The 72,089-nt window shown below is 32.6% G+C and overlaps 6 protein-coding genes and 1 long non-coding RNA gene across 23 annotated transcripts; 3 read left to right on the forward strand and 4 right to left on the reverse strand.

Moving 5' to 3' along the window:
• The first annotated feature begins 9,634 nt into the window (after nt 1-9,634).
• Nucleotides 9,635-11,688, forward strand: LOC107926974 (geraniol 8-hydroxylase). The gene is made up of 3 exons (XM_016857924.2): nt 9,635-10,475; nt 10,713-10,894; nt 10,971-11,688. The coding sequence occupies exons 1-3, from the start codon at nt 9,773-9,775 to the stop codon at nt 11,574-11,576; spliced, it is 1,491 nt and encodes a 496-aa protein (XP_016713413.1). The 5' UTR covers nt 9,635-9,772; the 3' UTR covers nt 11,577-11,688.
• A 231-nt stretch (nt 11,689-11,919) lies between these two features.
• On the reverse strand, nt 11,920-15,162 carry LOC107926973 (copper chaperone for superoxide dismutase, chloroplastic/cytosolic). Its single transcript, XM_016857923.2, has 6 exons — nt 14,730-15,162; nt 14,586-14,612; nt 14,355-14,427; nt 14,110-14,244; nt 13,135-13,358; nt 11,920-12,380 (listed from the first exon to the last, which is right to left on the reverse strand). The coding sequence occupies exons 1-6, from the start codon at nt 15,006-15,008 to the stop codon at nt 12,117-12,119; spliced, it is 1,002 nt and encodes a 333-aa protein (XP_016713412.1). The 5' UTR covers nt 15,009-15,162; the 3' UTR covers nt 11,920-12,116.
• Nucleotides 15,163-17,714: 2,552 nt separating this feature from the next.
• LOC107926971 (subtilisin-like protease) lies at nt 17,715-20,146 on the forward strand. The gene has a single exon (XM_016857911.2). It carries the CDS (start codon nt 17,833-17,835, stop codon nt 20,074-20,076), a length of 2,244 nt encoding a protein of 747 aa, XP_016713400.2. The 5' UTR covers nt 17,715-17,832; the 3' UTR covers nt 20,077-20,146.
• Nucleotides 20,147-20,560: 414 nt separating this feature from the next.
• On the reverse strand, nt 20,561-29,125 carry LOC107926972 (YTH domain-containing protein 1). 17 transcript variants are annotated; one of them, XR_005899840.1, is made up of 12 exons: nt 28,645-29,099; nt 27,793-27,959; nt 26,764-26,957; nt 26,433-26,684; nt 26,257-26,333; nt 25,954-26,177; nt 25,814-25,860; nt 25,307-25,363; nt 24,650-24,708; nt 24,415-24,574; nt 21,513-22,744; nt 20,561-21,406 (listed from the first exon to the last, which is right to left on the reverse strand). XR_005899840.1 is itself a non-coding variant. In XM_016857920.2 (10 exons), the coding sequence occupies exons 2-10, from the start codon at nt 27,881-27,883 to the stop codon at nt 24,514-24,516; spliced, it is 1,068 nt and encodes a 355-aa protein (XP_016713409.2). In that variant the 5' UTR covers nt 27,884-27,940; nt 28,645-29,125; the 3' UTR covers nt 24,232-24,513. The 17 variants fall into 17 exon arrangements, 14 of the variants coding, with proteins under 14 accessions (XP_016713409.2, XP_040930820.1, XP_016713407.2 ...); XR_005899839.1 differs by having other exon boundaries at nt 25,301-25,363; nt 25,814-26,186; nt 27,793-27,940; nt 28,645-29,111; XR_001692353.2 differs by having other exon boundaries at nt 20,616-22,744; nt 25,301-25,363; nt 25,814-26,186; nt 27,793-27,940; nt 28,645-29,111.
• On the forward strand, nt 20,859-23,536 carry LOC107926970 (subtilisin-like protease 4). Its single transcript, XM_041074881.1, has one exon. The coding sequence runs from the start codon at nt 20,859-20,861 to the stop codon at nt 23,121-23,123; it is 2,265 nt and encodes a 754-aa protein (XP_040930815.1). The 3' UTR covers nt 23,124-23,536.
• A 13,642-nt stretch (nt 29,126-42,767) lies between the features above and the next one.
• Nucleotides 42,768-44,325, reverse strand: LOC107926986 (anthocyanin synthase). Its single transcript, XM_016857942.2, has 2 exons — nt 43,568-44,325; nt 42,768-43,490 (listed from the first exon to the last, which is right to left on the reverse strand). The coding sequence occupies exons 1-2, from the start codon at nt 44,068-44,070 to the stop codon at nt 42,929-42,931; spliced, it is 1,065 nt and encodes a 354-aa protein (XP_016713431.2). The 5' UTR covers nt 44,071-44,325; the 3' UTR covers nt 42,768-42,928.
• Nucleotides 44,326-68,670: 24,345 nt separating this feature from the next.
• Nucleotides 68,671-69,597, reverse strand: LOC107926951 (uncharacterized). Its single transcript, XR_001692348.2, has 2 exons — nt 69,414-69,597; nt 68,671-69,067 (listed from the first exon to the last, which is right to left on the reverse strand). It is a non-coding gene; the product is annotated as an uncharacterized lncRNA (long non-coding RNA).
• Nucleotides 69,598-72,089: the final 2,492 nt, after the last annotated feature.

A 72,089-nucleotide genomic window follows, 5' to 3' on the forward strand; every position in this document is an offset into this window, starting at 1 on the left:
AAGGACCCACGTTCCTACAAATCCAAGACAGAAAGAATCAGGATTTATAAAGATAGTAGATGTAATGATCCGAAAGTCAGTAGTGTAAAAAGTGTAATTTCAAGATCTCGTTTCTATAAACTGTACTTATAAATACTTTTATTAAATATTTATAAAATTATATTAGGAGTGAATTGAATTGCGGTCATGTGATTTTGTCGAATTAATGCTTAATTAGGATATACAGACTAAATCTTAAAAATGTCAAAAGTTTAATTTTTAAGGAATATTTAATTAAAATATGACTAAGGGATTAATAAACAATTAAACCCCTACCTTAATGATAGTGGACGGTAGGGAATGTTAATTGATTATTAATGTTATAAAATTTTAACTTAATTAAAGTTTAATCTTAAACTAAGGTTAAAATAAATCTTAAACTAAGGTTAAAATAAAACAAAATGGAAATACTTAGGTGACTGGAGAGAAAGAGAAACACCATATTCTATTCTTCTTCATGCAAACCGAATGGAAAATTAGGGAGAATGAGGATTCGGTCATTGAAGTGGATTATTGAAGCTTAAATCGGTTAGTATAATTTAGTTTTTAAAAAAAAATAATGTTTTTGAAATTCTGGGAGCTTGAGTTAGCTGACACATATAGTATTTTTCGATACTGTTAAAGATTGAGAATGTTTCTATTGATAAATAGTTGAAGTTTTAGGAGTTAATTTGATAGATTTTAAGTTTAGAGTTGAAAAAGGATTAAATTATAAAGTTAATTGATGGTTTTGTTTAATAAGGACTAAAATGTATAAATTTCAAAATTCATGGTAGAAATGAGAAATAGGAAGTTCAATTAGGACTAGAGTGAAATTGGCATAAAAGATTGGGGCTAGATTTGAAAGTTATGTTAGCCCCAGTTTTATGGACTAAATTGAATAAAATGCAAAAGTTACATAAATTAGCAATTGAATGTGAAACTCGTTATGTATTGATAATTTTGTATGCTTGTCTTAATCCGTAGCTAACGCCGACCCAAATTCCTCGAAAATGAAAGGAAAAGGCAAAGTCATCGACGAATAGCTCAGAGTACAGTTTGTGTTTCTATAATCTGAACTATCTCAATTGTTTCACTTTTGCATTGCATTGTATGGTAAGTTTATAAGGTGAATTATAATTGATTCAATTCTTTGAAATGATTTGTTATGAATTGGTTGTCTGTGTAAGGACTGAATTGAATAGATTTAAAAATATTAAATATTATTTGAAATGTGGAATTGTAATACTGTTTCGACGAGTTTGCAGTTAAATATGAAAATTATTGATTGGTTGATTGGGGCTATGATATGGAAATTGTGAATCGATTATAAATGAATGTGATAAACTTATTACCCTATTAATTGTTCGGGTAGGGTCAGGTAAAATTGGCATGCCGTAAGATAGGAAGAATTCAGGGATATATGACTACGTGCTGGGGAGTGCTAGGCACCACATTTTGTCGGTTATACCGATCAGTGCTAGGCACATCTATTTGTTAGTTTTATTGGCCAGCGTAGGGTGTAACTAATTATTTTCAAATTTATCCGACTTACACTGGTGTCAAATTGGTGTGTTGGTTGAATCCGTGTATCCCTCTAAGTCTGATTTAGATTAATAAGGAAATAAGAATGGGAATTAGAATAATGAAATGTGAAATGAATAGAGTTAAAAAATGGTTTTGTTCTTTAAATTCATGTGATGGATATTGAGATAAAATGAGATACTTAATGTTTGATATTTCAAATGGTTATGAGATGGAAGTGTTATGCCTCATACTAGTGTCTTTTGTTATATTAGATAATGAAACTATGAAATAGTAAAAGTTTACATGATAACTTGCAGATCATCAATTACTTTTGACTTATGTGTTTGAATGAATTATATTATGTTTAATGTTTGGATTATAGAAATTTCATTGAGTTATACTTAGCGTACAGTTTTATTTTTTCTGCGCAGGTTAGGTAATTTTTTATTTAATCATCAACTTCAGCATCCAAAGACAACCCCAGACTCAAGTGTTGGTGATATTTTTATTTTGGTTATGGCATGTACTTAAGGTGTCATTTGGTTAAGCAATGTTCTATTTTGGATTTTTGTTGGCATTTTGAGAATCATATTTATTTGTGTGTAGGTGTTGGCAAAGCTCGCATTTAGTGGTGATATTATTGAGTAGCTTAGGCATGTATGTTTATTTGCTTAAATAATGATCATGTGATGTGCCATGAAATTTGTAATAAAGGTGGATGGTATGATTATGTTGAGATGAAATAAATTGGTAATATTAGTGCATGCTTATGAGGTTGAATTTGAAATTGCTTGAATGGCTAAATTGATGAAAGTTTGTTAGTTGTATTGAAGTGTCTTGGAAGGCATATTGGAATGGTTTGAATGTGGTGTTTTGGTTGAATTTGAATTGTTGAATTGAGATGCTAATTGTGGAATGTTAGTTAGGCACTTAGGTTGATTGTTATAAGTGATGTTTGTAGTATAATTTTGATTCTTTTGAATTGGTTGAGAATTGGTATAATGTATTTTATTGCTTGTGGCATAAGTAAATTAGGGTTAGAAAGCTTGTTTTGAAAGATTTCTTCAAGTATACACGGCCAGATACACGGCATGACACACGGTCGTGTGTCATACATGGTCATATGGCATGGCCGTGTTGTCTGTATGTTTAGGGTGATTTTTGGTACACATGGCCACATTATGTTACATGACTTTGCGACACAACCGTGTGGTATCTTTTGAATATTTGCACTTTTGACTCACACGACATCAATGAGTTACACGGCTTGTTCACACGGCCGTGTGACTCCAACTCCACACGGCTTGCCCACACAGTCTTAGCCTTTCACGCGGTCGTGTGACCCCTTTTTACAAAATTTTTCCTACCTTTTTATTTTTGTTTCAATTTGATCCCTGATTAATGTTAGGTTAAATTAAAGCTTTCGTAAGCTTAATTGAAACTCGAAATTAATTGAATTGCATTTTATACTTGATTATATGTGGTGAAATGATATTGTATTGAGATTTTGAAGTATGAATGGTATGTAGTTACTTTGTATTTGTTTGCAGCATCCTATTACTCGGGTTCAGCGTCCGGACCAGATAAGGGCTATTAGATTAGGAATAGAGAATAGTAAGATTTGATGAGAAAATATATATATTAGTTAATTAATTTCTTATTAATATACTATCACCTTAATTAATAGTTAATCAAATGAGTGGTAAAATTTTACGATATTTTGAAGAAAACACTATCATTGCATTATTTAATGCGAAAGCTTATTTGTTTTTTTTATTAATTTCAATTTTACTTTATGATATTTTAATTACTTTAAAATCATAATCATTATTATTTATTATAGTAAGACTTTATAATTGCTTAGAAATTAATTTTAATATACTAGAAGTAGATGAGTTGAATATAAGGTAAGTAAAAAATATATACTTATCATATATCTATAATTTTTTATTATAATATATATAAAGTATTAAATAAGTTAATATAGCTTAATTATATTCAACAACTAAAATAAATAATATTATTTCTATTATAAAATAAATACACAGAAGGTAAAGAATAAAGAAAATGAGAGAGCAAAGAGAGAGCGTATTTTATTGATCAATCGAGAATGATTACAATGCTTCATCGGAGTTTCTATTTATAGGCATAAGAAGTATAAAAGTAGTAGAGATCTAATTCTAATAATTATTAGAATTTAAATTACATTAAAACCTTATCTTGATCATAATGGACATCCACTTAATAGAACATTCATAACACTCCCCCTTGGATGTCTTTTGATAGATAATGTGCCTCGTTAAAACCTTATTAGGAAAAACCTTGTAGGATAAAAACCTAATGAAGGAAAAAGAGTACACAATCTATAATACGCATAATATGCTACCTCATTAAAGACCTTACCAGAAAAACCCAATGGGACAAAACATCGATTAAGGGAAAAAGAGTGCAACGCGTATTTACTCTCCCTCATGAAAATATCACATATTTTATTATATTCTATTTATTCAATCTTGAATACCAGTTTTTCAAATTACTATTTGAATGTATTTTCTAAGCATTTATATTACCATTCTTTTAAAAATTATGAGTGAAGGAAATTTAGGGAAATATAGTTTGATCTCTTGAGGAGATTCAACAATAATCATAACAAACTTTAATCATGATTCTTTTATAAATACACAAATAGGTATTTTGGATAATTTTATAATCCTCTTTCAACTACTATTCACTAAGTCAAATTTACCACATATGTTCAAATTATTTCAATTCATATAAATGAACAATTTCTCGAGAATTTCAATATGTTTCTAGTATTCTAAATCCTTGAAGGATTTTAATATAAACTTTACACTGTATAGTGATTCATAAAAGGTTCTAACAACAACCATTAGATGCAAGTTAAATCTTTTATGGATTGCCAGTTTAATAATATATATAAAGGTTATTGCATCCACCACAAAAGAATATTATATATTTTCATAATCAATGTCAGGACTTAGCAAAACATCATATTTTTATTCCACTTTTGCAAAACTACTTCATTTGCAACCTCAGTGGCTTTATAAATTTAGATATTTAGATTACTGATCCAAACTACGAATTTATTTGTACTTGAGTTGTGTCTTTCTATTTTGATCAATTTATTCTATATCTATATTTCTCAATAGATTTATTCAAGATCCTCATTTTGTTTTATTATTTCAATAATAATATTTTATGCAAAATCATTGTCGATCACTTTTATTATTCAGTTCCACATTTTCTCGAATTGACATAACTTATTGAGATCTCTTATTTTCATTATTTTAAAATTCAGTTTTAGGTACTTGAATATCTTCTGAAGTTTTACTTATTAGTTTTGTCTTTGGTCTCGTATGGAGCACCCGTCTCCACTATATGACCATCTAGAAGAATTTTCATCTTTGGAACCGATCAATCTATTATTTGTTTTAACTGATTGTCCTATTGGTTATTTTCATTAAGTTTGTAAATACATCTAACAGTTAACTTGTAATGAGTTATTGTAATGACCCAAATTTTACTGTTATCGGAAAGTGAATTTTCGGGTCTCCGTTTCTGAAAAATGGATTTGTAAATATTTATTAAAAATATTTACAAAGTAAAATGAGTGGTTAATTAGAGTTTAATTAAGTGAATTTAATTATTATATAAGTGTGGTATTGTGTTTATTACTGAAATGAATTTATTTGAAAATGTGGTGAAATAATTATGAATAAGTGTTTATTGTAGAATTTGATTATATGTTAATGAAAAGTGAATTGAATTATATTGAATTGTATTGATTTATTAAATTATATGATTAATTGATATATATACATATTGATTGAAAACTGGAAAATGAATTAGAAACCCTATTAACAATATCGGGCTAAGTCGGATATAGTTGGCGTGCCATAGGATTGGAAGTGTTCAGGGATATTCTGACTTTGTGTCGATGAGACACTATAAGTGTCACCTTACTGTTACTGTTCCGGATTTGTTCCGAAGAGGTACTCCCTACCTTAATGTTACTGTTACTGTTTCGGATTTATTCCGATGAGGTACTCTGTGTACCACTACTACTACTATTACTGTTACTGTTACCATTACAGTGTATTCCGGCTTCAGTCGATGAAACACTATATGTTATCCAGGTGTGTAGGTTGGATCCGTGTATCCGTCCAGGTCCGAGTCATGTTAATAGGGGTAAATAAAGGTACTGAATAATTGACTGCTACTAAATATTTGACTGTTGCTGAATTATTGATTATTACTGATGACTAACTATTACTGAAATGGATAAGTACAAAATACTAATGGAAATGTGATAGTTGAATGTTATTTAATGTTACTGAATAGTGAACTGAAGAATGACTGAGACATATGAATTAAGTAACTCAGAATTAGATATGAATGGGAAAAATATTGTTCAAGTGATTTATGAATTTATTTTGGAAAGCTAATCGAATTAATAGATGATAAGAATTGAATGAGTTATAAAGAATTTACCCATGAAATGAATAATTGAATACTTATGATCAATATATGTTTTTAAGTGTATGTTATATTATTAAGTGTTTGGATTATAGAAATACCACTGAGTTCATACTCAGCGTACGATTTGTTTCCGTGTGCAGGTTAGGTTAAGGTCAGACAGTTGAATCAGCATTTTAGGCCAATCTCGAACTCAATAAGGTAAAGCATGTTAATTGTTGATAATGGCATGTACCTAGGATGTCTTAAGTGTGTTATTTTGCATTGTGATTGTAATAGTGAAATAAGTAAATTGATAATTGATAATGATACATGATAAGTGTTTTAAGTCAAGTATTGGATAATATATAAAACGTATTTGTATTGGTTGTGGTTTGAAATTTGCAGGGTTGGCTAGTAAATTGTGAAAGGCTCATTATTGAGTCCACACGGCCTGGCACACGGGCGTGTGACCAGACTGTGTGAGACACACGGCTTGCACACGGGCATGTTGTTAGGCCTTGTGTCCCCTACACCTAAAATGTTACAATTCAGTATGTCCAGGTTTTACCACACAGGCAGAGACACGGGCATGTGTCTCAGCCTTGTGGATGACACGGTCTTAAACACGGGCGTGTGATACATCTGTGTGAAAACTGCACTAGATTCGAAAAATAAATCCACAGGGGCTAAGTACACGGGCATGTGACTTGGCCATGTGAAACCAATTTATTCATGGGTAACAAGTCAGAGAGCTCCACGAGTAGAGGACACGAGTGTGTCCAGGCCGTGTGAGCCACACGGTGTGCCCACACGGGTGTGTTATGGAACACACGGGCGTGTTATCTAGACCACACGGGCGTATGGTACTGTTCATTAAAGGAAATTTTAAAATTTTTCGAAAGATTTTATAAGCTCCCAATTGAGTCCCGATTTATTTTCTAATTTGGGTCTCGAGGGCCCATTACAGAGACAGTAGGGCAAATTCTTGAATTGCTTAATAATTATTTCAGTATTATTCATGTTTGAACTGTACTGGCCCGTAATACTTCGTAATCCTCTACCGACGACGGTATAGGGTTAGGGGGATTAACAGTTATCCTTATTGAACTTCTGTTTCAAATTACTCTCCTCCTAACTCATTACAAGTTATTATTTCTCTCCCCCTAATGTCAAGAAAACTATCGAATCAAAATTGTAATCACAAATCATGTCATAATTGAATCTCGAATACATTCAAAACATCTAATAATATAAAGAAACTTGTAATTAATATATATTCTCAACTTTCTTTGAGGATTCACTCATCTTTGTGCGTTGTGGTGGAGCAATTGGAACATATACGCACATACAAAAATTTAAAGATGAGAAATATTTAGCTATTGATTAAAAACCAATTGTAATGGGGAGTATTTATAACTTATTAGCTTGATGCGTATAACACATAAATCAACATAATATCATGTTGAAATAGGAAGTTTAGTTCTCATAAGTAATGGTTTAGACATTAATCAAAGGCGTTCAATCAACAATTTTTCTAAACCATTATGTGTATAAATAACAATTTTTTACAAAAGTTTTTCAAACTCAATCAATAAAAGACAGATATAAACTCATTAGTATTGGCAAGATAAATTATCTTAATTACATGATCTGAAATTAATTATTTAAAAAAAGCAATCTTGCAAACGACAGGTTGCAAATTAATCATACATGTGATTATTTTGTAGATGCATCTACCAAAATCATATAATATCAAAACCATCCACATGGTGGATGAATGGCTCATTTTCGTTTCATAAATGCAAGACATTAAATCTCAACTTTAACTAGTGAGTTTCTAACAATTAATTTTCATTGAGAACAAACAACATATGATAATTCTTTTAAATTAAAGAATCTTCTGGTTCTTTAGTAAATGTCCATATGAATTCTTAATTATTTTTTGCATCATATATGAGCTAGGATGGTCTAACTAGTCACGCCAAGTAGTAAATGCATTTGTATTAGTAAACTTCTGGTTTACTTTAACATGTGTTTTAATTATACTAAATTGTAACAAATTAATAATTTTATTATCATTCATTTTACTTTGTATCCACATATAAGTGCTATTGTGACATTTATTAATGAAAATGTCCAAATCAATGTGAATATTATAATGTCACTAAGTCAACAAAATAAATATAATTTCCAAACAATTATATGCAATATTCGTTTCAAGGAATATGCCAAAATCTTCAAATATCTAAAAAAAAAAATTTAACAACTTCAGGTGCATCCAATCATAATGAGCTTTAGATAGAATTATCATATTTTATTGCTTATAAATAGATCTTTCACAGTCAAATATTTTGTTTTCAATCCCTTAATAGGGATGATGACAGAAGAAGATCACAAAGATTATAAAATAAATATAAATTAATAACCCAATTCTCTCTTTTTCATCCTTTCAAAATAGATATTTATAGCAATAGTGATTCATATGAAATATAATATTTTCCTCATTCACAATTTCAATATAAGATCCATTATAAATATCTTTTAAAATCAATGGATTAACTATCACAAGATATTAATATATTAGCTCTTTTAGAGCTTTCGACTAATTCTATACTATCAAATATTGGAATAATATTTGTTTGTTTTAGCACCAAATAAGATAAATACTTTCTATCTATAATGATAGAATTTATTACTACATTCTCATATCCTTCCTTAAAAGAATATTAACAAAAACAAAATATTTAGGTGTACACCACATATATGGCCAATAATTTTTCATATCACATTGATAACATAAGTTATCTTTATCATTTGAAGAGTTATCTTAAGAACTCTCATTGTTTTCTTATTTATTACTATGTTCCCATTTTTAGTGGTTCATGGTTATATCTTTTATTTTCTTTATGTTTGCGTTCACTTCGAAGAATGCAACTAGTAGGACAAACTTTTAAACGTCTCCATTAATTCTTTATTTCATAATAACCATCGTAAACATGCGTGAATTTCAAATTAAAATCAATCTATTCATGTTGTCATGATTATTCTCCAATTATAATAAACATGATATAATAAATAAATCATAGTAAAATATACCTGAAGATCTAGTAGTTAAAAGCTCTAATGATTATCCATAATGCGCAGGCCTTAAATGAAGACTGAAATTGCAATAGCTCTAGAAGGCAATCGACAACAACTTGAACAATAAATTTGGAGTGACCTTATTATAAAATAAAAAAGAATCGCATTGATAACGTGTTATAAAATAAATATACAAAAAGTAAATAACAAAGAGAATGGGGGAGTAAAGAGAGTGCATATTTTATTAATCAATCGGAAATGATTACAGTATCTTATTAGAGTCTATTTTATTAAAAAATATATGATTTTAGATTAAATTCTAATAACGATTAGAATTTAAACCTAACAATTTCACATTAATGACCACAATTAAAATATAAAATGTAAAACGTGAGAAACTAGTTTAATCTAAAATCATATATTTGATTTTTATGAGGTGAAATTAAATGAGATTTAATTGGTTTCACAGTAGTATACATTTGTCGTTTTTTTAGCAATTCTTTAAAAGGCAACGCCATAATAAGTTGGAAGAAAATCTAAATTAGTGATTCAGTACAGGTCCCAACTTTTCTTGAAGCTGGTCGACTTTTTTATCTTTTTTTTTCCCATTATCAAACTCACCAAGATAGTCAAGGGTTGATGCAGAGCTTGAGAACAAGCAATTAAGATGGATCTCTTGAGTTGGTTAATGTACCTTGTTTCCTACGTGATCTTGTTTCAAGCCCTCCATGCAATCACAAGAAAATTGGGAAGAAGGGCCAAGCTTCCGCCTGGTCCACCAACAATTCCCATCTTCGGGAACCTCTTTCAGCTTGGTGATAATCCCCATAAGTCTCTTGCCAAACTTGCCTCGGTTCATGGGGACATCATGACTTTGAAACTTGGGCAAATAACTACTGTAGTTTTCTCGTCTGCAACGATGGCCAAAGAAATCCTCCAAAAGCATGATGCCGTATCTTGTAACCGAACCGTTCCTGATGCCATTCGTGCCCTTCGACACCACGAAGTCGGATTGCCTTGGATGCCTGCTTCAACCACATGGAGAAATCATAGGAAAATCTGCAATTTGCACATTTTTGCTAGTCATAGACTTGACGCTAACCAATACTTGAGGCGCACCAAAGTAGAACAACTCCTCGCTGATGTTCGTCATAGTTCCCGCATCGGAGAAGCTGTTGAGATACGCCAAGCTGCTTTTAAAACTACGCTTAGTTTTATGTCAAATACTATTTTCTCTATTGATTTATCCGACTCTTCTCAAACTTCTGAGGAGTTCCGAGAAATTGTGCAGGGTATCTTGGAAGAGTTAAGAAAACCCAACTTTGCTGATTATTTCCCTATTGCTAATCTTGACTTGCAGGGCAATAGGCGTCGAATGCAGGGATTTAAATAGCGGTCCGTTACCGAAATAGCGGCCGTTATATAGCGGTAACGGCACCGTCCGAAACCGTTACTGCCGAAACCCGCTATACCCGCAATACACAATAAGTAATGTAAAATTCACGACCGCGATACCCGCAGTGACCGCAATAGCGTCCGTTATGTCCGCGACCGCGACAAACGCGACGCGACCGAAAACGCGACCGCGACCGCAATTTAAATCCCTGGTCGAATGACAATTCATTTAAGAAAGATTATGGATCTTTTCGACAATTTGATCGATGAGCGGGTGGAGTTGAGAAGGATGAGTGATTATGTATCAACTAATGATTTATCGGATACTCTTCTCCAACTCAGTCAAGAAAACAACCAAGAGCTTGACAAAAATCAGATCAAACATTTGATTCTGGTTGCAACTTTATCTCCTTTCTTTTTTTTCCTATTGAAATTTTAAGTCCATAACTTGGTAAGAATTTATGAAACAGGTTTTATTTATAGCGGCAACTGAGACAACTACAAGTACAATAGAAGGGGCAATGGCAGAATTACTCCATAACCCCCAAGCTTTACTGGAAGCCCGGAGAGAACTTAAACAAATAATTGGCAAAGGGAACCTGGTGGAGGAATCCAATGTTACTTGTTTACCTTATTTGCAAGCAATTGTCAAGGAAACATTGAGGTTACATCCTCCAGCTCCTTTTTTAATCCCTCGAAAAGCTGAAGCAGATATTGAGGTTCATAACTTCGTGGTTCCAAAGGGCGCACAAGTGTTTATCAACGCATGGGTTATAGGTCGAGATCCCAATTTTTGGGAGGAGCCCGACTTGTTTCGACCAGAAAGGTTCATAAGATCAGAAATGGATGTTAAAGGAAATGACTTTGGACTGATTCCATTCGGAGGTGGGCGACGAATTTGCCCTGGATTGCCATTGGCCATGAGAATGTTGCACTCAATGTTGGGTACACTTATTCATTCATTTGATTGGGAACTTGAAGATGGAGTTGCACCCGAAAACTTAAACATGGATGAAAAGTTTCACTTTGTTTTACAGAAAGCTCAACCATTAAGATCTATCCCACATTCAATTTGATCCTGGTTTTTTCTGTTTGCTGATATTATCTCAAGTACTGGAAATGAATAAGCTTGGATTGTAAAACCTCCAATTGTCAATCAATAAGATCCTGAGAATCGATTATAATGTCTGCTACGGTCTTTTTCTTCATAAAGCTCAGTATCCCAGTTTTATTTTAACAACAATATCATGTTGATTATTTGTATCTATAACTACTGAAGACTTGATGACAAAGTTATTATCGAATTATTTTATATTATATTTCATGTTTTTCAAACATAGTGGGCAATGCTAGCATTCATCATCCACATAAAAAACCATGCGTACCTATTCACTACCATGTCATATGCGGGAGACAATATTGACATTTGAACTCAACAAAGGTTCATTTCGTCAACAACCATAATATCACTGCCACAATACATCTTCTATGTGTATATATATATATATGGATTAAACAGCTTTTTCCATTGTCATTGAAGCCTAGAGCTCATAAATTATGTTAACAAGAATCCTGGTACCAAGGATATAAGTACATATACCAACTTCGACAAATCCTTAGACCTTACTGGTGACAAAATCTTTGTCACTTGCTTCCCAGATGGTGGTACCGTCACATGCACATATCTTCTTGTAGTTTTCACCAACCCCAGCACTTCGGGCTATCACTGCAGCCGTCAGACCTGGATCCGATCTATCTTCAGTCTCATAAACAGCTATTGACCGCCCAATGAGATCAGCAACCCTGAGTTGCTGTTTGACACCAGTGTAAAAGGCTTCACCATTCTTATCCACATCTAGAGTTCCCAGGTCGCCAATTGGCTGTAATGCAAAGACAAGATTAAGGAATGAACAGCAAACATGATGGTATGAAAGAATGGATATCAAGATCCTGGCTTTTTATGATTAAATAAATATGTAGTTAACAAAAGAGAGAACATTCCATGTATATTAGAAAAACTCTACGTACTGGTAACTTAAATACATATCAAGATCCTGGCTTTTTATGATTAAATAAATATGTAGTTAACAAAAGAGAGAACATTCCATGTATATTAGAAAAACTCTACGTACTGGTAACTTAAATACTAGCATCAATTTTTTTACAGCAAAGAATAATCTCTCCACAATTTTGCTTTATTATATATATATATACTTTTTGTTTCTCAACAAAGAAGTCTGCAAGCAAGATTAAAAACACTTGGGTCTTTAAGCATATATTCAGTCATTACAGAACTCTAAAATTATGAACAGAACAAATTCGCTATCAAGTAAATCATTTGAAAAAATCTTAAGGCAGCAGTAAACCATGCCCTTCATTATAGTTGTGCCCTTCAGATAGCATTGAGATAGGTCCATCAACCAGTAAGTTGCATCTTTAACACAAGTGCTACTTTGAATCTCAAACTTGCACTTTATACTTACTAAATGAAATTAAACTGACATGCGCGCGAACTCACAGTTAGAAAATGAAATATAAAAATACACAGGCAAAGGGTCGCATGTGAGGTCACTTCATGATTTATGTGAAAAAGAAAAATATGAAATCCGGGATTGCAGAAGTTGGGAAAATAACCTGTTTAGCAGTTCCTTCATTTGATGGATTAAACACTTTCCCTGTACTTGCAGCACCTCTTGTCAGATCACCAAATTCATTAATTGACCAACCGTGTTTTCCAGGTGACAGACCACTAAAACTGGCTTCAATCCTAGCCAGTTCCATACTCACTTGAGCCAATCGAACCACACCAAAAATTTGTGGCCCTTTGAACTCAGCAACAGCTGCAGAAACTAAAAAGTCTGCAAAAGAAGGGCAAGGATAATAATTTGAGAAATTGCAGTTTCATTTGCTGAAATGGGGTGGAGAATTCCATTATATGAATAGCATGCTCAAAAATGTGCCCCAAGAAATCGACTCCCATCAATATATTTATGCTCTGTTTGGGAACATGCCTTTGAGAATTTGGATTTCATTTATCATATAAATGGTAAGAATGAAATGCATATCTTATGGACAAATTAGTTGAGATTCAATATAATATATATTTAAAAAGGCATAAAAACAAGGATTTGTCAACTCCAAAAATATTTTAAGAACTTCAAGTTCATTACCAAATAGACATCTAACAAATCCATGGATTTGAGAAATTATCATGAATGTTACATTTCTAAATAGTTTACTACTCAATTTACACTATTTTTGAAATCCACATCCAAATTCTAAAATCCTAGCTCCCAAACGCTACCTTAGAAAATTGGTACAATTTAAGCACATCATATAAATAACAATAGCAATTGACAGGACATTTCTAAAATTTCAAGGAGTTCCATCAACAAGCTAAATAGAGCATAAATTTTATCATTTTTTAGAACAGTTCAGCATCTTGTTTAGAATGTAGTAAACCATAGAACTGGTTGCTACATAAATTATGAAATTCCATGAGAAACTATGCCTTTCCTTTCTGTCTAGTACCAGCATGCATAAATGTGAGCAAACAACAAATATACAGGTTAATATCCCCAACATAAATACAAGGTAGATTTGACAAACCTTCTGGCACTCCTTGACCTATTAATCTAGCTTTTCGACCAGTCTGCTCCAATGCTTCATTCATGGTTTTCACAGGCGAATTACCAAGTATTCTCACCACTTGATTGCTCAAGTCAACTTCCACACTCTTGACTCCTTTGCATTTATGAACAGAAAATAGACACGAAATGAAAGAACGGCTAAAAAATATCCCTTCAAAGCCTAAAAAAGATTAGTAAATCACAAAATTATCACTATTGCCTTACCATCAACTGTTTGTAGCTTATTCTTGACCGCAGTAATACAACCTTCACATTTCATATCCACCATATACTCAGTCTGATACAACAATTAAAGACCCAACTTTTTAGCATGTCAACAAAATACAATAACCATCCACTTCATGTTCAAGTAAAAGAGGGAGTTGGGGGAGGGGGGGGGAACTCAATTTATAGGAGAATACTAAATGAAATAGATTAATCAAGATGTTAACTTACAAGAAGGTCAGGCAAGGACCCATTTTCCTGCAAATCCAAGATTGAAAGAAGCAGAATTTATTAAAGATAATAGTAATAGAGAAGAGCAAGATTTGATGAGAAAAGAACTGGGCAGTGCTCAAAATTGGGAATTTGATAAGAAACCTGAGATGGGTTGTGATGAGTAGAGGGAGAATCCATGTTAAGAGCAGTGGGAGAGGTCGCGAAGTTCCTTGTAAGGCCTAAGCGATTGGGTGGTGAAGAGAGGAAAGGGAGGCTTTTTGCGTTGGGGAAATGAGAAGAATTGCGAGAAGAGGAGAAGGAAGAAGAAGAAGAAGAAGAAGAGAAAACAAAGGCGGCAGGCAGAGCAGAGGCAGAGGCAGAGGCAGAGGCAGCGGCTATGGCAGTGGCAGTGGCAGGGGTCAGCGACCTTAAAAATGCCATAGCTTTTGTTTGGCAATTTTTTACTTTTTGATGGTTAGGTGAAGGTGCGGTTCGACGAGAGTCGCGAGTTGGCTCGCTTTCCAGATGCTTCTAATCTCAACTTGTAACTTGGAACTAATGCATAATAAATTTAAGGAGCTAATTCTGCACGCTGTAATATGAGATTTTACTTATTTTTATTATTAATAAAGGTATCTTCAAACAAATATCAACTAATCAGAGTGGCGCAGCGGAAGCGTGGTGGGCCCATAACCCACAGGTCCCAGGATCGAAACCTGGCTCTGATAGTTTTGAAATTATTTTTCATATTTGTTTTGGGCCAAGAGCAATTATTTTTTACTCAATATCCTAATTATAGTAATTAGATTGAAATTATGAATATAAAATTAAATAAAAAAATCTGCACATATTTTTCAATATAATTACTTGTTAAAAAATAAATTATTTTTATTATAGGGTGTGATAAAGAAAATATAAGATATGTTTATCAATCTTTAATAAAGTTCAATTGAATTGATACGTAAATAATAATATTTTCCTAAATATAATTTGTATTAAATTCAACCTATTTACGGTAAATCATTTGTAGAGCAAAATCATAATAGGTATAATTATAACCTGATAATAGGATAAAGATTGTTAATTACTTATGCAACTATGAGAGATTTTTATTTCATTGTAAATGTATACCTAATACCTCCCCATTTCTTTATTTATTAACATGATTTTTTATAACTTAATTAAAACTTAAAACTTTCAACTTTAAACTCCTACTCTTACTAATTTCTATCAATTTTTTTTATTTTAACATCTTTATTTTCTATAAATCAATCTCTCAACAATCTAATCAAAATTTCATGTTGTCAATTTTTTACAAATAATACTCAGTAGGGCTGAGATTTTTAAATAATAATAAAGATTACTTATTCTTTAACTTTTTTAAGTATAAGTATTAAATCTTAAATTTTGTTCAATTATAGAGACTAACAATAATTTTAACTTTTTTAAGGGATAAGTTGCTTGGTAAGGAATTCAACTAGTGTTTTTTTTTTCTTATCGCCATAGCACAATGGCGAATTTTGTTTTTGTTTTGCTTTATAATTTTATTTAATATTTCAATTTACTATTAAAATCATTTAAATTGTTTCATGAATTCAAAAATTAAATGTTGAAAAGTTAATTATTGAATTTTATAAATACTAAGTTTATATTATAAATTTGTTTGATAAGCCAAATCTCAAATCTCAAATTTTAAATTTTATTTTATTTTATTTTATTATTCTAAATTTTATTTTATTACTATAATATTTTATATTATTTTAATAAATTTAGATAAAATTTGAAAATAATAATTTGAATTTTTTTTACTTAAAAAGGGATAATTGATTTCATTTATAATTTTTTTTTTAGATAAAAGAACTTAAAACTTTTTAAATTTAACATTGTTTTGAAAAATTGTATGAAGGAAAATTTTATATGAGTTATTAACACATTTAAAGCTTTGTGCATTTAGAATCTTTACTTTTATTTTTAAGATTTTAATTTATATACTTTTGAATTTAAAAGATTAAAATTATTCTATTAAATTTATTGATGTGATTTTTTTAAAAAAAATTATTCACTTAATAATCATATAATCAATAAAATGACATTATAATAGACATGAATTTAATAGAAGAATTTTAATAATGTTGGCATCGATATTGGATTTGAGCAGGCTGAAGCAAGTTTCTTCTTGTAGTAAAAGTTAGTAAGAGTTATTCCCAATTCTAAACATTATATAAGAAAAATACTTAAAATGTCTAAATTCTGCACACAATTCCTGTACCTTCTAGATTTTTAAAATTTAGTCCCTCAAATTTTAATTCTAGAAACTTAATCTCTCTACTTGTTTGATTGAAAATTAAAATCCAATTGGTAACATTGTTATATTATCATATGACTTTTGTTAAATCTGAAAATGTGTTTTTATAAAAAAAAAATTGTACTTTGTTTTTTAAATCAACTATATCAACGTACCTAAAATTTAACAAAATCATCAATTGGACTTTAAATTTGAAATTAAAAGGACTATATTTTTAGAAATAAAAGAAAAGAAGTAAATTTCAAAGTCCAAAGAGTTAGGTCTGCCTAAGAATAGGACATAGATCATAAAACTAAGAAACTAAAAAAACACTAACATATATATTCAGTCAGAACTTGAATTAATCAAGAAAGAAACATAAAAATCAAAAATCAAACGAACTCTTGATTTCCTTTCTCATGATCCTCATTGCTCCTTGGTTCTGCATCAAATATTTAGAATATACTCTTCATGATCGTAGTTTGTATCCTACAAGTCAAGAAATTCATTGGTAATATTTGGCGATAATATACAGGCAAATATATATATCCCAATATATATCCCATGTCATAGTAAATATAAATGTTACCTTAGACATTGTCATCATGCTTCTTCCTCCTCACAACTCAATGTCCCATCCTTTGTCATAAGCGTGTTCATCATAGCAATTCGTCCCAAAAGACTAGGCAAAAATTTCCTTAAACACTTACGTAAAATGACCATTTTTTACATAATAAACAATCAAGTAAAACCACAAGTAAATACCAGTTTGACTTTGCTGAAGCAGTTCCCAATGTTCAAATGTATCTGTCATACACAAGGTCCGTCAACACTTTGTTTTCTAACTGGATACAGCAGCGGGGAATACCAAGTTCCCTATGAACCGACCTAGAGGAACTATCTATATAAGGATATGTATGCATATGGTAGTATACATACCGAGTAATTCAAAAATTAGGATTCTCCGTTCCTTCAATCAATATGAAGAGAAGAAGTACTAAACTGGTGCCAGAAATGGGTGCTATTTGTTTAGTTAATCTTGTTTTCATGTTTATTGTTCCTCTAGCAGTGGCTAGCAAAGAAAATGGGAAAAGCAGCTTGTCAACTTACATTGTTCACCTTAAGAAACCAAAGGGAGTCTTTGCACAAGCAGTAGATTTGGATGGTTGGTATCGATCATTCCTTCCGGTTACCATCCCCGGCCAGAGGACACGGATGGTTTTTTCGTATCGAAATGTGGTTACAGGATTTGCTGCAAAGCTAACAGCAGAGGAAGCAGAAGCAATGAAAAGAAAGGAAGGGATCAAATCTGTTTGGCCTGAGAAAGTATATTCTCTACATACAACACATAGTCCTGACTTCATGGGTTTGCAGCAAAGTCTTGGGTTTTGGAACCAATCAAATTATGGTAGGGGAGTCATAATTGGGGTTTTAGACACTGGAATAACCCCGGGTCACCCTTCATTCAGTGACGAAGGAATGCCGCCCCAACCAGCGAAATGGAAGGGGAAATGTGAGTTTGAAGGGGGATGCAATAACAAGCTGATTGGGGCAAGAAGTTTTGTAGAAGGTGAGGTTGGGCCACCGGCTGACGAGGAAGGTCATGGCACTCACACAGCAAGCACAGCTGGTGGCAATTTTGTGAAGGGTGCAAATGTTTTTGGCAATGCCAATGGCACAGCAAGTGGGATGGCACCTTTAGCTCACTTGGCAATGTACAAAGTATGTGGAGCGGGTTGTTCTGAAAGTGCAATATTGGCTGCAATGGACGCCGCTGTTGAGGATGGAGTGGATGTCCTCTCACTTTCATTAGGTGGTGGTTCAATTCCCTTCTATATGGACTCAATTGCCTTGGGTGCATTTACAGCAATTCAGAAGGGTGTATTTGTGAGCTGCTCAGCTGGAAACGAAGGTCCTTCCTATGGTACCTTATCAAATGAGGCTCCATGGATTCTTACAGTCGGAGCAAGCACCATTGACAGGAGCATAGCAGCTGTACCAAAGCTAGGGAATGGATTAACTTTTGATGGTGAATCCCTTTATCAGCCTAATGATTTCCCTTCAACTTTACTGCCTCTTGTATATTCAGGGGCAAATGGCAAGGCAGCATCGGCATTTTGCGCCCCGGGGTCATTGAAAGATGTTGATGTCAAAGGAAAAGTGGTTCTGTGTGAAAGAGGTGGCGATATAGGAAGAATTGACAAAGGCCAAGAAGTAAAAGACAATGGTGGCGCTGCCATGATCCTCATGAATGACAAACTTAATGGTTTCAGCACCATAGCTGATCCTCACGTACTTCCTGCAACCCATGTGGGTTACGAGACTGGTTTGAGCATCCAAAAGTATATAAACTCGACCATGAATGCAACAGCTACAATCATATTCAAAGGTACAGTACTAGGAAAGCAAACTGCTCCTGAAGTCACTTCTTTCTCCTCAAGAGGCCCAAGTTTGCAAAGCTTTGGGATCCTGAAACCAGATATAATTGGTCCTGGTGTAAGCATTCTAGCTGCATGGCCAGTTTCAGTAGAAAACAAAACAAATACAAACTCAACATTCAACATGATTTCTGGCACTTCAATGTCTTGTCCTCATCTCAGTGGCATTGCTGCTTTACTCAAAAGCTCTCATCCAGATTGGTCTCCAGCTGCTATAAAATCTGCGATCATGACTACAGCTAGCTTGGTTAACCTGGGAGGTAACCCCATTGTTGATGAAACAAACACTACTGCTGATATCTTCGCGACTGGTGCCGGCCATGTTAACCCATCTAAAGCAAACGACCCTGGCCTTATCTATGATATCCAACCTGATGATTATATCCCTTATTTATGTGGCTTGAATTACACTGACGAGGAGGTAGGAACAATTGTGCAACAAACGGTGAACTGTTCCAGTGAATCAATAATAGCTGAAGCTGAGCTAAACTATCCCTCATTTTCTATATTATTGGCGGAATCTGGTGGTTCTCAGACATATACGAGAACGGTGATGAATGTTGGACCAGCAAGCTCATCCTATACCTATGAAGTGTTTGTCCCAGCAGGGGTGGATGTTAGTGTAAAACCGGAAGAGATTGTTTTCACAGACGTGAACCAAAAGCAAACCTACTCGGTTACATTTAGCAGGCAAAAGAATATCTCCTTGCCATTTTCCCAAGGACTTTTAAAGTGGGTTTCTGCTCAACATGATGTTAACACCCCAATTGTTGCCATATTTGAATAAGCAATAGTTCCAGCAGCCCCCATGCAAGGCCAACTTTTCATGCAAAAAACTTGTTACTGGTATTTATTATTCCTAGTTCACAAATTACAATAGTCTCTCTTTTATATGTTTTTCCTTCAATAAATGTTAAAAGTGAAACAAAATCCTAGTTTGCTTTCATCCACTCGTGATTTCGTGTTTCAAGTTCCAAGTTTTTTTCTCATGTTATTGGTTTTGAGTTCATACGCCATTCTTGCAATTGCTATTTATGAATAGGGATTGAAGTTATATTGCAAGTTGAGATTATATAGGGAAATTGAATGAACTGGCTTGGACCATTTCAGCCAAAACACCATGGATTTCAAGCCACGTCTGTTCGCACCATATGCATGAATATTATTATATTATCAGCAACTGGCTCAAATATAGAAAACAAAGGAGTCTTTGAAAGGACTCAGTCATGGTAGTGAAGAATTTTAAGAGAAAAAATGTAGAGGCAAGAATATAAAACAAGGATCGTTCATTATTCCGTTGTACCCCTAAATCAACGCTCAAATAAATAAAACACTCAAAGGCGGCATCTCAGTTGCCGGTTAAACTATTACTGGATAAATACAAACTAATGGGGTGAATATAATAGTCCAACACTGGATGTCAACATATATTGAGACTCACATGAGAAACCGGCCATCTTTCTCCCTCTTGATTTGTATATATAGGCAGAGTAAGGAAGCTTCGGAAACACACAAAAAAAAACTAAATATTCTTATAACTTGCTAGAGAAGAGCCATTTCCCATCCAAGATGGATATGAGTTACTTCATCTGTTTCATTTTCCTGTTCAACTTTCATTCCTTGATTGTTCGAGGAAGTAAATTTTCTTCTGCAAAAGAGATTGAAAAGAATAAGTTGCAGACTTACATTGTCCGAGTTGAGCAGCCTGATGTAGGAGTTCTTGGACAATCAGACAATCTGGATGTAGAAAGCTGGCACAAATCTTTTCTTCCATTGCATACTGCAAGCTCAGATACGCAGCCAAGGATGGTTTATTCGTACAAAATGGTCATCAGCGGCTTTGCAGCTAGACTGACAGAGGAGGAAGTGCAAGCCATGGGAACAAAAAAGGGGTTTATCTCAGCACATCCTCAAAGGATACTGCGTAAACAGACAACACACACTCCTCGTTTCTTGGGGCTGCAACAGGAACTGGGAATTTGGAAAGAATCAAATTTTGGAAAAGGTGTGATAATTGGCGTGCTGGATGGTGGAGTTTTGCTTGACCATCCTTCATTCAGTGATGAAGGAATGCCACCTCCACCGGAAAAATGGAAAGGAAAATGTGAATTTACAGCCTGCAACAACAAAATAATTGGCGGAAGGTCCTTCAATATTGATGGAAATATGACCAAGGGAAAGGTGGTTGAACCACCTAATGATGAAGATGGACATGGGACTCACACAGCTAGCACTGCTGCAGGTCGGTTTGTAAACTATGCTGATGTGCTGGGAAATGCCAAGGGTATGGCCGCAGGGATGGCACCACTTGCTCACCTGGCAATTTATAAAGTATGCTTCGGAGAAGACTGTGCAGAGAGCAACATACTAGCTGCATTGGATGCCGCTATTGAGGAAGGTGTCGATGTGCTTTCACTTTCTCTCGGGGAAGAAGCCGTTCCCTTTTTCCAGGACAGCATAGCCATAGGCGGATTTGCAGCAATGAAGAATGGAATATTTGTTAGTTGCTCAGCTGGAAATTCTGGCCCTTCCAACACCACATTGTCAAATGAAGCCCCATGGCTTCTCACAGTGGGAGCAAGCACCATAGATCGAAAAATTGTAGCCACGGCAAAGCTTGGAAATGGAGAAGAATTTGATGGAGAATCCGTTTTCCAACCCAATGACTTTCCTTCCAAGCTGTTGCAACTTGTTTATGCCGGCATGAATGGTAAACAAGAGTCTGCATTGTGCGGCGAGGGAACATTGAAAGGTATAGATGTCAAAGGCAAGGTGGTTTTATGTGAAAGAGGTGGTGGAATAGCAAGAATTGCTAAAGGACTGGAAGTGAAAAATGCTGGTGGTGCTGCTATGATTCTTATGAATCAAGAAACCGATGGCTTCAGTGTTTCAGCCGATGTTCATGTTCTTCCAGCAACCCATGTAAGCTATGCTGCTGGGTTGAAGATAAAAGCTTATTTAAATTCAACAGCAGCACCTACAGCGACAATCTTATTTAGAGGAACCGTCTTAAGAGACCTGTCATCTCCCTCTGTTGCTTCCTTTTCGTCAAGAGGCCCCAGCCTGGCGAGCCCTGGCATCCTGAAACCGGACATTATAGGCCCTGGCGTGAATATTCTGGCAGCATGGCCATTTCCTCTTGACAATAACATGAACTCAAAATCCACTTTCAATATAATGTCTGGCACATCAATGTCATGCCCTCATCTCAGTGGCATTGCAGCCTTACTCAAGAGCTCTCATCCTACTTGGTCACCAGCTGCCATTAAATCTGCTATGATGACTTCTACTGACCTATTCAATACCGGAGGCAAACTCATTGTTGATGAAACACTTCAACCTGCCGATATGTTTGCTACTGGTGCTGGCCATGTTAATCCGTCCAGGGCAGATAAACCAGGATTGATTTATGATATCCAACCAGATGATTATATTCCATATCTTTGCGGTTTGGGCTACAAAGATGAGGAAGTTGGTATAATTGCACATAGATCAGTCAAGTGCTCAGAAAAACCAAGTATACCGGAAGGAGAGCTAAACTATCCTTCATTTTCCATCAAACTCGGACCATCTCAGACATACACAAGGACTGTGACAAATGTTGGTGAGGCAAATTCAGCCTATGAAGTTAACGTTTGGGCCCCAAAAGGGATTGATGTGATTGTGAAGCCTAGTACACTATACTTCACAGAGATAAACCAGAAGGCAACTTACTCGGTAACATTTACTCGAGTTGATTCAACTTATAAAACAGGTGAATACACTCAAGGGTTCATCAAATGGGTGTCTGCTAAATACTCTGTTAGGAGCCCAATCGCAGTAATGTTTGAGTAAGACATAAAAGCAAGCAATCAAATGTATTCTCATAGAAATCTACAGCTACTACAAGATGCTATTGCAGTCTTGTAATATCTTAATATTTCTCTATTTTTATTCAACAGGTTCTTCCGTTTGCAAAACAAGCAAATTAAGTCCATACCAAGTGAAAAGTAGATGTGGCCCCTCACTTTATTCCTAATGGTTATAAAACAATAAAATTATCAAATAGAACTGGCCAACATGAACTTATAACAGTTGATGAAGAAGATTTTGAAGGATAAGTGGGCATTAAGTTGAAGTTTTTCTTTCTGGATTCATATTTTAATCGTCAACTACTGCAAATTTATCCTAAATATTCCGAACTTAATCCCAAGAGCAAATATTTTAATAACCAAATTTCTCATACCAAACATACTATGAAGAAATACACCTACATCTTAATCCTGGAAATCACATGATTTCAACTAACAACGCCATCAAGCATTCTTACTCTTCAAATTCTTGTACTAGTTTTCTTGCCAATCCCATCTGACTATCTAAAACTCTTTAACCATTTATACATAATCCATCGATCAAAGTTCTATACTCGTAAAAAGTAAAATTTTAAATTCACTTGTTAGTTTGACTTCACTTTGTTTTAAAACTTTTCATAATTTTATTTCTTTTTTAACTAAAAAAAAAAATTCTATTTTTCGTAAAAGCTTATATATGTTTTTTCTTCAACTTTCCATGTTAATCTAACCAAAAAAATCAAAACCATCTCAACCGTTTATTATTTCTATATGTTCTTTCTTCAAATTTCTTTTTAAATACACACTCAATAAATGCTTTCAACTTATATCCTAACATGAATATAAAAAAAAATAATCCTTTAAAAAAAGTTTTCAAACACATGAAAATCTTGAAATTCACATGAAACACATACCAAAGTTCGAGTTCAAATAGCATAGTAACAGAGAATATCATGAAAATAAAAAGGATTATAAATCAAATTCGAATTTTGGAATTAATAAATATAGTGTTATAGCATAAGTCAAAACTCAGGTTCTTGTTCTTCCCATAATAGAAAAAGGGTAATGCAGCTATTCTTTATCTATTAGGTGTGTGTGAGAGAGAGGGAGAATGTTAAAAGTTGGGGCATGACATTGCCATTGATTTCTATACAAATTTGCAAGTTGCCCCTTGTAAAAATACTACAATCAGTTCATAGAATAGAGTACATAAATGTGTACAACATGACAAAATTATGTGTCTAAATTGTATCTCAATTCTCAAGTATCAGATTCAATTAACAATTTTTACTTACACTTAATAACCACCTTGAGGTCAATTTGAGCTCCACCAGATGATAATGGACGGGAAAAAAAAAAACCACGATCTCTCAAGCACTGGAGCTAGAAACAATCTAGGACAAGTTATGTGTCCTCTTACGAGAATGGCGCCGGTCGGTTACCAAACTTGTGTTTCTACAAATGCATGAAGCTAAGCAAGTAAAGAAAAAATCAAATTGAAATATTCAGTACTAAATTTGAATTACTCACGAATCATCTCCATGCTTTCCACTTGTTGACTCTTGCACTGTCGGAGATGGTATCATCACCTGCCAAAGATACATTACTATATTAAAAACATGAGGTTCAGCATGTATGTCAAAGCTTGTGCCACACTACTAGACCAAGCTACGGTGTATAACAAGTCAAATTTCCTAACTCCCGTGGGGCAGATAAAACTAAGTTCATCCATTCATTCAGTTTATTTCCTTTATTATTGTTACTTCCCTGGTCATGGGAGTAAGTTCAGCATTAAAAAAAAACTTAAAAACCAATCAGAGAAACATGCACAGATATTCATTCGCTGCTCCTAGCGCAATAAAGGGTCAGGCCAAAGGCCAGACTTGGATGAAAGAATTTCTATGAGTACACATTTTCTTTTCGTACAGAGATGAGCTACTTGTCTGCCTGCTAGTGTTTCATAACTCTAAGACAATCAGCCAAACTATCCCAAATAGGACCCCGGACATCTTGGCAGATGCAATTAGCCGGTGGTAGCATGTCATAAAAATAAGCAACTTCTATTAAATTATTTACACAATTAATTGACCAGGAAACTGATACAGTACTGCATTGCATTGACAGATACAGGTAGCAGATATAGTATACAAATAACCAGTCAGAGTTATTAATAGAAAGTACACTGACAGGGCGGCATAGTTGTTTGCTTGTTCTGCCATGAGCTTCTAGGTACTCTTCATATGTCTGCAACCAAAATAAGGAGTAAGACATTAAAGGAAAAAAAGAAGAAGAAAAGGTTAAGATATAACCGAGCAAGACTATTCTGAGAGAGAAAGAAGGGGGGGTTCTTTTGGTGATAAAGCAGAAACTGCGGCGCTTCATCTGCAGATTGGTCATGCATCGGCCAAAAGTTTAATAAAGTGTGCCAATCTTTATGTCCACAGTTGATCAAGGAAAAACAACGCATTGAGCACATGAAACATGTGGCAGGATTCACTGCGCTGAATTCTTTGTAAAGGAAGAGAAGTGGAAAGTTAGGGTGACAGGGCTCTCGGTAAATACTAACCTGAGAAATCTAGCTTCTCTGATTAATCACATTATATATGACGACAAGGAACATATCCGCTTAGCAAAAGAGCATATAAATTAAACTTCAACAGAATATAAAATAGAGCTTAGACAGGTTCCCAATACCATTTCAAGGAAATCATCCTCAGTCAAGGTACTAGCAAGTGGGCTTTCTGCACATAAACACCAAGCATCAAATTGAGTAGACATATCATGGTTTATTTGTAGATTGGTGAGATTTCTGTTGATGCGAGAATTTTTCATACTTGCAACCTTTGATGCTCCCATACTGGTAGGAAAATACTCAGTGGCCAAAGTATGCGGATGTGTTAAATGGAATCTATTTGGGTCCGCCTGATGCTGATAGAGGAAGGGATTGTAAGGCATAGGTGTACCAGGCCAAGGCACATGCAGCGGAGGCACACTATAATCTTGATCTCCTAAAGAATATGGATGTTCTAGGCAAGGCCTCTTTGAAGCTAGATCATCCCTGGTATAACTAATCCAGCATGAGTTCACAAAATTCAACAACGCTCATGATTTTAATAGAACATGCAGCTTGGAGATACCTTTTCAGCAAAACATCCACATCATTACTCATATCAAGGAGCTCACAAAGAGCTTCCCCTATATCTAGAGGTAATTCCTAAAAAGAAAACATGAATAAAAATATTACCGTGAAGGAGAGGGATGCTTAGTTATAAGAAGAAGAAGAAGAAGAAATAATTGTGAATATAAAGGAAACCTGGCAGTCCCTGCTGATTTTGACAGGTTTGTAGTCATTCAATGGGTTCTTAAGGTGTAGAGTCTTTTGGAAAGGCAGGTGATTCAAGCAGAGCCATTTGACCTTAAAACTGCGGCCCCAAGGATTACCTTTACCACTTCCTTGGCTCCAAACATTATCTCGCCTCCATCCAACAGAAGACATCATTTGGGCATAACCTTGGAAGAAACCACTCATGTTGACACTAAATATTAAAATAACACAACCAGAATTCTGCAATACAAGAAAATCCGCCAGAATAAAATATCTAGACATAAATAATTGCATAAGACTAAAATAAGAGGGATTTTACATGAAAAGCATCTTCTAGAATTGGTTCATTCATGACTTGAGTAGCCCAAATTCCTTTGTCAATTGATAGTTGAATATTTTGGTGGTTCAAACTCTTAATGATGAAATATCTTGTATTACACAATTTGCCCCTTTTCTCTGCCACATGAGAATGCTCTAGGTCTTGTGCCTTAAAGAGATAGCCATCCTCATTCTCTGACATAAACCAGATTCATACAATGAATAAAACTTGAAAATACAAATTAACAGAGGCTGTTACCATGTAATTGATTCTGTACGGTTCAAGAACATGAAAATCATTAAAAGCACAAACCTGCACTTTAGTACATATCTTAACTCACTTCATCACTTTATCATAGTGTGTGAATATATGCATGTACATATATTAGAAAGAGAACTCAATGCCGATGTCAGCAAAAACTAGATGGACTGTAACAAAACTTGGCCACTGGAACCAACTCACCAAAAATTAAAGAAGAAAAAGATTAAATAGTTTCTAAACTCTATTGACAATGTATACTTTCCTAAATACTGTATCACAAAGTAAAGTGAAAAGATTTCAACAAAGCTGGATCTCTATGCTGCTTGTTTTCTGTTTAACGTCTTATCTTTACACAACCATTAGCCAATCAAATGAGAAAATGGGATCACTTCTTATGGATTCACATGCAAGAAAATATAGTTATGATCATACAGCCATGATAGAACCAATAATGCAAATAAAGGAGGCTACAACTCGTACACATATTCAAAACCTGATAAACAATAACTGCTCTCATTATTTATAGCATAATAGGACTTCAAAATTATGTGTCCCAAAGTGCGATATGTAGGTTCTGAGCAAGTTAAAGAGAGAGGGAGATCATAAAACTTCTTTTTCTAGTCTTAAAATAATTCTAGGCCTACAACCAATGAACTAAAATCATGTTCAACATAAGATGTAAACATATACATGGAAAGATGAATTTCAGATCAATTAAAGGTAGAAACATATAATGATGTCTTAAACAAGAAGAAGCCATAATTTTACCTAAATCATCTGAATTTCCCATGTCATTTTTCCATTCAGTCACCGATGAATCAACTACAGATGCATTTTCTCTTGCAGTATCAGAAGACATATCCTTATTCACCTCCAATCACAATGCAGATTAATGAAAAAGAAATCAAGCCAGACTCTGCGGAAAGACAATGCAACTGTATTTGAAAAATATATATATATTTAGCAATCCAATTCAAAAAAAAAAAACAGTGTTCAGTATCCAGAATCTCTACCATCAGCAGCAGTAACCGGATATGGACTATGGGCAGAAGGAAAGAAGTATTAAATGTAAAAGAAAATACAACTTTTCTAGGCTAAACATGAACTATTACTTCAAGTTACCTTATAGCAAAATTAGACATGGAGAATACCCAAAAAAAAAAATCATACAGAAAAGCAATTTAGAAAATAAATAAAGAAAAAAGTAGGATATAGTTACAGTAATAACTAATAAGTAAATACAGTTTCTTTTTGTTAATCCCATTAAAAGAATTTTCAAGGAGAATGTTTGGAAATGTATTTTGCATCACAAGTCTATTCTATTCTATTCGTCCATTTAATTTTTTAGTATACCATTAAGGCCGAACGCATAACAAATAAATTCTCATGAATAAATAAAAGAATTAATACTAAGATAAATTATAGCCAATTCCTTATATTCATAGGCGAAATGAATTTTGTAAAGTTAATATTCAACATTAGGGAAATTTCAGAAAACAATTCAAAACTAATTATGTAAAGGAATTCCTCCCATTTTCCTTCTACTATTGTTTCTCAGCAACCAAGCAGAAGGTAAAGCGAAAAAATATTAAGAGAAAAGAAAGAAGTGAAAGCGAGTACCTGTTTAAGAGGGAAAACCAAACAGAAAGCAAAACAGGAGTGTTGAAATTGAAGCTGAAGTTGAAGTGGAAGTGGAAGTGGAGGTACCAAGTGATTGGCTATGTATTAGTGTCTTGGCCTTGCCTGTAGTAAATGAACCCTAACTTTTGTTTCCCTTTTTTGTTTTTGTTTTTTTTTTTTTCGATTTTCATTTCTTGGAATTGAACCTTCCAAATTATACGCCGAGTATAGGTAACTTTACCTCTTTATTTTTTCCCATTTGCGGGTCTTGAGATTGGCGATCCAGCAGCTGCTTTATGTTGGTTTCGGCTGAAGGTGGACAGATCGGAGAATGTTGCGTGTGTTCGTGAATCACAGACAATGCGAATCTGTTGATATCTTTTTGGAATTGATTTAATCAATTTTAATATGAGAAAATTGATTTAATTGATTTTAGTTAAGAAAATCGATTTAAAATCAATTTTGATTCGGTCGATTATTTTGATTAACTGATCTTGAGTAGATCGGGTTTATATGGTTAGATATTTATTTTATATTATAAAATAAGTCTACTTATTTGATCGATTTAATTACAGGATTTAAAAATTAATAACAGATTAAACCAAGATCAAAACCGATCAAACCTCTCCATCTTACTAAACCGAAACAAAAAAAAAATTAGATTAAACCCAAAAATTGCTCTCCCTTATCGCTATTTTTTATATTTCAAAATTCAAGTTTCATTGTTAACACTATTATTCTTCTTGTTAAATTTATTAGTATGACATTTTAAAATAAAAAAAATACTTAGTAGTAATATAATTGAAAATTGTTGTAATTAGACTTATCCATAACTTCGGCTACAACCCAGTTCCTAAGCCCAAGCCTTTTTTCTACCCAACCCAACCAAAAAGCTTATTTCACTGTTTAAAAAATAATGAGTGAATTCGAGCCAAGTTGACTCACAACATACAAAATTTTGTCTAAGTCCAGCCCAAGTTAGCTCACCTAATTCATGGACAAGTTTAATTGTAATGAACCGAAATTTAATAAAATAATTTTAATATATTAACGGTTAAATTTAAATTTGAAAATCTACCAAATGAAAAAATTAAAATTTTCAAAATAAAAATAAAAAATTAAATTTTAAATTTATGAAGAATAAATGTACTTATTACATATTTTAGTATTAAATTAAGGGTAAATTACACCAACAGTCACTCAACTTTAGGGTAGCTAACAAAATAGTAACCTAAGTTTCATTTAAGTCACTCAACTTTTGAAAAAAAACAAAACAGTGGCTAACGGTTACTAATTAAAATTTCCCGTTAGTATTTTAACGGGACCGCTGATAGGGCAAGTTAACTAATAATGTGGCCAGTTAACTTGTCACGTTAGATGTTCACAATGAAAACCCCCCCAATTTAAGAAGAAATTGAAAAAAAAAACCTTAATAACATAAGAGGAGGAGGAGGAGAAGAAGAGTGTAAAAAAAAATCTTTTTTTGTTGGAAAATATGGACATCACATATATAATAAGGGTAATTACATGTTATTATTTACTATCATTATAGGTTAACCCAAATTAAAAGTGATCTAATTTGGTTAAAATTTTATTGGGCTTTAATTATTAAATAAAGTATTGATCAAATATATGTAGATGCTCTAGTAATTGAGTTCTAATCAAATTCTAATTAATGATGGGCTAATTAGAATTTGATTAGATCTAATATGTCAATGTTATAAATATTAGGGTTATGGTCCCCAAATTATACACAAGATATCTTTTCTAATATCCCATCATTAGGAAAGAGAGAGCAGATATTCTCTGAATTTCTTGTGTGCTAATTTGGAAGATCAAATCCCCAATATCTAGTAAAACTTCAAGAAATTCATGGATTTAGGTACGCTTCCGCATCCAGTTTTGTTCTTGATTTATTTTTGATGATTTGACATGATAGATCCTAGTTTATTAAGTTTTATTTTAGATTTATACAAATCTAACAAGTGGTATTAGAGCCTCGTCATGTTGAATCATTGAGAATGAATTGATTCTCTATTAATTTTGATTGATTTGATTTTCAAATTTCATAGTATGATATTTCATGTTGAATTTTTTAAATTCTTGATAAATTTCTTTTAAGTTTTGCTTAATTACAATTCAATCCTTTTAGGGTTTATACATAAAAGATTTCACTTTTCTTTTGAAATTGAAATTACTGTGGACTAAACCTACGTAATTTCTGCTTTCAATTTTTGATATTGTCTTTTGTAAATTACTATCTTTCAATTCACAATGACCTAACCCATGTGATTTTGACTTCAATTGATTTGGTCCGGTAATTTATTACCTATATATGAATATTATTCTTATAAAATATAAGTTAATGCTTGACTATTAAAACGTGATTGATAATTAATCATTAATGGTGATTGATTATTAATCATTAATTTTTTTATGGATTTATTATCATAACATTTTTATTATGTTTTGCCTAAACATATTAGTTTGATTATGTTAGCAAAATTTATGATTTGTTTATATGACGAATTTTTATGTTATCAATTCTTTTAAGAATCAAGTTTTGTCTATAAGAAAATAAATATATATATTAAGATCAGCGGCTGCAAATTACCTTAAAGGTTATAAGTTTTTTTTTTGTTGGTTATATGAATTTATATTTGGTGGTTATGGATTTGTTTTTAAAATATTTGTATGTATAAAGAAGTTTTATGGTAATTTCATTAGTCATGAATATAAATTTTGAGTTTACATGACATATGTAAGGAAAATCAGTATTATTTTTTTATTATATAATTGTGTGTAAATATTGTGTGTGTATATATTATATGCATATCAATGATTTTGAGGATTAATACATGATTATAGTTGGCGTGAATAGGTGTTTATAATCATTATTCAATAAGATATCTTTTATAGTTTAATTGATGAAATTAAGTTTTGATGGATATCACTGAAGTTAATTTTTTTTATGGTTATATATTCAAATTTATGGGCGCTTTGGTGCAAGATAAATTAATATTTAATGTTTAATGCTTTGCATCATAGTTGCTGTTGAAATTTGCCAATTGTGCCACCTATTTTGATTCCTTTTCTTGGCATAATTGCTTATTTTTAAGTTATTAATATTAGTCGATGAATTTCAATTATCTATGCTGCCAAGATATAAACACATATATGCTTAGTTTTAAGTTTGGTCGAATAATATTTGGATTTGACATATTATTATTTCTAATATTCTGTTAAATTATATTGATATAGTCTATGGTATGAATTTTTATGTCAACTATTATGGTTTTATTTATGAGATATATTGAATTGAAGTTTTTATTTCAAGTATTCATTTGAATCTCTGTTTAATCATAAATACAAGTTTGGATTTACGTGATATATGTAGGGTACGTTTTTTTTCTATTTGATTTTAAATATATGTATATACGTGAATTATTTTGGTGTTTTGTCTATGCCAAAATTATGAATACATGTGCTTGTTAATTATTTGGCATTGGATTACTACATTATTTCCGTTCGGTTTTGACATATATGGTTAATATATATATCAGTTAAAGATTAAGGTTTTGGGTTTTTTTATTGTGCTATTTAGACAACCTTATTTTGGGTTATTTAGGAAACTATATAGCAATAAAAAAAATTAGTTTTGATCTTTAACTGTTATGAAAATTTCAAATTTGAATATTGGTATGCTTATATATATATTAAAATAACTTAATCTAAGCAATAAGTCACCAAAGTGATTTTTTTTGTATAAATTATTTTGTTTTAAAATATAAAAGGTTGTGTGCATGTAACTTAAGTTATGTTTGTAACACCTCTAACCCTTATCCATTGCCGGACTAGGGTTATGAGGCATTTGCAGACCTATCGGAACATTTTATAATCATTTCACAAATATCATTCACACATCATAGCATTATAGTCAAACATCATCACAAAGTACCTTTCTTAGGTCAATGAGACCTTAAACATGCTTTAGGAAAGAATCGGGACAAATCCAAACACATACAAAATCTCTCGAAACTATACAATTTTTCCAAGTTACAAAGGTCACATGCCTGTGTGAACAGGCCGTGTGCCTCACACGGTATTATACATGCCCATGTGTCAAAATCGTGTCAAAACAGGGCATACATATTGACTTATCTACATGACCGGAGACATGCCTGTGTGCCTTGGCCATGGTCGAAACTGACTTGGGTCACATGGCTAACCACATGCCCGTGTTTATAGCCCGTGTACCGTTCGAAATGGCCACACACGCCCATGTGCCAAGGCTGTGTGCCTTACACGGCCACCAGATACGTCTGTTTGTCTAGGCTGGGCTTGAGACTGACTTTAAATTGTAGGACTACCCTAGGGGACACACGGTAGTGTAACATGACCGTGTGTCACACATGGCTGAGACACATGCCTGTATCTCTGCCCGTGTGGACAAAATAGGCTACTTGAAAAGCCATTTTGCCACCCTATATGCATAAGCTTTTAAGGCCACATTTCATAACCCAATATGCAACCAAAACATTTCCAAAACAAGCATCACTCATACTTAAATATCAATAATCATTTCCATACATAATTCCAACTCAAACATACTAATTCTATGTAACTAATTCATACCATGAACACATGATTCATATCACATTTATAACCATTTCAACCACAAAACTAACTTACCAAAAAAACCATTTCACTAGGCCATATATATACACCAAATTTACCATTTTTGCATCACACATCATATACCAAAATCAAACCATAAGTTTAACCATAATCAAGCCATATCTCATGGCATGATATACCCATCTCAAAACACACCACATTAATCCTAGCCTATACATGCCATACTTTGATATATACATTTTCAAAAGGTACCAAAAATAGAGTTCGATAGCGTGGTGATGATCCTCAACGATCCCCAAGCTTCCGATAGCTTCGATAATCTATAAAACAATTGAAAAACACACAAAGTAAGTTTTCAAAAGCTTAGTAAGACATATACAAATAAACTTATCACATATTACAATTTAAATCAATTCATTCATATGAATCATGGCATAACACAATAGTAAGTTCATATTTCTCATTTAGCTCAATTGTTGATAATCAGTTACTTATAAGTACATCACATTTCCATGTAACTCACATAACAAAAGATCATATTCATACTCACCTTTCATTGTCAAATTCCATATACAGTTCATACGTACCTGAATCAGATATACATTCACATAGTTATTCATTTCTCGGGATGTTCGTTGAATCGTACGGAATCAAATAGGATACGCGGATAGCTCGGAAAGCTCGTACAATGCCAATGTCCTAGACGTGGTCTTACATGTAATCAAATATCGATGCCTCTGTCCCAGACAGGGTCTTACACGAAATCAAATACGATGCCGATATCCCAGACATGATCTTACACGTAAATCTCGAATCGATGCCAACGTCCCAAATTTGATCTTACATGAAGTCCCATATCGGAATCCTATGTAGTGACATATGTATCCTAACTATTCCTATGGTTCGTACGGGGCTTTTAGACGTCGTCACATTATCGAAACTTCCTCAATTTCACATATTCAGTTTCTATAACCATTCATCATAATTCAATATCATTTAAGCATGAATAATCAATTCAAACACATTTATTTATGTATAGACTTACCTCGTACGAGAATGAACGGAAACGAACGGCTATTCAATTACTTTCCACTTTTCCCGATCTAATTCCATTTTCTTTAGTTCTTGATCTATACACATTCAAATTTGACTTATTCAATCTCAAATTCATTCAAATCAATCCATAAACACATGTTTATGGAATTTTACAAATTAGCCCTCATATTTTCACATTTTAACACTTTAGTCCCTAATTCATAAAATCACAAAATACACATAATTTCATATTACACATGCTTGGCCGAATGTTCCCTTAGCTCATATAAACCCATATATTTCATTGATTTCACATTTTAGTCCCTAAAAATCTCATTTTCACAATTTAGCCTAAATTACTCAAATTCATCAAAAATTCAAATACAAAACATATTAATCTAACACATGTCTTTCATTTTTCATCAATTAACATCACAAACCTCACAAAATAAACAATGGCATCTTATGAAATCATAAAAAAATTCAGAAATTGAGGCATGGGCTTAATAAAACACAAAGCAACGATCACAAAAACGTAAAAATTATCGAAAACCGATCAAAAAATATACCTTAATCACAATCAAAAGGAGCCAAACCCTAAAATATTTTATTCCTTTCTTATTTTCTTTGGACTTTCGGCAAAATGATGAAAAGATGAAGCAAAAATCATGTTTTGTTTAACTAATAAACATTAATTCATCATTTACCAAAATAACCTTATTATATACATTTAAAGTCCACTAACCCTTGACATATATGTCCATTCATAAATTCAATGGTCTAATATCAACATAAGGACCTCATAATTAATAAGCCATGTCAATTCGGCACTTATTCATGTAGCACACAACTTTTTTATTTTCTGCGATTTAGTCCTTTTATCAAATTGAGCATACAAACGATCAAATTTTCATACGAAACTTTCACACATGCTTAACCACATACTGTAAACACGGAAAATAATATTAAAATATTTTTTTGACTCAGATTTTTGGTCTCAAAACTACTATTCAGACTAGGGTCTAAACCGGGTTGTTACAATGTCAATATTGATTGGCCCAAATGAAAGTTAATAATATTACATGTGCAACTATGGTAATAGACATATGACAATTATTCGGTTTTACATGTGAGCAATAAATTGGCCCCAAGGAAGATTTATGGTTCGACATGTTCTTATTGTCAATGTTTGATTATTACACTAATATATCACTTACAAGTTAATATTTTGTTTAAAGATGAAATATTAATGGAGTTTCCGATATGATGAGGTTTACCTTTATTCAAATTATTTTGGTTTAAATTTGAAGTCTTATGGTTTATGATTTATTCAACTATTATTATATTTGCGAATATCATTGAATGTTGTTTTAGGATAAATATATACATATATATACTATTATCTTTTAATTTGATCGAAAGATGAAATTAAAAGAAATACTTTGAAACAAATAAATTCAGATTTTGGCTTTAGGTTTTAATTAAGGATGTCTAATATTTTAAATAGATTAGTTGAAACAAAATGCAACCAAAGTGACCTCTTTTGTGTAGATTAGTTTATTTAAAATATCAAGATGATTATATGTTTTTGTGATTTCATGCGTTTATTAATTGACCCAAAGGTAAGTTAATATTTGGCAGAATTTCAACGGCATCTGAGGTGGTAAATGTGTGACAATTATAAGGTATTTTATGTGAGCAATAAGTTAGTCCAAAGATTAATTAATTGTTTGACGTTATTTCTTGTCAATGTTTGATTGCTACAACAAGAGTACTATTTACTGTTAATATTATTGTCCAAAGACTTGATATTAATGTTGTATTTGATATCCATTATCCTGAATTTATTATTTACTTATGAATATTGATGTGAGTTTATTTTTATTTTTTGTTCTATATTCAGCTAATTCATCTTCTACTGCCACATTATCTGCTAACATAAATTCTATATCCATGCTTAATGGGACTAATTTCAATGAATAGAAAAGGAACTTACTTATAGTGTTTGGCTGTATGAACATAGACATTGCACTAAGGGAAGAACAACTTGCACCTCTCACTGCGAAAAACACGTGGGATCGTTCAAATTGCACGAGTCTAATAATCATGAAGACAACATTTCAGAAGCCTTTAGGGACAAAAAATCTAAAAAGATTACTCAGGCCAAAGTTTCCTTAACGAAATTGAGAAACGTTTTTTTTAAAAACGATAATGTTGAAATGACATCACTTCTGACTTCTTTGATGTCTATAAAGTATAAGGGTCAAGGAAATACTGAGTGATCTAAGGGCTATAAGTCTTATGATCCCACAATTAGGAATATTTTTTAGATGAGAATTGCAACATTCTTTTAGGATGTTGAGTTTGGGGGGAGAAAGAAGGTTAGAGACATTACGTTTGAGGAGGAATTGGATTTTAACTCAATTCCTACTATCACTTGTGATGATGTTTAGGTTCTCATACCTATTATTGATTAAGAAGTGAATCTAGAACCTTAATAAGACAATGTTGAACAACTCCTTATTCAAGATGAGGTAATTGTTCCAGAAGAACAAACTTAACAACCTCAAGAATAAATGTCATTAAAAAGGTCCGCTAGAGAAATGGTTATAATGGCTTTAGTAGAATATTTTGACATTAAGATACATCAGATGAATATTAAGTTAATAGTTTCTCAATGGTAACATTGATCATACATTTATATGGTACAATTAGAAAGCTTTGTGTCTAATGATGCAAAGTTAATGATTTGCAAAGAATTTCATCTATGGGCTTAAGCAAACTTCTCGTCAATAAAATTACAAATTTTACCAAATGATTATCTTATTCGGTTTAGAGATAAATTTTATTGATATTTATATATACCATAAGTTTAGTGGGAGTAAGGTTCAATATTTGGTTTTATATGTTAATAACATATTGCTTGTCAATAATAAGTATAGCCTCAATCAAAGCCCAAAGAATGATTTTGATATTACAAAAAAATGCATTAGATTTTTTACATTTTAGCAGTAGAAAGTCTAATGTATGTTCAGGTTTGTATACATTGGAATATTGTGTACACTATTGGGATGTTAGGCAGATATTTTAAGCAACTTTGGTTTGGACCATTGGATAGCATCCAAGAGGGTTATAAGGTATTTTCAGAGAACAAATGATTACATGCTTACATATCAGAGGTCTAATCAGTTAGAGATCATCAGGTATATAGACTCCGATTTTGATGGAATATGGATACAAGATTTTGTCACTAAAGTGCAAATTGTGAAAGCAAATTGCAGTCTTTTATTCCAATAGCAACAGGAGCACATCAAAGTAAAAACACATAGACTTTAAGTTCCTAGTTGTTAAAGTAAAAGTTCAGAGTGGTTAGGTGCTTATAAAGCATATTAGGACAAACTCCATGATTGAGAAACCGCTTACTAAGGAACTACACCTAAGGTTTTATAAGAGCACACTACTCAGATGGGTGTAATGTCATTTAAAGCATATTTGGTTTAGTGAGAGTTTGTATTTTTAAATGCTCTTATGTTACAGACACATTTTCAGTTATTTCAGTTTAAAGATATTAAGTTTATTTTCTGCAGAAATAAAGTTTATTTGGTTTATTCACACTCTGATTTTGGTAAGGTTTGATCTCACTAAGGAGGACCAGTTGGAAATAGACATGTTTAGATCATATTGCATGTAATTTCCATGCTACACATCCATACTTGATCTATGCCATTTGGTTGTGTTAATATACGTGATCATGGGTGGATTTAGTTACGATATATGTAACGAAAGTCGCCTTGCTTCTATGTTACATAAATAATGGACAAGATTGTTCGGAATACCTTTTGGATATGATAGTAAAATTTTGAGCTCATAAGGTTATATAATGACATGTAATTATAAAGTAATTAGTATATATATGTGGTCCAAGTGGGAGATTGTTGGAAAATATAGACATCACATATATAATAAGGGTAATTGCATGTTATTATTTACTATCATGATAGGTTAGCCCAAATTAAAAGTGATCTAATTTGGTTAAAATTTTATTGGGCTTTAATTATTAAATAAAGTATGGATCAAATATGTGTAGATACTCTAGTACTTGAGTTCTAATCAAATTCTAATTAATGATAGGCTAATTAGAATCTGATTAGAACTAATATGCCAAAGTTATAAATATTAGGGTTATGGTCCCCAAATTATTCACAAGATATCTTTTCTAATTTCCCATCATTAGGAAAGAGAGAGCAGATATTCCCTAAATTTATTTTGTACTAATTTGGAAGATCAAATCCCCAAGATCCGGTAAAACTTCAAGGAATTCATAGATTCAGGTATACTTCCACATCTAGTTTTGTTCTTGATTTATTCTTGATGATTTGACATGATAGATCCTGGCTTATTAAGTTTTATTTCAGATTTATTTTACAAATCTAACATTTTTTGCCTAATTTGGTGGAGTTTGATTCTTTGTCATTGAAACACCATGCCTACGCTCTTCTTCTTCTTCTTGGCTTTCTTCCTATGTAACCTTCCACTACTGGAACACCATGTCTTTCCAAGATGTAATGCAACCACCAAATAGACAAATCTCAGATTCACTAAAACACCCAAAAACAAAGACAAATAAAATTTCTTTCAGACCCGAATCAATGAAAAAGAAAAAAATTGACCCATCGATTGAACCAGTATGTAACAACTCGTTTTTGAGCTAAATCGAAATAGTGGTTTTGGAACCACAAATCCAAGGTTGAAAAATTAATTTAATATTATTTTTGGTGTTTACAATATGATAGCATGTATGTATGAAAATATTGTGAGCTAATTTTATTGTTTAATAGCTTAGTTTGGGAAAAAAGGACAAAATTGCGTAAAATGCAAAAGTTGCATTCTATTTGTTAAAGGTGTCAATTAGCTTTGGCTTTTATATATGATGGACTTAAATGGTAATTATACCATTTTAGATGTTAATGGACATTAATGGACATCCATTATATGATTTTAATGTTTATTAATTAAGGTTAATTTAGTAAATTGTGAATTAAGTTTAATTAAACAAAACAAAAGCCATTTTCATGCTATCATCCTTTTCAATAGCTGAATGTGAGGAAAAAAATAAGGGTTTTAAAGCTTTTAATGTTTGACCATTGTTGTTCAAGCATGTAAGTCTATTTTGACTCAGTTTTTGATAATTTTTACGTTTTTGAGATAATTGCTTCATATTCTAGCTAGCTCATTCCTTAATTTTTGAATTCGTTAATGATTTTTTGAAGTTCCATTGATGAATACTTGAGTTTTTGAATGTTTGATAATGGAAAACGACTATTTTTTGATAGATTTAATAGTTTTGTAAAGTGATTTTTGACAAAAATGTCAAAAAGGGATTAAATTATGAAATATGTAAATTGAGGGGTTGAAATATAGAATAAATGAAAGTTATGGGCTGCTAGGGGTCCCTATGAAATTCGGCTAGCATGTATTTGGTTTGAATTGTGTGAATTTTGTATATTTGTGAAATATGGACTAAATTGATTAAATGTGAAAGTTTAGGGGTTAATGTGTAAAAGTGCTCAAATGTATATTTTTGGACTAAATTGAATAAGTTGGTGATTAAATGGATTAATTTTGAATACATATAGATCAAGAAAGAAAGAATTCAGATTTAAATCGGGGGGAAAGCAAGGTTGTTGAATAGTCAATCCGATTCATCAATTTCGAATACGAGGTAAGTTCATATAAATGAACTTAAATGTGTATCTATTTATTGAATGGATGAAATTGAGATAGTACTTATTCTATTGGATGAATATTGAGATATTAATGAAATGTACAAGTTGAGTAAGGCGAGATACCGAGTAAGACCATAGTTAGGCTATGACAATCGAATAATAAGACCATAACCGGGTTATTGTATGTGAACAAAAGACCATGGCAGGGCCTTGGCAATGTATATATGAAAGACCATAGTTGGACTATGGCATCGGAAAATCAATAAAACTGTATTGTAAGCAAATGTGAACTGAAGTGGTTCAATAAAATTATTGATGAGAAATAGAAATGTCTTGGTACAGGTATGTACGGAAAACTATTCAAATATCGAACTAGTGAAAGTTGAGAATTGATAAATGATGATATGGATAGACCTTATATTAGCTTGTGAATTGATGACTTAAATGTCTATGATACTATCTATTTTGAATTGTTAATGAATGTTGTGATTCTTTCATGTTAACGTACGAACTTACTAAGCTTTATAGCTTAATCTGTTTAATTTTCCATGTTCTATAGATTTATGAAGCTAGCTCGATTCATCCACTTCTCATGTCCCATGAATAGTCGGAACATTGAAGAATATCCAAAAAGGTACTTAGAGAATCGGTCTGATTCTATCTCCGTCCAATTTGAAAAAAGAAAGGATCCTACAGAATAGACTAAGAATAAATTTTGAAAATTTGTAATTAATTTTCTTAATTTTAAAATTGTAAATATTTCAATCATCAGAGACTTCATCGTACTATCGATAATCTATTTTGGTACTTTTGAAGTTATGTATATATAGTATATGGCATGTATAGGCTTGGGTCACTTTGGTATGTTTGATGTATATGTACTTTGACCATTTGAGTTGGCATAAAATGATGAACTTGATGATGCTTATGAATGTGCAAATGGATATACTTATAATGTTTGGTAATAGACCTATAACGTATGAATGGGATTGAATTGGTATGAATGTTTGGATTAGTTTTGTCTAATGAACTATACATGTGAATTATGCTTAGAAAAGCAAGTTAAATAGCTTGATATTTGAATAGGTAAATAATATGGATTTGAGTATTGAAATGGTTGATATGGATTTGGTATGTTTGCGTATTGGTTGATGAACTTTGGCTGCATATTTGTGACTTAAAATGATACCATATGAGCTTGTGTATGTATGTGCAAAATGGATGGCAAATTGGCTTTGCAAATGACCTATTTTTGTCTACACGAAACGAACAGAGACACGGGCGTGTGTCTCAGCCGTGTGCGACACACAGTCTTGCTACACGACCATGTGTCCCCTGGTGTTGAAATTGAATTGAAGTTAGTTTGCTCCAAATGGTCTCACACACAGACGTGTGGCTGGCCGTGTGGTATAAGTCAATATACCCCCTAAATGGCACACGACCTAGCACATGAGCGTGTGTGGCCATTTCATAGGGCACACGGGCTGGACACACGGGCGTGTGGTTGGCTGTATGACCCAAGTCAGTATACCCTTCAGTTTTCGCACGGCCTGTCACACGGGCGTGTCCTCGGCCGTGTGATAAATTCAGTATGTATGCCCTGTTTTCGCACGGCCTAAGACACGGAAGTGTCTACTAGCCGTGTGAGGCACACGGCCTGTTCACACAGGCGTATGACCCTTTTATGATTGAAAAATTTCTAAGTTTTCTGAAATTTTTGTATGTTATTAGTTTAATCCTGAATCATTTCTAAATCATGTTTAAGGCCTCATAGGCCCTTATAAGAGATAATGTAATTGTATTCAATGATGTATGAGAATGATTGCTTGAGATTGATAAATGTAAGCTATGTGTTATGTTTTGATCGATAATACTTCGTAACCCTATTCTGGTGATGGATACGGGTTAGGGGTGTTACACAGCAAGGGAGTTCAATAAATTTGGAAAAGATCCAAAAAAGAAAATCTTGCAAAAAGTGGGTCATTTCTTCAAAATTTGAAGATTTAAACATTACCTGCCATGATCAAAAGTGAGGAGAAGCTTGGGTAAATTGCCTTCCCCTTGTGTTACTGTAACCCCCAAAGCAACAACATTCTGGTTTGAAGCTGCAACAGCTATGCCTGAGTAATTGCAAAAGAATATGAAGCAATTGGGTTAAAGCTTTGGCCTTAGATCGTTACCTTTGAAGTTTGGAGGAATCACTTGCAGAAATGCAGTATGGGATTGATTTGAAAACTGGAGGCATCTCTAATTTTTCTTTTCTCCTTCTTCTTCTTCTTCTCTTCTTAAACTCTAAATTGGTACTGATAAGGCTGTTAGATTGGTGGTAACCGGCTAGCTGGAGGGTTATTTGACACCAAACACGCCGTCATCTGTCATGTCACTTTGCTGTGACGTCTGTAATAGAAAACGACAAAAAGGATTGTTTTGTCACTTTTTTAAAGTTAAGTGACTGAAATGAAATTAAGGTGACTGTTTTGTTAACTAACCTAAAATTGAGTGACTGTTGGTACAATTTACCCTTAAATTAATTATATCGACTGGTTGTATGAATCAAAATAATAACTACCAGAACGTTATAACTTGTGTTCTGCATGGACCGCGTACAACCTCCATTTGGGATTGGTATTGAATAAGAGAAAAGGTGGTTAGAAATATCACTTTACTACTTTGAGAAATTAAAAAGACAGGATAAATGGTAATTTTCACAAGCAAGCAGCTTAATAAAAGAACCAAATCAGTTCTCATTATTCAAATAAAACAGGTAAAGGGGAGCCAAGGAGTGGAGACAGACGCCACAACCAAGGGTTTAACCCCCAACGAAATATAGCATTCATCAGAGTACAGAAAGAAATAGATTATCGCGACAAATAAAAATACTAGTTTCAGTTGGACAGATTATCCTGGGTCTTCCTGAACAGCTTATGCTCGATATGCTGAGCAAAGGTACGAGGAGGGAACAGTGGAGGTTCGGTCTCGGAGACAGTCTCCGGGAGTGGCTTAAGGATGATCTTATCCTTTGGTGGCTCACAGAAAACTGCCCACGAGATCCTAACCTTCTCCTTATTAACCAGACCCCTGTGGAGAATGCTCTTGAACTTTCCATTGCTGAGGATCTCGATGGTGTCTCCAATGTGCATGATGATGGAGTTAGGAACACATTTAGCGGTCACCCACTTGCCCTGGTAAAAGAGTTGGAGGCCAGGAACCATGTTGTGGAGAATGAAAGTGAGTGCACTTATATCGGTGTGAGCTTCGACACCGAGAGCGAGTTCTGGTTGTGGACACTTGGGGTAGTAATTGATTTTCAATTGAAGAAGAAGCTCTTCCACGCCACCAACTTCCTTCTCTAGCCTTCCTTCTTCTAATCCCAAGCAAATTGATAGTGCTGAAAGTATTTTGCTCGCTAGGGCTCGCAGTTGCCTTGCATACTCACTTGTAACTTCACTACAAGACAAGTAAATGATGAATCAGTACCAATTAACATTAAATATGTAAGTAAAAACAAGCTAAGCTAAACTCACGTGTACTCGCTGGGGATTTTAGGCCAAATTGACAAGTCTCTCTTATCCTCAGGAAAAATTAGATGGAAGAAGTAGTCCTCCCACTCAAGCTGCCCACTAGCATTATTAGCAAGCTTGCTACCATAGCCCTGAACATTCCCAGAGCTCTGGTCGTTGGCATACTTCTCTTTCTCCTCCACAGGGAGTTCAAAGAATTTCTGCCCAACTTTCCTAACACGATCCATGAGCTCCTCGGAGATGCCATGGTTAACAAGGTGCATCACACCCCATTCCATGGCAGCTTTTTTCAGCTCCTGCCGACATCTCTCCTGGACCTCTTTGTCCTCCGACTCGATTTCTGTCAAATCGATGGTCGGAACCTGAGGCCCTTCCTCTTTTTTCTCTTCTTCAAACACGTTACCTATGCTTGTAAGCTCTTCTTGAGGCCTGATATATTCTTTCGGGATTGACTGAATCCCACTGCTTGCCAAGCTTTCTACTCTAGGTAGCACTGAGGTCACCATTTCCAGATGTCGTAAGTTTATATTTTAAAATCAAAAACAAACTTTTTTGCGTACTGCAATATATATCGGATATATGCGGTAGTGCTGGGCTTTTTATAGGGCATTGTTAGAAGAAAAGCTAAAAAATGATGAAAATAACGGAATGAATCTTTAGGAATGCGTTTGATGGTAAGTTGTACACGTGAGTGATAGTAGGCAGGGTCAAGGAAAATACATTTGAACTTTGAAAGAAAACTAAATGGTAAGTTGTACACGTGAATGAGAGTAGCCAGGGTCAAGGTAGGTTGACTGGAAGATAAGGGATTTGGCCTTCAGTTTCTGGTGACTAGGAGATTTCAGATTTGGCTTAAATATTATAAATAATGAAATTAACATGAAAATTCATACTCTGACAATTATCAACCGTTAGGTCTTTTTTTTTTAATAACCTTAAAATTTAAAATTTAAAGTTTTATAAAAATATTAAATTAATTTTTAAATATTTTTAAATTTAAAATAATAATAAATTAATTGAATCTTTGTTTAGTTGATATTAATATCGCTCTAATAACAAAAATTATAAATTCGAGTGCTTTATACTATTATTTATATCAAATAATTGGAGGGCTCATGCCAGTAAATCTACGGATTGTGAGCAAAGCCTCGGACAAATTTTCTATATGATAAAAATCATGAAATAGAGAAACGAACAAAGATCTGAAAATTAAAAAATATCCAACAATAAGTTTATAGTGATATAGCGAGCCACATAGGAAAAATATATATTGACAAAAATTAGCGTGAAGCCAATTACACCACTAATTTAGTAATAAATTAATGGATGGGAGGTTTAGGATTCCATAATTGTATTTGTAAATTTGTTTCCTTTCCCGTTATAATATACTTACACCAAAGAAGCCTATTTAAAGTAGAGTCGGTCCCAATATAAAATTGTCGGCGTGAAACAAATTTGTTTTTAATGAAAATCTCTACTCTTGCTGCAAGACATAAGCTAAATGCATTGTCAAACTGCCAACTACCAAACCAGTCTTGCACGTTTCATCTAACCCAATCCTTGCCTTTGGATTAATTCTGTTAAACTAAAATTAATGCAGTATTATTGACCTTTAACTGTAGATACAATGAATTTAAAATATTTTAATTTCGAAATGTAAGGATAAGAGTAATAATTGTATAATAAAACTTAAAAAATTCAAAAGAATATTAATTTAGGGTGTTTTTATAGATCATTGAAAATTTTTATTTTCAACATTTAATATTATAAATGTGTTTGATAATTATTTTGATTTTTTATTTAATATAAAATTTTCAGTAAAGTGCATTGAATAAGATAAGTAGATAAGTACTTACTTGTCACTTAATTTAGAAAATATTAAGTTGGTTTTATTTCATTAAAAATTGAAATAAATTATTAAAAAAATGAGATATTCAAATTACCATATTTATCTTTCATCCAAAACCATTCCAAATGATGTAAAATTAAATTAATAAGATTAAAATTTAAAAAAATAGTATTTTAGGAGTCAATATTTACTTTTTATCAAACAATATAATTATATTTGGTACTTATATTTAAATTCAACATTATAAAAGATTTTTTACTTAAATAATATAAAAAAATATTGAAATAGGATGATAGGGCCATTATTTACAAATATAAGCAAATTGTACAGTGAACCTACGATGCCGCCTGAGTAATCGGCAACATCAACCTCCCTTGGCAGCAATGATTGAGCTGATGATTTGATTTGAAAAAGAAACTAATTTTCCTTTGGTGCCTCCTGAGCAATCAAAAGCGTAACACCGTATTACCGAACTCAATCGCCGGGTCTGAGCAACGGGATATCACATCGTTGCCAAAGCAACCGTCATCATCCGTTCCATAATAAATTCAAATCGTGCATTTAGACCCATAGGCATGTCTTGATTAATATGCCAATATCTTAACCACTAACCTATTTATTCATTGCAATTTATGCATCCTCTATTCCAGCTATATATATATACACACAATAGCATTAATTTGGTAATAAGCAACAATATACAACAACATTCAATCCACTATACAAAGATATTTCAGACATCAAATTACTCACTCATTAACAGCAGCAATTTAACTGAATTATTTCATGCAGTTCTTCCAACCTGAAACAGTAAGGTTAAACCACCAAGAATTGAGCATTTTACATGATAAAGACCAAGAAAAGCTCACCAAAAGAGCTGTTCAAAATGCCGAAACCCTCACACTAGCTTAGATTTTCCCTTGTCATTTGGTCCTGTTAAGTATGACTCCTATTTCAGTTAAATTTGAGAAATAATCTTCTAGTTAAACTTTGTTTATTTGTTTCAATCAAATTCTGATTAGTCTAGATTATTTTATTATTTGAACTATGAATTTAGCCTATAAATAGGCTCTTTTACAATCTTAGAAAATACACTCAATTAGACATTAGAACTCATAACACATTTAGAGAATTTTGTGTTCACGTTTCGAGGGTTCTTTGTTTTCAGGTTTTTAAGGTTCAGTTTTTGTCTCCATCTTCTGTATTCTTCGTTCGTTTGCTATTATAGTAAAATTATCTTTACCCGTGGTTTTTTATCCTCTTTAGAAGGGTTTTTCCGAGTTAAATTTGTGTTTTCAATTTCTCAATTTCTTTCGCTACTTTTTACTTGTTGCTTAATTGGGTTAATCTCCAACAAGTGGTATCAGAACTAGTTCTATTTTCATAGATCAACCTGTTCAGAGATCGTAGCAATAAGGTTTGAATTTTAGAAGTTTGATGGTGTCACAAATTTCAATCTGTGGCAAGTTTGGATGATGAAAATTCTAGTTCAAACGGACCCGAAAAATGTTGTTACCGGGAAAAAGCCTAAGAATATAAATCAAATAGAATGAGAAGAGCTTAATGAAAAGGCCTTGTCTGCAATCCAGTTGTGCCTTGCGAATAAGGTATTGCAGAAGGGATTGATGGAGAATACCTCATCTGCCTTGTGGAAAAGGTTAAAAACTCTTTATACGGCTAAGTCTCTGGCTAACCGTTTAGTGTTGCAACAACGTCTATTTACATTTTGCATGAATGAATGTAAGCTTCTTAGAGATCACATTAGTCAATTCATTACTCTTTTAAATGATTTAAAGAACGTTGAGGTTTAGATTGACGATTAAGATCAGTCTATGCTATTATTGTGCTCTTTACCCCCTTCATAAAAGTCTTTCAGAGAGGCCCTGATTTATGGTAAAGATAAGTTCTCATTCGAAGATGCGAATGGTCATTTGTTGAGTAGAGACAAACTCGACAATGAGTTTGGTTCGAATAGCAAGACAAATAGGTAAGTTCAATTTTGGTAGCATCAAAGAAGCGAGACAAAATGTGTCGCTATTGTAAAAAGTTAGGTCACATCAAAGCATATTGTTATAAATTGTGAAATAAAAGAGCTACTAAGAGTAACGAGGAAGATGTAGTTGGTGTTAATTTGGCCGATGAAAGCGATGATGATTTCTTGTTAGTGTCAACGAGCAATAACTCCAAGCTTATGTTCAAGTGGCTCCTAGATTCAAGATGTTCTTTCTACATGCGTCCTAATAGATAATAGTTCTCCATATATAGTTCAGTTGACGGTGGAGTTGTGCGCATGGGAAACAATTCATCCGGTAAGGTAATTGGTATTGTTATTGCTAAAATTAGGATGCACGATGAGACAATTAAGACATTCTCAGATGTTAGGTATGTACCTGATTTACGAAAGAATCTCATCTCGTTGAGTATTTTAGACTCAAAATGATGCAGAATCAACACCAAGTCGAACGGCATTAAGGTATCTCATGGAGCTATCATTTTGTTAAAAGGTAAAAGGACTAGCAGTCTTCATATTCTAGAAGGTTCTACAGTGACCAGTGAAATCTGACGTCCCTCGTCTGTTACAGATTCAAAGTCAACTCGTTTGGAGCTAAGGCAACTTGGTCATAGGAGGGAAAAAGGTATGATCATTTCGTTGAAGAGAGGTTCTCTTTTGGATGTAGGTTTTGGAAATTTAAGGCAATGGTTAGTGAAATTCAGACCCGTGTTAGTTTTGATTTGGTAGTATACAAGTCGAAGGCTAGAAGTCTTCCAGTTTCTAAGCATAGATTCGAATAAGTTAATTCCCTGCATAGTTCAAAATAGGCCCGTGGTAGGCTTTGGCAAAGATTGTGTTGTGGAAATATGAGTCAACGTGGAGATTTGTTAAGTATAACTCATATTTTAGTCAAATTTGAGAAATAATCTTCCAGTTAAACTTTGTTTATTTGTTACAATCAAACTCTGATTAGTTTAAATTATTTTATTATTATTTGACCTATGAATTTAGCCTATAAATAGGCTCTTTTACTACCTTAGAAAATACACTCATTAGAGATTAGAACTCATAACACATTTAGAAAATACTGTGTTTATGTTTTGAGGGTTCTTTATTTTCTGATTTTTGGGGTTTAGTTTTTATATCCATCTTTTGTACCATTCGTTCTTTTGCCATTATAGTTAACTTATCTTTACCCGTGGTTTTTTTATCCTCTTTAGAGGGTTTTTTCCATGTTAAATTTGTGTGTTCAATTTCTCAATTTCTTCCACTATTTTTTATTTGTTTCTTAATCGAGTTGATCCCCAACAAGTCCCTCCACCTCATTGCTAGCTAAATTGTAACAGCCCGATTTTTTAATGGTGTCGAAAACAGTGGTTTTGAGGCCACTAAATTCGAAAAGTAAGTTTATAAATATTATTATTTAATATTTACGATTCAAATGTGATTTTAAAAAGGTTTTTGATTTGGTAATTTATGTTTTATAACGATTTATTAAGTCTAAGTGGTAAGACCCTAAGGTCAAGTGGTTTTAGAAACTGAGGTATTGGGACCTCGTTTCTATAAACCGAATCGTAAATATTTTTATAAATATTTATGGAGTGTCATTAAGGTGGTATTAAATTTTCGTTGAAGAATTTTAACGTTTCGATAGTTAATTAATTAAAAAGGACTAAATAGTAAAAGATGTAAAATTTAGTCATTATTTGATTTCAGTCATTAAATGGTTTATTGAATAAGGAAAAGGGACTTAGTTGGTAATTATACCATTATTAAAAATAATGGACAAAGGAAGACATTAAATGGGTGAATTTTAATATTATAACAAAGGTTAAATTAGTAATTTAATAATTAAAAGAAAAGTAAAACAAATAAAACGTGGCATCATCTCCTTTAACCTTTGTTTTTCCGCTGAAATTGTTAAATAAGAAAGCCATAGCTAGGGCTTAGTATTCGGCCAACTTTGGTTTGATGATTTGGTAAGCAATTTTTTGCTTGTTTCTTTTAATTTTTATTTTTTGAGATCGTTGCAACTAGGTCCAGCTAACCATACTTTCATTTCTGATTTTGTTAAAAATTTTGGAAGTTTCCATTTATAAATATTAGATGTTTTTGATGAATAACATGGATTTGGAGCTTTGATTGTATTGTGTGATGATTTTGTAAAGTGATTTTTGTTAAATATTGATTTTAGGATTAAATTGTGAAAATGTCAAAATATTAGGGTTTGATAGTGAATTTTAGGTTTATTAGGGGCTGTATTAGGTTCTAGAATATTTGGATAGATTATTTATTTGAGAAAATTAGTTAATTTGATAGATTAACTAATTAAGGGATTAAATTGCAAAAATTATAAAAGTTTGGGGTAATTGTATAAATTTGAAAAATAAAAGGGTATTAATTGTAAAATGGATTGAAAATGAAATTTATGCTAATAAATGAGTAATTTTATATTTTAGATCAAGATCCTGTATATACTCGTGGAAAAGGAAAAATAGCAGAATAATCCCTAAACTTCTGCAATTACTACAATTCAGTCCAGGTAAGTTCATACAGTTAAAATTTAACATTTGTATAAATTGATGATTGGTATTATGCATATATTCTATTGTTGGAAATGAATTATTGTTTGAATTATAATATAGAATTGGATATTCAGTTTGAATTGAACGCGAGATTTGAGTACATTCGTGATTCGGTGTATGACGGGGGTTTGGAGTGGAGATGGTATTGGAGGGAGATATCGACAGTTTACCCAAGTAAACTGGGGTGCAACATTTTTTGCGAACTCTTGTATTTTATTTTCTGTTTGGTGTGATTGGGTGGATTAGCTCTTACGAGCTTCAGTCCAACTCTTACGAGCTTATGTTCAGCTTTCGAGCTTCTGTTGGCATATTCGGGGGGAGCAGCTCTTATGAGCTTCTTTTGACGATGTACTCTTATCCGTAAGTAGTTCTTCGATTGAAAAAAATCTCGGTAAGGTGATTTATTTAATGAATTTGAAAGACATGTTATTTATTTTTGTATTTATTTGAATAGGGATGTATTTATTGATTTAAGTTGTGAATGACAGGGAGTTGTCATGGATGATTTTTATTATTTGATTTATTATATATAGTTCGGTAAGATTTTTGTTTATTTCGTCGAACTAAGTTTCATTAAACTTTCTTGTATTGTTTAATGTCATTGTAGATTTTTGGAAGGTTGGACGATCAGATCAGCACTCAAGTCACACTATCCATTTATCTCGGTAGTTTTTAAAACATTAAATTCAGATTATATGGCATGTATAGGCTCTTGTGCTATTTTGGTTAATGTTTGGCTTATGTATTATGAATGATAGTTTGTGCAAATAACCAATTTGCAAAGGATATAAGAATGAGGTATAGTTGTTATGCTAGTATGTGCGACTTACCTATATTTGATTTGTTGTGTTTGTGGTAACTTTGTTAGGTATTTTGATTTGGTATTGCTTGAATGAGTTGATGAATTGAATTAATGTGTATTTTGAGATTAAATTGTATATAATTGTGGTACCAATGAAGGTACATTGATTAGACACATATTAGATTGGTTTTGATGTGTTTTTGACCCGATTAATGTCATTTTGATTTTGTATTTTGGTTAGGATTTGAGTTTCTTAAGGTCCAAGCAATTTGATTATGTTTGTATTAATGTATGATTTGAATGATTTATTATTCCGTTGTCTTGTAATACTCCGTAACCTTGTTCCGGTGACGGATAATAATTAGGGGTGTTACATAAACAACCAACCATGATAATTAAAAAGGAAAGAAAAATGATATCACAAGATTAACCGAACTTTACAACCATTAAAGAGTTTAAGCTAAACAAAGAGGGCTTCATTCCATTTCCACTAACGTTTTTACCTCCCACGATGAGTCTCAATTGAAACATAACATTATTTTGATATAGAGAAGAGATGTGAGAGGTTACCAAGCTTGAAACTTCCACTTGAGCAACCTAGTTACTAAATTCCATCCATCATGTAGTCGTATCTCACCCTATCTCCTCCATACGAACCGGCCAAGAAGAAAAAAAAATGAAAATTCCTTTCTTTCCTTCTCCTTTGGTTTGTTTGTCACTAGCTCCCCATTCACAAGTTTTTCCCCAATTAAATTAAAGTAAGCCCTTCTGAATTGTAATAATTTGGCAAACTTATTCCAATGGCCGGCCACACACTTCCACTTACCTTCATAACTATATTATATGGTTATAATATATTTAACCCTCGTAACTTATATCCTTAAGCTTTACTTAATTAATTAGTTTTTATAAGGGTTCCATTTACATCTTTCCTATCTCAATTAACTAATCATTACTAGAAACCTAATTTATAAAGTCATTCCAAAACAACTAAATACTTAAACATCCTAGGTTCAATATTACTTTAAAGTTAATCCGCAGCAAATAAATTGGGATGTGATAAAAAAAATTTATACCATTTCAAAATTTAATTTAATTATCTATAAGTTCTTAAGTTAACTTTTGTAATTTTTTCAATTTAGTCTTTATACCTTGATTAGTCACTTTTCAATAAAGTTACTTATCAAAAATTCGATTCACCTATATATTAAATATTTACGGGTTTGGTTTACGAAAACAAGATCCTGATACCTTATTTTTCGACACAATTGACCGTAGGGTCAATACACTTACACCTTAATTAATTAACCATAATTAATTAACCATTAAATAAAAACTTCTAACTAAAATTCAATATAATTCAAAATAAACTCATAAATGTTAATTAATAATATTTACAGTTTCATTCATTGGAAATAGGGTTCTGAAACCATTGTTTTTTGACACCACTGAAAACCAGTTTGTTACAGGCAATACCTATATTGTGTTGGCCCTGTATTTTATATTGTATCACGTAAAAAAATTAATGGTGTCGACGTGTCAGGTGACACCAAAATAATTTAATAGTTAATGTATTTTTTTATTAAACTTTAAAAAAAGTTGGAAATCGATTTTTGGGGCTGAACCCGTGACTGACCAATCACATCGGTGGCAGGCCGTCAGACAGGTGCCGTCAAATAATTTTTTGTACTTTTTAAAATTATATGTATATATATTAAGAATTCATTATAAAAGGGGGTTGGTTTGGTTGCCGAACCCTCACACAAATATTCTATTAAGGAAAAAAGAATTAAGAATCCCCAACCACCCACAGCAAAAAAAAAGGAACCCGCCAGAAAAAAAAAAGATATTTTAATTTTGTTTGTAATATTAGAATTATTTAGATAGTAGATTTGTAATAGTAAATTTCTTAATAATCATTATAATTAGTTTACATTTGTGTTAAAAGTTTATTTTTTAGTATTAAGGAATTTTAACTATGAAAATTATTAGAATTGTGTTAGTTTAGATATTTTAATATTATATTTTTGTTTGAATTATTAGAATTGTGTATGTTTATTAAGATAGTTTTAGTAGTGCATGTTTATTTTAGTAGAATTATTATAATTGTTAGAATTATGTATCAAGATAGTTTTAGTAGCGTATGTTTAATTTTTTTTAATGATAATTTTGTATAGTTTTAAATATAACATTGATCATAATATTTTTGTTTGAATGATTTGATTTGTGTTGAAAGTAATATTAAGATTAGTTTGACTATTGTATGTTATTTATTTATTTATATATTGTAATAATAATTTGTATATTTTAAGATATAACATTGAACATTATATGCTTGTTTGAATAATTAGGTTTGTGTTGAAAGCAATATTAATATACCTTTTTATATATAATATTATATATAAAAAGTTAATTACGACAATGGGCTTCGAAAAAAATAATTGTCGTTATAAGGCAGTGTCTGCAACTCACATATGTGTAGAAGTGCATGTATGATGTCTCACATATTTCTGTATCTCCCACTATTGGGACCTCTGGTTAAATGCAGCTTGTACCCGCCACCTGCACCCTTTTGCCAACTTCCAACACTCACCAACATAGATTGTAGGTTTAGAGTCAGCCACTTTGTAGTCGATCTATACCTTCATACTATGCCGCTTGATGGCAGCAACACACTTGTCTTTCCTCGCAAATCTTTGACCCATGAACAACTCTTTCGATTCGGGATCTGCTAACATCAGGTGAGCAGATATTATGTTCAGGTACTTGAGGAACTCGAAAGCATGCGCTACACCGGGATCAATGATCGACATGTGGACCTTGGGATCATTGCGTATGGTGATGTCACGACTCGGGTTTTCAATCGAAAAGGTGTAATCATTTTCATCATCTGCTTTTTTGTTGCAGAAATTATCAGGGACATGGTCTACATCGGGGTCACTAACATCTTCACATTCGTTATCAGAACAACCATTATTATCAAATCCATCTTCACCATGCACATTAGCCTCAATAATGACTAGATGTGTCTGTAAAGCAATATGGTGTGGGTTTTCGACCCATGTTGATGTGGCTCCACCATCATACTTTTATGAACATCCGACGCTGGGATCTATGTCAAAGCCGCACAAAAACAACCTCTTATTGACAAATGCTCTAGGAACCTCCATATACTGGTCTTCAACTCCATATTGTTGACTTAAAGGAGTTACATCTTCAACGGGCTCCGCATTGGCTAAGTCAACAAAAAACTGAATCAAGTCAGTGTTCACCCTCTATGACAAGCAATACAGTGCGACCATTGTCTCAACGTCGTCATCGTCTAAAAGTTCCATCTCGGTAAATTTGATAGGATTTGACGAAACTAGAAATTTGTATAATACTTTCAACATCCTCCTTCCACAACACTGGGAAATTTTTGCACTGATTTTTTTCTTTCATATCATCGATAGACACATTCCTATCAAACCTCAACCCTATTTTTTGGCGAGTTTCAAAAATACAACAAAAAATTGTTTCTAGAATAACACAATCAAAATGAATAGTTGCAAAAAAATTGGTTCTTCATTTTATGAAACTGCAAAAAAATTTTTGCATTGAGGCTAGAGGAATTTGTTCTTTCTTTAAACTTCTGTCTGTGTTGGGTTAGGGGACCAAACTCAACCCCCTTTTATACTTATATTATATATAATAATAAACATAATTTAGAAAATAAAGCTAAAAAATCAGGTTTTGGGAGCCGAACCCGTCAGCCACGAGTTTGGCTCCCAAAACCCGATTTTTAGCGTTTTTAAGTATAATTAAAAAAATAATTTATATGTTAAATTATTCCAATGCCTCCTGATACCTCAATGGAACCATTAAAAAATATTTTTTTCCTGATACAACATAAAAAATAGGGGAAATACAACACTGGTGCCTCCGATTGCTCAAGCAGCACCAAAGAAAAATAATTATTTTTTACACTATGCAATCATTAGCTAAATCATTGCTACTAGGGGAGATTGGTGTCGTCGATTGCTCAGGCAGCACCGTGGGTTTTGTAGCACCCTGAAATTTGAGGTTAAAAGTTTTGAAATTTGTGGTTAGGGTCAGAAAGAAGGTGTCCTATTGAGTATTATTTTTGTGTTATATTGTTAGAATGGGCCTGCTGGTTTGGTGGTTTGTTGTGAATTAATTTGTCTTTAGGTTTTAGGTTCAAGTCCTTGTGAGTGCGTTTTGAGTAATATATTTTTATATTGTTAAATAGTGGATTTGTTTTATGTTCAAAAATAATTATTATTATTTTTTATTTTTTTATTGGGAGTCACATTCTTCTCTTCCCTTTTCTTTTGGCTTTTCTTTTTCTTTCTTTTTCTTTTCTTTTTAAAAATGGTGGTGTGTGATTTTCGAGGAGCTTTTGATTTCCTGGTTGTCGAGTTGGGTTTTGACATCTCTAATCGCGAATCAGGTGTGGGATTCGAAACTCTTTTATTTTATTTTTGAAACTGTTGATTTGATGTGGAATTCGGCGATCTTTTTGTGTGTTCGGTAATTGGACAAGTTAGGCTCGTGTCGTTCGTAATGTTTTAAAATGCAGTGTGTTATGGTTGGTTTTTGAAGTGGCATGTTTGAAGGTCATTTTAGTGATCGAAAAACTTAATATTCAAGCTGATTGTGGGTGTTTTTCTAACCACATGGGCGTGTGCCAGATCATATGACCATGTAAAATTAAGAATTAGGGTTTTCGAGTAAAATTTGGTGCCACATGGCCTGGCCATACGGCCTTGTGGCCAATTTGGGGATTTTTATCGATTTTCACACGGCCGTGTCCCCTAGGCATACGAGCGTGTGTGTTTGGGAATTAGGGAATTAGGGATTTAGTGATTTGGTGCCATACGGTCTTGTGGCTAATTTGGGGATTTAGGGATCTCACACGGGTATGTGTTTTGGATACACAACCATGTCTGGTGGACACACGAGTGTGTGATACCCTCACACGGTCGTGTCAACCCTGTACTATATTTTAGTACAAATGGACAGTAAGTTATACGGCCTGTTCCTATGGCCATGTCCCTGGTTCACACGACCATCTGCCTCAACCACACGGGCGTGTGCCTCTCTTCACACGGGCATGTGCGTCAGCCACATAGGTGTGTGCCTCTCTTCACACGGGCGTGTGCCTTAGCCACACGACCGTGAGCCCCTCTTCACACAGGCGTTTGACCTCCCACATAGCCTAGGCGTTTCCGCACAGCTGGAGCACACGGGCTTATGGTTCTAAGTCATTTGTTTTGGTTTTGTGTATGTTTTGATCTGAAAGTGAGTCTGTGTATTCCGACCCTTGGCTAGACTTTGGTGAGGGTAGTTAAGTCTCCGTATCTGTGACTATTGTGTGTGGGATGTCTGATTCTGAACCCAGTTAACTGGGTGTGTGTGCATATCTATTATGTCTGACTGTCTGTCAATGTGCCATTATTCTGTGAGATTGTATGCATACATACACTTGCATAAAGTAAAGTTTTGGGTTGGTTGCGAAGGGAAGGGAGATTGATTTTGATATGATCTAGCAGTTTCACTGCAACGTATTCGTACAGCGATTTATCGCACTGTACTGCAAGTGCGTCAGCTTTGCTGCGTATTATTATATGATCTAGTAGTTTAAACTGCAACATATCTGTATAGTGGACTACCGCATTACACTGTATTGCATATACGCTAGCCCTGCTACTTATTATCATCTGAGTGGCTTAGACTACATACATGGTGTGTAAGGTTGGATGGGCATTTTGAGGTCCTATATGGTGTGTTTGGTTGGATGAGCTAAAACAACTCTTTTGGGGTGTGATCGAGGGTCAGAGAGGTGTTATGGCTGAATGGGTGGGTTTTTATTACTTTTCTACATTCATACGCATTTGATTGAGTGTTTTGGTGTAAGATTATTTGACTGTGTTCTGTTTGATCGAATAACACTTGTGACGGGTGTGTGTGTGACATAATGTGTTTGGATTGTTACATTTTATTGAGACGCTGGTTCCTAGTTCACTTTCTGGTTCTGTGTATATCTGTAAGTCTGTTTCGCTTTCAAAATGTATTTCTGTAAACCTGTTGTTATTTGTTCTGAACTTACACTGAGCTTGTGTAGCTCACCCCCTTAGTGTTTTCCCTTTGAGGTACCTTTCAGAATTTTGACGCTGGACTCGGTATGCGGAGGTCTCGGGCAGTCATGGTTAAAAATAAAATAACAATTCTTCTTTTCAGTTTCCATTTTATTAAACTCTTTCGAACTTTAAGGATTATAAAAACTGTGGTACAAGTTCGGTTTTTGATCTTTCTCGTAATCTTATTTTGCGCATAAACTAAACTTAATTGTAATATTTTTGTTTGAAATCTAAAGAATTAAATGTTTTTGGTTTGTAAAGAAATAAATATTTTTGGGAATGGAATTTAGGATGACTTGTTTTGTAAAATTTTTTCATGATCACTTCGGTGATCAATGTAGCCTCCGGAATTCGGTCTAAATTTCTAAAGGCCGGGTTTAGAGCGTTACAAGTTTACTGTGCATTTTACCTATATTTGTAAATAATAGCCTTATTATCCTATTTCAGTATTTTTTATATTATTTAAATAAAAAACCCTAAAACTTAACCTAAAAATACTCTAACATTTAAATTTTTATTTTATCAGACATCCCCTCACAAAATGAATTATTTAAATTTAAATATTGAGAAGATGGAGTTGATACTTGGTAGCTCGTGTTTCATACAAGGATCTTTCAGTCAGCCCCATAATATTTCCAATTCATGTTCAAGACCAGTAGGAATATGATGAGACAAAAACTAGTTTTAGCAAAACTATCCTCATCCACGACATAAAATGTCTAGTTGGTTAGTTATTATATTTGTGTTATTTAATTTATATTCAAGACATTTTATATAATATATTTTAATACATGAATATTTATATTAGGCTTAAGGTCTAAAAGCTCCTTAAATTTTTTCAAAAAAATAATTAAATTTCTGATTTTTTTTGCACTCAATTAAATACTTGAACTTTTAAAATGTATAAAAAAACTCTCAAACTTTAAAAAAATAATAATTAATCCTCTATTTTTTTGCGCTCAATTAATCCCCGATTTTAAAAGTTTAAGTGCAAAAAAAAAACAAATACTTAATTACTTTTTTGAAAATGTTTAAAGACTTATTTTATAAATTTTAATCAGTTTAAAAAATTGTGTTTAAAACTATAAAATATGTGCATGATCATAGTTTTCTCAATAATTTAGTTCATACAATTTTATATATGTACTATGTTTATATTTTAGTTAGTACAAAAACCTAGGATATATATCTCACAGATTCCCATATAATAAACAGTAAGTTGTTCAACTTTTTCTTGAATTTCATGTGATCTTATTAGTTAATTAGTACTTTGATCTCAAAATCTTTTTTTTTTCATGTTACTAGTTTTGGCGTTATACCCTAATACTAGTTGCTAGAAACCTTATAAAAAATAATTTGTACTAGTTGAAATGACATTTATATTAAAAAAATTAATTCAATAAATTAATTCATTAAATATTAAGTTATGTGTAGCGACAATAATGTTTAGGGTGACAATATTTTCTATGCTAAGATATAAGTTTTATATTCTTGAAAAGTGCATTTTGTGAGGCAAGTTGACAAAAATTAATCAATAAACAACAAGTTCTTCAGCTTCTTTTTTTTTCTATGAGTTTTAATAGATTAAGTTTCAACTGTATCTAAACTTTGATCTCTTATATTTTGGCGTTACATCCTAATACCAGGTGCTTAAAACCAGAAAAAGTAATTTGATAACAACTGCTTTGTCGTACTAAATAAAATTTAAAATGACATTTATAGAAAAAAAGTATTTTTTTCCTTAGTAAAAGTAATATTTAAATGATAATTAATATATTTTAATAAGTATTGGATATAGTGGTAAGATATATTGCGCTCTCAAGAAGAGAATACAAATTCTATTCTTAGATATAAAATTTTGGAAGAGACAACCACAAAACGAAAGTTTGAGCTCGAAATTTGGGAAGAAAAAGAGAATGTATATATATATTCTTATTTATTATAATTATTATTTTGTTAACTCAGAATCTCGACGATTCAGGTCCGCGTATGATTTTTGCCTATCAAAAGCTGCTTTCAATTTATCTCTAATTACTTTAATTGTATCTTCCATTTCTTGAGTCAATTCCGGTCTAATAACTTTTCTTTCACATAAATTCGACCAACAAACAAGTGTTCTACACCTTCAACCGTATAATGTAACAGCCCGTTTTTGGGTCAAATCGGAATAGTAGTTTCGGGACCACAAATCTGAAGTAGAAATATTCATTTTATTACTATTTTAAAGTCAACAACATGATAGAATAATTGTTTGAAAATTTCGTTAAGAAATTTTATCGATTGAGTGCTCAATTTGACTAGAATGATTAAATTGCAATAGGTGCAAAATTTGAGTTCTATAAGTTAAAAGGTAGTAAATTTTTATGAATTTTTAATTAAAGGTCCTTATATGGTGATTAGACCATTATACTACAGAATAGACAAAAATGGACATGATTAGGTGAAATTTTAGAGTTATGTATTAAGTGTAAATTGGAAATTTGGCAAATAAAGACAAAATTAACCAAATAAAAGATGTCCATCTTCTTCAATTTAGTCCCCTAGATGAATTTTTGAAGAGAAACCATAGCTAGGGTTTGACCAAGCTTTCAAGCTCGATTGTAAGTCCATTCTTGTCCCGTTTTTAATGATTTTTATATTTTTGAGATCGTTGTAACTTGATCTAGCTACTTCAAGGACTAATTTGAAAGAAAGTTAAAGTCTAAAATTTTACCCATGTTGAATATGTTTGTATTTTGATGTTTGATGGTAGAAAATGCATGTTTGTAGTTAGTTAAACAACATTTGTAAAGTGATTTTCGATAAAAAGGTCAAATAAGGGCTTATTTGTAAAAGGTTATAAAATATGTAGAAAAGCGTGAATAAATGAACAATGTGGGCTGTTATGAGTACTAGTAATATTTGGCTAGGCTTGGGTTGTGATGAAATTGAATGAAATTCATTTTACGAGCCTAGGGACTAAATCGTATAATGTTGAAATGTAATTTTTTCCATAATGTGATTTTGGACTGAATTGAATAGCTTAATGATTAAATAAGTTAAATGTGGTATTATAGATCAAGAAAAATGAAATTCGGGTGTAGATCGGGGGAAAAACAAAATAATTGACGAATAGATCCTTTTTGTCGTTTTTGCATTCGAGGTAAGTTCGTATGTAAATAAGCTTTATTACAATTGTATTTTAAATACTTTAATTTTGCATGAATTGTGTAATCGACTCTATGGACACGTTCGACGACATTTTGGCAAGCGAGAAATCCTAATCGAACCTTAGGAATAGGTTAGGATACAAGTGACATGTCACTAGAGTTTTATGGTATGTGATCCAGGTGCTAGTCCTATACATTCTACCAGTGGCTGAGTATACCGGCAGATGTTGCGGTTACTTGACAGCTTGTGTGAGTAGCACCGTGTAGCTATGTCTTGACTGATAGTTTGTGTAAGCAAGCCCGATGATGGCTCGAGAACGAGCATATATGTGTTATGAGATAGAGGTAACAATGGCTACATATGTGACACCTTGTGTGCAAAGGTTTCCTGAGTATCCGATATTATTATTTTGAGTGGTTCATTGGGTATATCAAAGATGAGAATAAGTATGAAACCATTACGAGATGGTACAGGTATGTGCAATAAGCTTATGATCATTAAATTTGCGAAATGATGATTTCAAGGTAAGTTTGTGATGGAATGAATTATGATCATGAGATTATGGTAAATTACATTATCTTATATTACAGTACTTGAATGTTAAATGTACAGTAAGATTTGCTTATTTCTTTCATATGAGCTTACTAAGCTATATAGCTTACTCCGTTTTACTTTCCATGTTTTATAGTGTCACCAAGCTAGCTCGGGTTAGAGATCGTCAGAGATCATTTCACACTATCAAACTATCATTTTAGGTATCAATGATCTTAATATTTTGAGTATATGGCATGTATAAGGACTTGGTCATTTTGTTATATGTGTCATCATGATTTTGGCCAAATGTATTAGTTTGTAATAGTCAAAAGCTTGATTTGGTATTTGGCCATGTAAATTGGCTCATTTTGGTTAAATTGATTGTAAGCTTTTATATATATATATATGTATGTATGTGCCAATGCCCTTTGGTGGTGTGGTGTATATTAATTTGTTAAATGTCGATTGTGGCTTAATGACTTGTTGCGAAATGGATGAATTGGTTCATTGGTATGCTAGAGCATCTTGATAAGTTAATGCAAATTGAAAGTAGTCTTAGTGGTGTTTTTGAATGTGAAATTTGTATAATTGAGTTGGCATAATGAAATATCATGAGCATGATAGACGATGGTTTTGCATTGACATGTATTAGCCATGATTATGGATGTTTTGGTGGCCTAAGTATACCATGATTTATGCCATAGATTTTGTGTATGTGTATGTGTAAATGAGGGTAGAAAATGGCTTGGTAAATAGCCTTTATTTTGTCTACATGGGTAGACACACGGCTTGTCCCATGAGCATGTGTTTTGGCCGTGTGTCCTCTGTACCTTAATTTTAAGAAACAGTGCAACAGCCCTATTTAGACCCTATTCAAAACAGTGGTTTTGGGACCACCAATCCGAGTTAGAAAAATATTTTAATATTATTTGTGGTGTCTACAGCATGTTAATTTATATGTGTGAAAATTTCGTGTGAAAATTTTATCGTTTGTGTGCTCGATTTAATTAAAAAGACTTAATCGCGTAAAATGTAAAAGTGGCTAGCTAATTGTTAAAGTGCTACATTGCTATTTTTTTAATGTGGAGTCCTTAAGATGAAATTTCACCCTTGTAACCATGCATGGACGGTATTAGACTTGATATATGTAGTTTAGTTATTAAATTAAAAATGTTAATATGGTAAAAATGCAAATTAATAATGACATAATAAAACAAAAATTAAAAGCCATGCATTTTTATGTTCATCTTAGCTGAAAGTTGAAAGAAAAAGAAAAGAAAAAGAGAGTTCTTAGGTTCAGCCTTGTCCAAGTCCAATTAAGGTATGTATTTAGCTCGGTTTTTGATAATTTTACGTTTTTGAGATCGTTGCTTCATATTTTAGCTAGCCCATGCTTGAATTTGTGAATTTGATGATGTATTCATGAATGGCCATTGTTGATAGCTTGATGAATTTTGTGTTTGATGATGAAAAATAAATATATGTTGTTAAATTGTTAAATTTAATTAACTGATTTTTAGTAAAAATGCCTAGTTAGGATTAAATTGCAAATTTTGTAAATTGAGGGGTTAAAATGTAAAATAAACGAAAAATGGGCTGCTAGGGACCTTAATGAAATTCGGCAAAGCAAGGGTGCGGTCAAATTTTGAATATTTTGTGTTTTGTGAAATAGGGACTAAATTGAGAAAAATATGAAATGTTAGGGGTGAAAGTGTAATTTTCTCATTTATGTGTTTTTGGATTAATTTGAATGAATGTGAGGTTAAATAAGTCAAATTTGTATTAATTTAGATCAAGAAAAAAGAAAATCAGAATTGGATCGGGGGAAATCTAAAGTTGTTGAATAGTCGTCTCAGTTCTTTCATCTTCGTCCGAGGTAAGTTCATAAGTAAATAAATGTCGTTAAATTCGATTGTATATATTTTAATAGTGTCGAATTGAATTATTACTTCTGTATATGTATATGCCTAATTGAATTAAGCATGGGTACGAGCTTGAATCGATTGAGTTATGATGTCCGAAAGCCCCGTACGAACCTTAAGAATAATTAGAATACATATGTCATGACATAGGGTTCCGATATGTGATTTCGTGTAATACCATGTCTGGGACGTTGGCATCGATTTGTGATTTTAGTGTAAGACCCTGTCTGGGACAGTGGCATCAATATGTGATTACATGTAAGACCACGTTTGGGACGTTGGCGTTGTACGAGCTTTTTGATTATCCGAGTATCCTTATTAATTCCGAATGGTTCAACGGGCAATATTGAGTTAAGATCGAATGTGAAATCGAGCTAAAAGGTCAGGTATGTATTAAGTTAAATGATTGAGCAGTAAGGTAAGTATATATTTTATATGAACATATGAAATGTGCATTATGAAAGTGAGAGTTCAATATGCTTATGAATATATGCGTATCAATATGCTTATGAATATATGCGTATTCGGCCAAGTGGAAAATAATGCTGAAGTATATGTATTGATATATGAAGTTGCAAGCTTGATAATTGTATATGTGGTTATGGTTAGTATGATTCGGTTTAATTAAATTGAATTATGAACATCATTGAAATGCTTTATTTGCTTATGACTTACTAAGCTATTCAAGCTTACTCTGTGTGTGTGTGTGTATGTTCTTTGTTTTTATAAATTTTGGAAGCTAGTTACGAGCTAGGGATCGTCAGAGAAATCCGTCACACTATCAATCACTTTTGTGGTATTTTATAAGTTTGAACTCGAACCTATGACATGTATAGGCTAGTTAATATGTTTGATTTTGAAGTATGTATATATTTAAGCCATGTGAAAATGGCTTGATTTCTATGCTTGAATTTTGTTATGTTTGATCATGGTTTAAGCTCATTTTGGATAAAATGCTACATGCCATGCATGAATGGTATTTGTGATATGCTTGGTATAAATATGTTCTGGCATGAAATAATTGTATATGGCTTATGATTAGTTCTTCTAAAAATAACAGCTTGACATATATTTGCGATTGATGAATGTGTTTGGATTATGGATTGTTTATGTACTTATGTATTCAGTTAGGTGATAAAATATAAGTGATGGTTATGAGCTAGTTGTGATTCGGCATTAATACTCATGAAATATGATGAATGGTTTGATGTTTGATTCGGTCTAGTATGGTAAAGAATGTTTATACTTTAAATGTTATGTAAGGAAGTTATTAAAGAAGTTCGAATATATATATTAAAAGATGAATGGTTTTGTGTATGCATTATTAAGCATAAGAAGTAACATATGAATTGGGTATACTTATCATTGTTAAATGTGCTTAAAAGAGTTCATTTATAATATGGTCTTATGCACATGAAATATGTAATAAGAGATTATATACAATTGGTATACTTTTAAAGTCACTTTATGTGTAATATATAGGGATAAGTGTATATATCTTGTATATAGTGTATTTGAAATAAAATGATAATAAAGTAGGTATATTATGAATCTATCAATTATAATCGAAAATAGTGGTTGGCATAATAGTCAAATGGATGTAAATTATTGGTTAAATTGTTTGTTGTTTTAGTTCATAGTAAATGGATAATAATGGATATGACTTGTGCTTAAAGCTTGATTGGTGTTTTGGTTGTGTGTTTGTATTTTAAATATGGTAATTTTTGGCATGTGAATTGGTGCATGGTTTTGTGACTCAAATAAATGTGTAAAGTATGTTTGTTCATAAAGACCATTATCAATGCCGCTTATGATAATAGATAAAAAGATTGATATGTGATTTGTTTGGTTTAATGAGTGCGTGTATAAAAATTATGAAATAAAATGTTTAGTATTTACTTAGTATTCGAATACCATTATAACAATGAGCACATAATTTATGTATGTATTTTTAAAGCATATTTATATGACTTTGAGTTTTGAATTAAATTCGTGTTACGATTTATAAAGTAGGTTTAATTTTTAATCGGCCATATGCTTTATTTATACTAATATGACCTATGTGAAAATGTGAACGTTCTGAAGCTTTGTCTTGTTCAATAATGTCTCGTAACCTTAATCTGGCGACAGATACAGGTTAGAAGGTGTTACAAACAGAATGCTTAGAATTGAGTACACGGGTAGAGACACAGGCATGTGTCTCAGTCGTGTGAAAGACATGGCCTCAAGCATAGACATGTGTCTTGACTGTGTGAAGTCTGCACCTATTTTATGAAAATTAAATTAACCACATGGCCTAGCATATGGGCGTGTAACTTGGCCATGTGACTTCAATTTGTTCATGCCTTGCAAGTCAGACAGTTACACGGGTTAGGGACACGGGAGTTTGTAACCACATGGCCTGCCCATACGGGCGTGTCCCAAACCATACAGGTGTGTGACCCCTGTTTATAGCAAAAATTTTCTAAGTTTTGTAAAAATTATCTAAGTTCTCGATTTAGTCCCGAACTACTTCCAAAGCATGTTTTGGGCCTCGTAGGCTCGTATTAGGGACTTTATGATTGAATATAAATGATTTTAATTTGGATGCCAATTTATGACTCGATTTGTATGTTCGTTTGCAATGTAAGTTCGGTGATGCCTCGTGCCCTGTTCTGGTGTTGAATACGGGTAAGGGGTGTTACATATAATGCTTCATAGGGAGCCATTTGATGCTTGATAGGAAATTGTTATTATACACAAATTCATTTAACCGTAAATAACTTTCCCAGCCTCTTCAAAATCAATTATGCAAGCTTGAATCATATCCTCTAAAATCTAAATAATTCGTTTTGATTGTTCATTCGTCTGCGGGTGAAAATAGTGTTGAAATTTAATTTCATACCTAAATATTCATGTAACTGTTTCCAGAATCTTGAGGTGAATAGGGGATTCCGATAAGAAATAATCGACATAGGTACACCATGCAATCTGACTACCTCAACTAACTTCGGAAGTGACCAGTCGATTCTAACAGCAAGAAAATGAGCTGACTTCGTAAATCGATCAACTATAACTCAAATGACATTTCTTTTGCTTGGAAATAATGATAACCCAATCATGAAATCCATTTTAATACGTTTCCATTTCCATTCATGAAGTAAAATAGACTAAAGAAGCCTAATGAGAACCTGATGCTCCGCTTTAACTCGCTGACAAGTCAAACATTTAGCTAAAAATTCAACAACCTCTCTTTTCATATCGGGCCACCAATACATTTCCTGTAAACCACAATACATTTTTGTTCCACCAAGGGCATAGCAAAAGGACTATCGTGAGCTTTGCGAAGTATTAACTCTTTTAAATTGACAACATCTGGAACACAGATTTGATTACGAAACCTCAAACAACCTTGATCATTAATACTAAAATCTTTTACTGTGTCACATTGAACCATTTCCTTTTTTCTAGAAAACTTGGTACTACAAGCCACACCTTTCTGATTTGTTCAAAAAACACTAGTTTGATTCTCAATTCAGCTAATAAGCTACCATCACTATTAATACTGAATTGAGCGAACATCGCCTGCAACTCGACTATTGCTTTTTTGCTCAACACGTTAGGTACTACATTAGCTTTTTCTTGATGGTAATCAATGAGACAGTCATAATCTTTCAGGAGTTCAACCCAAAAACGCTGTTTCAAATTTAACTCCTTTCGGGTTAAGAGGTATTTAAGACTTTTTTTATCTATATAAATATGACACTTCTCACCATACAAATAGTGCCTCCAGATCTTTAGAGAAAAAACCACAACGACTAGCTCTAAATTATGCATCCGATAGCTACATTCATGCGTTTTCAACTGGCAGGACGCATACACGATCACATTACAATCATGTATCAGGATACAACCTAAACAATTCAATGAGGCATCGCTATAGACCACAAAGTCTTTTCCCGATTCATGCAAGGTTAAGATTGGTGGTCCGGTCAATATCTGTTTTAATTTTTCGAAACTCTCTTGGCACTAATCGCTCTAAACAAACAGAACATTCTTTTGTAAAAGCTTCATCATTGACATAACTACCTTTAAAAACCATTTACAAATCTTCGATAATAACTGACCAAACAAAGGAAACTACGGACCTTTAACACATTTCGCGATGCTTTTCACTGTAAGATAGCCTCGATCTTTTTCTGATCAACACGAATCCCTTCTGCAAAAATGACATGTACCAAAAATACAATCTAGGGTAACCAAAATTCGCATTTACTAAGCCTCCCGTACAATTGCTTCTCTTTCAAAACTTACAAAAAAAATTCTAAGATGTTGCTCGTGTTTAGCTTCTGATTTCGAATAAATTAGGATGTCGTCGATGAACACAATTACAAACTGATCCAGTAAAGGCTGGAAGATGTGGTTCATGAAATCCATGAATGTTGCATGAGCATTTTTCAATCCAAAAGGCATCATCTGTAACAACCCATTTTCAGTGAAATCAGAACAGTGGTTTCGGGACGACAAATCCGAAGTAAAAAAAATTATTTTATTCTTATTTTATGGTCTACAGTATGATAGAAATATAGTATAAAAATTTCGCTAAGAAATTTTACCATTTACATACTTAATTTGATTAAAAAAAGGACTAAATTATGTAAAGTGCAAAAGTTGAGTTCCAATAGCTAAAGGTATTAAATAGCTATAGAATTTTAAATTGGAGGTCCTTATATAGTAATTAGCCATGGGTTGTCATTTTTGAAATTTGAATGAATTATTAAGGTTAATTTTGGAAATTAGTGATTAAAGTTATAATTAATTAAATAAAACAAACTATTATCATCCATTATCATCATCTTCCACCAAAATTTAAAAAAAAAAAGAACCTAGCTATGGAAGTTTGAAATTTAGGCAAGCTTATTTTGCTCAATTAGGTATGTATTTTTGTTCCGTTTTTTATGATTTTTATGTTTTCGGGATCGTTGTAGCTTAATCTATCTAGCTCGGGGATTAATTTGCAAAACCGTTAAAGTATCATGGTTTTGCTATTGAAGAACATGCTTGAGTTTTGAAGTTTGATGATAGAAAATGAATGGTTGTTGTTAGATAAACAACTTTTATAAAGAGAATTTTGGTGAAATCATCAATTAGTGGCTAAATTGAAAAAGGTGATAATATTATGGTAATATTTATGAAATTGTGAATTATATGTGTTGCTATTAATATGTATAAAAATTAGCTAGCCTTGGGTAAGGATTAAATTGCATGAAATTCATTTTCGAGCCTAGGGACTAAATTACAAAGGAATTACAAGTATAAGACAAAATGGTAATTTTGAAAAAATTACAAGTTAGGTTAAATTGAATGAGAATTATATTGAAATGAGTTAAATTCATTCGTATAGATCCTGTCAGACCTCATACAGAGTTAGATCGAGATAAAGAGAAAATATCAGATTAGTTGCCTTCGTATCTACGTACACTTATCGAGGTAAGTTCGTGTAATTAAATTGTATACTTATATGTTTTAAATTGAATTATTGGTTTGTGAATTGTATAATTGTTATGAATGAATACCAATTGTATATTCAACAATTACCGAGCCCCGTTTGAACCTTAGGAATCGATAGGATACAAATGAGATGTCATTAGGGTTACCGATTTTTAGCTCTTATGAGCTTCCGTTTATAGCTCGTATGAGCATACATGTACATGGATTGACGGAATACAATTGAGTACACCTTACTACCCGCATATCCAAAAATATTCTAAATGGTTCAACAGGCACAGCTCTGTTACGAGTTTATATGAGTTCGATACGAACAAGTATTTACATGAATTACATGGAAATGGTTTGTTTATGATATATGATTACATGGAATAGATGATGTATATGAAATTTGAATAATGGTTGAACTCATGCATGATTCTCGATTTTATATGAATTATATGGCTAACAAGGTTGATGATTATGTGTTAGGCTTTTGGCCAAACAGAGTTGAGATATGTTTTAGTTTACTTACTTTAAATGTAATTAAATGGTAATATAAATTATCTATTATACAAACTTACTACGCTTAAATGCTTTCTCTGTGTTATTTTCCGTGTGTATTAGCCCAAATTTGACAGGACTGAAGATAGAATAAAAAAGGGTTAAATAAATAAGTATTTATCTATTTTAAAAGTCCATTAAAAGTCCATATACAGAGTCCAAAAGAATTAAACCCCAGCAGCCCAAAATACACCCGTGGCCCAATTTAAACCAAACCAGGTTACACCCAAGCCTAAATAACAGACCCTAGACTAAAGTGGCCCAAAAGGCCCAAAGCGGTAAAAACAGACAAGGAAACCCTAGGGTTTCTTGATAACACAACGCCGCAAGGAGTTTCTAGAAGTTTCGGGCACTCCAAACGACGTGACCTTTCATCTCACAAATTCAACAGCCCGATCGTCGCCACCAAGCACGCCGTAATTTCTCATCTCTATCAGCACTAGACTTCAGGCCTCCATCAACGCTAGCAACCTTCCATCACCGAGATCTTCGGGGTATCTGCAAGAAAAGGAAAGAAATCAAAGCAAAAGGTAGCAGATATACTAGAGCAGGAAATGGAAAGAAATCTTCTGATTTCTTTCCAAAATAGGCAGTAGTCTGAGGCTATAAAGCCTTTCGCAAAATCTGTAAATAGGGACACGAAAAGAAAACAAAAATATAGAAAAAAGATTTTACCAGCAGTTGTATCCATTTAGAGCAGAAGAAATAAAAAAGCAGTTCTTTTTTCGTTTCTTACGGTAATCAAATCATTTTTTTATTCTTTTCTTTTTCTTCTATTTGTTTTCTGACCTGTATACATTGATTTGAGAAATAATAAAAGAAAATAAAAGAAAAAGGAGGCTACCTGACGATTGGCGAAGGAAGGGAATGGTTTTTCGAACCCTAGACACCGTGCGCAGTGGTCCTTAGGGCGGCGCGTGGGCGCGTGAAACCTACGACCGGGGCGAGGCCTACAGAGGCCAGAGCCCGGAGCTTCTCTCCTTTCTCTCTCTCTTTCAGAGAAAATTTTAGGTTTTTTTTAAAAAGTCGGGTTTCAAATGAGTTTAAGGCTGAGAAGTTGGCTTATATAGCCTTAACGAAGCGACATCATTTCATAACCCCAAGATCCGCTCGTGGACCCGATTACCCGGGGAGGGTCCGCGCGTTTTTTAGGATTGGGTTAATTACCCAATTGATCCTTCCAACCTTTTTGTGTTTACAATTAAGTTTTATTTTATTTATGATTTAACCCTAATATTTTGTCTCAATTGTGATTTAATCCTTAAAGTAGCTACTTTAAGTCCCAGTTTAAAACGCAGTCGTTTTGGGAATAGGGAAATTTTCCCAATGAGTCCCTTTTGTTTTGCGATCGTTTTAATTAGGACCTAAATTCAGTTCTATTTCTTTTGAATTCGCCCAGTAATTTTGCTGAATTTTAAATTTAGCCCAATAGATTTATTTTCATTTTATTTTATATTTAAATATTTCATATATTGTAATTTGCTTTTGTTTTTTTACCCTACTTTTATATTATATATTGAAAAATTATTTTATTAATATTATTTATTATCTATTGTTTTTTTTCACAAATTATTATTATTTTACATCATTATTTTTTTTATAATTATTCTATTTTTACTTGTATTATATATTTATTAACTATTTATATATATTGTTTTTACATATATACTTTTATTATTTTAGATTATATCTATTATATTTCTTATTTCCTATATATTTAAACTATATTTTATTGTATAACGTTTATTATATTTTTATTTTTATTCTATATTACTTACTGTTTTTGTTATGTATATCATATATTATCTATTATATTATTTATGTTTATATTATTCATTATATTATTTATAATTTTAAAATTTGTAAATTAAATTATTTTTTTAAAACTCATATTGTATTCATATTAAATTATTAATTATTTATCATGTATTATTTTATATTTTTTTATATATTATGTGTTACTTTATAAGTTCTCTCACATACTTTTAAACCAATATATTTTATATATAATTATTACCCTTTTATAAATATTTTGTTAATATGTATATTGTATATTAAATACTATTTTAAAATTATTATTAAATATCATGTTTTATTTGTGTTTCATGTATATTTTGTTAACAATTGCTCATTTCATTTTATTTTATATTGCATATATCATGTGTTAAATGTCATTTTATATTTATTATTTGATATTACATTTTATGCTCATGTACATTGATGTTGTATTACTTTGTTGTATATCATGCATTATCTAATTATTACTTTGTATGTTTGTACGTTTTGTTTATTCATTTCTCAATACATGCTATATATATCTTTGTATGCATATTGTTAATATTCGCTATGTATATATTATCTTTGTCTGAATGTATCTAATGCACGATCTTTATATTATTGCCATCATTTTGTTTAAATGCATGTATTATTTATTTACTATAATAATATGTTACTATGCATGATTTATAATACAATACAATTCCCCACGCATCATTTTAAGGCCCCAAAGTTTTCAAAAAATATAAAGGCAATGCTTGGTGTTTGGAAATTTCGAGAAAGTAGTGCCCTAACTTATTGGGTTGCAACTTTTCTCGTTAAGTTCGAATAATCAAGTACCCTTCTTAGTTTTTAAATGTTTGCAAAACGTGAGCAACTGTCTTGGAATTGCAAAGCAATATGTCCTAACTTGTTGGATGTAGCGTTTTGTTGTTTCGAGATAGGGATTTCTAAAAAGCTAACTTAGTGTCAATACTTTGATACGAGTGAACTCTAATTTACAAAAAATCAAAATATTCTAAAAGGGATGGCATCTTAAAATTTTTGAATCTTCGACATTAAAGACACTTGATAATCAATTAGGTACCAATTTTTGGGCGTTACGAGGGTGCTAACCCTTCCTCATACGTAATCGGCTCCCGAACCCGTTTTCTGATTTCGTAGACCAAAACTAATGGTTTTAAAACAAAAGGTTTTAAAGTGATCCAATCGCACCTAAAAAGATTGGTGGCGACTCATGTTTTCGTTTTTAAAGTCGATTCCCATTTTCGAAAACTCGATTTAAAAATGGTCTCGACACCGTGTTTTATAGTAATTTGGAAGCTTGTTCGGTTTGGAAGCTTGTTGGAGCTATATCACACTATCAGCTCTTTTGGTACTTTTGGATATTTAAATTTGGTTATAATGGCATGTATAGGTTAATTTGGCCTATGTTAGCATATAAGCATTTTGTTGAGATTAGGCACATAAATGGCTTGTGTTTAGTATATTTTGATGTATATATATGTGGCCTTATTATATTGAGGTTTGTTAGAATGGTATATTTGGTACCATTTGGGATTATGTGTACATGTATTTGGTTATTTAGGTAAGTTTGGATACTTGGTTGACATGTTTTTAAGTTGTCATTTGAAGTGCCTAAGGGCATATTGGTTGTATGTGGTGATAATACATGTTTAAGACTTGATTTTAGCTTGTTTTGAATGTCTTGTTATGGCTTGTTGATGTGCAATGTATTGAGTTT

This window comes from Gossypium hirsutum, chromosome A08, assembly GCF_007990345.1.
Source record: "Gossypium hirsutum isolate 1008001.06 chromosome A08, Gossypium_hirsutum_v2.1, whole genome shotgun sequence".
Classification (NCBI taxonomy): Eukaryota; Viridiplantae; Streptophyta; class Magnoliopsida; order Malvales; family Malvaceae; genus Gossypium; species Gossypium hirsutum.

Coding starts and splice junctions, on each gene's coding strand:
- LOC107926972 (XM_016857914.2), bottom strand. CDS start 27,883: ATGTCTTCTGATACTGCAAGAGAAAATGCATCTGTAGTTGATTCATCG. Junction 25,364..25,813: donor AGGATGATTTCCTTGAAATG/GTATTGGGAACC, acceptor TTTTGGTTGCAG/ACATATGAAGAGTACCTAGA. Junction 24,575..24,649: donor GGAAAGCATGGAGATGATTC/GTGAGTAATTCA, acceptor ATGCATTTGTAG/AAACACAAGTTTGGTAACCG.
- LOC107926971 (XM_016857911.2), top strand. CDS start 17,833: ATGAAGAGAAGAAGTACTAAACTGGTGCCAGAAATGGGTGCTATTTGT.
- LOC107926970 (XM_041074881.1), top strand. CDS start 20,859: ATGGATATGAGTTACTTCATCTGTTTCATTTTCCTGTTCAACTTTCAT.
- LOC107926973 (XM_016857923.2), bottom strand. CDS start 15,008: ATGGCATTTTTAAGGTCGCTGACCCCTGCCACTGCCACTGCCATAGCC. Junction 14,245..14,354: donor TAAGCTACAAACAGTTGATG/GTAAGGCAATAG, acceptor ATAAATGCAAAG/GAGTCAAGAGTGTGGAAGTT. Junction 13,359..14,109: donor AGGTCAAGGAGTGCCAGAAG/GTTTGTCAAATC, acceptor CTTCTTTTGCAG/ACTTTTTAGTTTCTGCAGCT.
- LOC107926986 (XM_016857942.2), bottom strand. CDS start 44,070: ATGGTGACCTCAGTGCTACCTAGAGTAGAAAGCTTGGCAAGCAGTGGG. Junction 43,491..43,567: donor AAAATCCCCAGCGAGTACAC/GTGAGTTTAGCT, acceptor CTTGTCTTGTAG/TGAAGTTACAAGTGAGTATG.
- LOC107926974 (XM_016857924.2), top strand. CDS start 9,773: ATGGATCTCTTGAGTTGGTTAATGTACCTTGTTTCCTACGTGATCTTG. Junction 10,476..10,712: donor TGACTTGCAGGGCAATAGGC/GTCGAATGCAGG, acceptor TTTAAATCCCTG/GTCGAATGACAATTCATTTA. Junction 10,895..10,970: donor AGATCAAACATTTGATTCTG/GTTGCAACTTTA, acceptor TTTATGAAACAG/GTTTTATTTATAGCGGCAAC.